We start from the raw sequence: 56016 nt of genomic DNA on the forward strand, positions 1-56016 counted from the left end.
GTTGAATTCTAATAGGGATCATTAATTTTTGCATCGTATTTCTGAAAATCAAGTATTGCATTTCTTTTAAATTAAAAACATTCTTTTACATCAAAAAAAACGATTTTTTTCTTACAGCTTCTTTGATAATTGATGATCTCACTCATATAACTTAATATTTTAAATTTAATGATTTTGTCATTTTGATGACTAAACTTTCTTTGGTTCATTAAAATAAAATAATTACTGCTTATAAACAACCAACGTTTTCTAAAAGACACAAGATGTTCGAAAACTCGCCATGGGAGACAAAATCATTCAGGATTTGAAGTGAAGTTATTAAGACAAATTCGACATTATAGGGCGAAAACATGAATAAATTCGTATTTAGAAGCATATCAATTGGTGTTTAAATTTTGAAACAATTTTCCATCAATTAAATGTCACTGTGAAATGTGGATCAAATCTATTTATCATGAAATTGAACTTTACAAGACCAAAACAAGGTGTCTGACACCATCTTGTCTAATGTCAACAGTCAACACAATGTTGCCATACGCCGTGAAAGATTAGCAGTTTATCCCATCATTCCGTGTGGATTCGAGAACTTTGTTGGTATCAATGAAATCGTGAGAATTTTCTGCGAAAGTTTACGTAATTTTTATTTTTATTTTGGAACATATTCATTACAAAAATTGTCTATATGGATACACGACTAGTGTATGTATTGGAGGGAAGAGTCGCCTACTTTTTATCAGTTTTCGAACCACACGCAAGCGAGTTAGAGGAAGTGCAGCTGTCCGGGTGTCCGCAGTTTCTGACGAGCTCCCTGTACTGTAAGAGTATGAGTAATTGAGTATCAATTGTCATTTCGGTGGAAGGTGTAAGGTGGTAAATTTTTCGATACATTTTCTTTTGTTAACATGATAATATATTACCTATACAGAATTCCATACTGGCCGCCCCCCATTTGCAAACTATGACACTTTCCTAAAATTTGTCATTTGCATATGTAACTAGAAGAGTTCTATTACAATGCATCAGAACCTGGAGTTATTTAACACTTTGACTGCAACGTGCACCATATATGGATAATGGTACACGCATGCATGTCCCAAACTGCGATGTGCGCCATATATGGCGCATGCTTAAAAAATTTTATTTTTTAAAAAAAGCTCTTTAAAATATCAGCCAGTCTGCCAGATCATAAACTTGTGGAAAATATGATGGGTAATTGACAATAATGTTTTCAAAAACCTATATGAACGTCGTGCAATCGAATCATAAGAATCTTAGTAGGGTAAACGCGGTATATTCCGACACTTTAAGGACGCATCGAGAAATGAAAAACTATAAAAAAACCGTATGCGTTACGTAAGTTCTGTTGCCTTCACATGACTCTCAAAACACCTGTCTCTTATACACATCTAGATGTGTATAAGAGACAGATATTAGATATGCAAACTTTTTAAATCTTTCTATTGTGTTATGTAGCCTCAGTATTAGGCCTTTAATGCCCATTGACAAAATTTTTCTATGTCAAATAGTTTTTGAGTTGTGGGGGCTTTTGTTAAAAAAACGAAAAGTGGTCTAAGTTACCCCGCCGGTCTAAGTTACCCCATTTTATGGTATAGCAGTAAAAAATAAGTATTAGTCATTCAAAAGTTGCCTAAGCTCACACAGAAACAGAATGGCACTGTAAAAAGCAAGATAAACAGTGACACAGCTTCCGAGTACTGGGCTAGCAATTGATAGTTACTTTTCTAGCTTTTCATCTCACTTTAGCATCAACTAACTTCCTTTTTTTTTGCAATTATGTTAAAGCAAGACTCAGATCAGTAGCTCGTCATGGCATGAAGTTCAGATCCTCAGCTTCAAATACTTTAGAGCTGGAGCGCCAACATCTAAAATCATTGTGATTTGTTATAGAAACATTTCTTCATGTGTCTGACCTATTACTAGTGAAAATACATTCAGTAATCTTCAATGACTTCAGCAATTCACATCGATTTTTACTGACAATTTCACCAAGCACCCAGGCATTTGCTACAGTTTTTGCCAATATCTTGAACAGTTGTTGGTACCACTTCATGCTTTGCTTAAAGAAGTTTTGTAAGAAATCATCTAAATTAATTATAAACTTCCCATTTAGCAGCATTTTACCCCAGAATGATTTGTAGTTTGATTATTGCAGTCACAATCTGATTTCATTTGCACAGAAAATGTTTTGTAGTTGAATAATTAATGCCGTGTACCTCGTATGGCGCACGTTGCCTAGAAAGATGAAAGTTTCCATCCCAGGCAATGTGCACCAATAGAGGCTCACGGTTTTTATGTCAGAAGCTTGTAGAACTTGCTCAGACAAGAGCAGCGCACTAGCCCTGATCTTGCTGCTTTGTCTGTAACTTAAGTTATTCAAGTTTGAATGAGTCGCACTACTGGAATACAGGCTATTTTGCAAGTCGCAGTCAAAGTCTTAATCAAAAAATAAAAAATTTGAGGGGGTACTCTGACAGGCTTTAAATAATAGCTTTTTTTTGTGGGTCACATTTTTAATTTTTTAACCTATTAGATATGCAAACTTATTAAATCTTTCTATTGTGTTATGTAGCCTCAGTATTAGGCCTTTAATGCCCATTGACAAAATTTTTCTATGTCAATAGTTTTGAGGGTTTTTGTTAAAAAAACGAAAAGTGGTCTAAGTTACCCTGCCGGTCTAAGTTACCTCATTTTATGGTATTGAGTAGGTATCTCAAAGTGTATGATGGCCTTGCAGCTGCATCATTTACCTATGCGTTAAAAAAAATTGGAGAGTTAAATATAGCATGCCAAAACCTTGTTATAAATATGATGAGTGATGACCACTACCAACCTGTCGCCGTCTGTATGACCATATCCGTGTGATTGTATCTTGCCTATGCTTCAAGTCAAGCATGGACAACATCCACCTTTAGGGCCGCAACTAGAGCTTTCCTGCCATTTCTGGAACCACAAGATTTCCACCAGATGAATTACCTCCTATCTAATTGTTAACAAAAATGCAAGATGGGGCCGCAAGATTACAAATGTATTACAAAATCGTCACGTTGTAGCCGCAAGATTTCAGAAACAAGTAGGAAAATTTCAATCCTGCTTCAAGTCAGCAGGCCACTTGTTGAAAGATGATGGTTTTTGGAGAACTATGCTGTATGAAACCTAACTAACCCTAAATGCTATAAGCTAAATCTTGCATAATTTAACACGTTAAATGTAGCACAACCCACCCACTCCCCAGTACCCATCATGGTTGTCAGAACAGTCAGATGCCCAAGAAACGACAAAGTCTGCAGACAAGAAAGGTCTATTATTAAAATTTGTGGGTTCCTGTGCAAAAATTAAATTGTCCTTTTTTCATAATTTTTAAAATTCGATAAAGAAGTGTGCCATCATAAATTTCTTTTGGGCATGCAATTGAAAAAAATTAAATAGTGGAATTTTTCTATAAAGAAAGACACTGCAACTCACCAGTGGGTTGTGTTGCAGCCTGCACTTGACGTGTTTATAAAGCCCCAGTCCCCCAGGACCCAGACATCACTTCTCAAAGAATTATTGATTTTGAAAAGTAACTATACTGTATGAAATAATGAAACCTAATCCCTTAAAAAATTAGAACGCATTCAAAAGCATCTCGTCAACAAATGCTTTAAGGTGTTTTGAATAGTGTAAAAACCTCCAGAATTTGTCCCTTGTGCAGTGGGAAAGTTTGATTTTCCATGAAGAATCATTGTTCAAACTTTTTTCAACCTCTGGCCAAGTGTATGTTGGCTTTTGTTGGGACAGGGTTAAACAAATAGGGTAAACGTGGTATATTCCGACACATTAAGGACGTAGCAAAAAATGAATGGCTATAAAAAAATCACCGTATGCGCAACTTGAGTTCTGTTTGCTTTATGTCACTCTCAAAACACCGCACTACGCGCCAGCAACAATGAAACGTCACGAAGTGTTGCCATATTTATTTAAAAGCCTTTAGAATGCAAACCTACCAAATCCATATAGTCTGATGCTGTGTGTGACTAAATTTGCCATTTTGTGAGACTAATTTCGGCCGAACTTCAAACTCTACTAATTCGTAATTCCAACCCTCTTGTGTTTGAATTCCGATCGCTGTATTGGAATATGACACAACTCGGAATTAGAACACTATTGAATATTGAACACTACTTAATTAGGCTTTTAATTAAGAGCTATTAAGTTTTAAATTAAGAAAATTTTAATTTTTGCACACAGCTCGGAACAAGATGTGTGTGTCTAATTCCAAGCTGTGTCGGAATTAGTTTTTATGTGTCTAAAACCGTCTTTCAAATTAATCATCTATTAATTTATTTACCACTTGAAATCAGCAAATACAAGTATACTTAAAGAATTCCTAATATATTCACAGACTTATTTAAAAGTCTCAAACCATAATATTCTTTCTACACAAACAGTTTATCACTATTTAGTAGAGCAAGGTCTACTATCAACTTTGACACATTTTTCGATGTTTTCACTGGGTGACGTGCACTGTCTCTCTTTGGATCTTAACATTTTCCCGCCAGACGGCCCAGACCTAGTGTTTTGGCTTTAGTATGGTGCGCAATAGTATGATGTCACTATTTCAACCATCAATGAATGCGTGAAACAAAGACAAAGCTTAATATAATGGAAAAATTTGAGAAGTGTCGGAATTATCCACAATGTCAGAATATACCGCATTTACCCTATAACTCAGTACTGACTACATTGAGTGACAGAGAGCACAAGTCACGAATGGATGGACAGACAGACAAGTCACGAAGAGACGGACAGACAGACAAGTCACGATGGGACATGACGAGGCTCAGACGAGCACAATACCTAGTGCCTTTTTTTCATAAATGAGAAAATGTGCTAAAAAGGCCAAAATAGGGTTAAACTGGGATAAACTGAAAGAGGGTAAAAGAGGGTGTAGTTGAATAATAGGCTAAAATTCTTTAAAAATATACTTTGTGTATTCATAAGGTGTTTCCCTTATTTTGTTGAACCCATGTTCATAGAGGCTGTTTGTATTTGTTCATGAGTGTGTAATGTGTATCCCTGAACCCTGATACTTATCAACTTCATCTCAGATACTACAAGGACCTGGAAAATAGTTTCTTGAATTCTTAGTGGCTGAACTGTGAGGTGTTGTGCAATGAGGAAGGAAGTGTTAGTTGGACTAAAAATAAGGGTTTGATTTTAATCTGTCCTTCCACATAGGTATTATTAGTGTGGAAATAATTGCTCTTAATTCTCAGATGAATTTCCTTTGCAGCAAAAATTTTTTTCTTATTTCAAAGTTCATCCTAATTCCAGAATGTCTGATCAAAGTAAGTTATTTGAGTATATGATTTTATTAATATTATTATTTAAAGTACTACTGCATTATATTATGCAATTATCCTGTTTTGAATAGCATCAATAATGAGCAATTATCCAGTATTGTTCTCCTTCACCTTGCCTACTTGCTATTAAAATTATTATACTGATCAGAAATTTCTACATTTTGTTGCATTTGGGCAATGAAAATTTCAGAGCTCTTGTATTACTACTGCAAAGCTAAATTTTTCAATTAGATAAATGTTTACTTATGGAGGATATTAACTACTGTGGCATTGACTGCCATTGTATTTTTTTAGAATTTGTGCTGTACGGTACCTTTTATTTCCTTTATCTCTGGATATAGATTTTTCATCATATATATTCTACTAAATGATGTGACTATATCTTTTATCTTCATTTAATTTTTTCAGTGGTTCTTGTGACTGGGGCAAGTGGCTACATTGCCTGCCATGTGGTAAAGCTGCTGCAGGAGACAGGCTATCGTGTCAGAGGCACGGTTCGTAGTCTGAAGAACTCATCTCGTGTTGACCCTCTCAAAATGCTGGTTTCTAACCCCAAGCACCCTTTGGAATTAACAGAAGCAGATTTGGAGAGTGATGATGGCTGGGATAAGTGAGTTTCTAGTTTATGCAAACAGGATTGCTTTAGATTAAGCTATGATAGGCTATCAGGCTTCATGATGTAGAAATGCCAAGAAATAATATTCTATTTTCATAACTTCTACACTAATCATTTGTCTCATCATCATATACTCAATATACATTCAAGACCCTCAAATAAATGTTAACCTCTAAATCTAGTTTGTGTTTCCAGAGCCATGGAAGGTGTGTATGCAGTGATGCACACTGCCAGTCCATTTCCTTCTTTGGAGGAGTCACCATCCGAGCAGAGTTTAGTCATACCAGCAGTTGAAGGAACCAAGCGCGTTCTGAGTGCTGCAGCTAAAGCTGGTGTCAAAAAAGTTGTTGTCACATCTTCATGCAGTGCTGTAGTTGGTATGTGAATTGTTAGAGACTGAGTTAGAAACTGAGTGAAAACTTAAAGCGACATAATTCCAAAAAATAACTAGAAATCTTGTTCCACATATTTTTATAGCAACAGAATAGCCTACTTTGCCCTGCTTAGTATTATGTTCAATACTTGAGGTTATTTCATATATTTTCATTTTTTCATCTGCTGATCCCGCTTCTACTGACCCAAGTAAGAAGTTTGATGAAGAAGACTGGACTGACACCAGCAACCCAGCTATCACATCTTATCCCAAGTCAAAAACTCTTGCAGAAAGAGCAGCATGGGACTTGCTTGAGTCATTACCTGGTGAGCTCCATAATATTCGCTTTTGTAGCTAATACAAGTCAGTTTATAAATTAATTCCTTCACAAATCTCCTCTTCTGCTGTTATGATTTTTTTTAATCATGTATGTAGAGTCTTCAATCCTTATTAGATTTTAATCACTATAATTAGTATTTAAATTACAGATATTTTAGTACTAAAATCATGGCTGATTTTTTTGGTACTAAAAATCATGACTGATTTTTTATTAACTTTTGACTGTCTATTGAAAACCGAGTCACTAACTATGTTGTACATTGAACATGATATCATTACAGCAATGCAGGGAGAGGACAGATATTTTTAGCATTAATTACATTCGCAAATTCTTGAAATAGCAGCCAAAATGGGAGGTTTTCAGCCTTCAATATTCAGATCTAGAAAGATTTGATTTGTAGGGATTGATATGCGCTGTAAATTTGCACACATCTGATGCTGGTTACCTTGCATACTTGTCAAAAGTAGAAAATCAGCGGTTTGAACTTTCAATGGTTAACCCTGTGCTGGTGTTGGGACTGCCTCTAGTTGAATCTAACAACCTCATTTGGTAGTTATATATTTTTATTTCTAAAAACAATCTTATTGTTTTAGAGGGTCAACGGTTTGAACTGTCTACGGTGAACCCTGTGCTGGTGATGGGCCCGCCTCTCGTGGAGTCTAACAAGTCTGCTACATCAGTGATCATCCTGAGGGACGCCATCATGGCCAAGGTGCCTGGCTCTCCCAAACTGTGCTTCCGTATTTGTGATGTGAGGGACGTTGCTCTAGCGCATCTCAAGGTGAGCAATTTAATTGGGGATCATTTAATTTTTGGATTTAATTAATTTAATCATCAGAATGCAGATAAATGAATATAAAAAAAACTAGAAATTATGGGTAATCAAGACGTATGCATATATATTAATAGATGAATTAGCAAGGTATTATCTCAAGAATCCTGAGTTTAACAATGAAATGAAAACATTTAAAATTATCTAATAATTGTAGAGGATTTGCTACATGATTCTCTGATCAAATGTGTGTCATATTTCAGTGCTTGACAAACCCCGAAGCAGTTGGCAAACGTCACATTATTTCTTCTGGAGGAATCTGGATGAAAGATATGAACCAAATACTTGCGGACGAGTTCAAACCTCAGAACTACAAAGTTAGCACCAGAGAATTGCCAAACTTTGTTATCTGGTTCGCCTCGATTTTCAATGAAAGAATCAGGAAGCAAGTCTATCCACGCCTTGGGGTTATGTTCGACATAGATAACTCCAGAGTAAGAGCAATCTTCACTTGTCTCATAACAATATGTTGTAGCATTGAGCTGGTCATGTCGGCCTGTAGCGACCTTACTTGATGATTATAATTTAATTGAACTTCTCATAACATGATACAGTGATGAGTAGAGATGTTGAGATACCCAAGAAAGCGCTAAATGTGATCATGAATTTTGTTCAAGATGAAGAACGTGCTGGGCATTGAACCCACGCCCCAGAAAGACTCTATCCTTGACATGGCCTACGCTATGATCGAGCTCGGCATCGTTGCGAAAACCAGCGCTTACAAAGGCGTAAGAAGACCATCAATATCATTGTTCTCACTAATTATGTTTAGCAGCTTTATTTCGCATGAGCGAATTTGTATTGTGTATTTATAACATCTGAGTGAAGTTTTCAGCTAAATCAATTCTAGAGGGAACCAAAAAAATATTCTATTATATATGAAAAATCAACATGATTTTTTTTTTAGTCTAGTTTTTATATGATGATTAATAAACTTGAATATTGTGCAGCCCAAGTTCAGCGAATGGCATTCATCAGGATCCACAAAAAGCGGTGAGAATTGAGCTGTGTAGGTATATTGAATATGCTTAGGCAAATTACCATTTTGAATCACGCGCATATTTTATTTAGTGCAATAAATGCTAGGAAAGTACATACCTATGTATAAATACCCAGTTTCGCGATATCACAGAGATTTTATATTAAAAATTCATTCATATTTATACTAATAATCCATTCATATTATCATTAATCCTTTGATTCTCTCTCCTTGTGAAAAGCCTATTCATTGCAGCGATAGTGATTGATGCAACTTCTAAAAAACTGGCTCATCAGTTGTTAACATGTAAAAGTAGTCGCCAAATCTTATTTCATTGATCAAGTTTATATTTTTGTTCCAGTATAAGCGGTGCAGTGTAACTGGATAAGATTCACCGTCCAGCTGGCCTTACGCTCAAGTGGATACTCTGCCGCCGCTCATCGTTGTGCTGCAATGTTGCCTTTTTTGCTGCTGACTATCATCAAATATTTCTTACTTTTTCACAGAATTTATTTTTGAAGTGCGTTAATTCGTCCCTTGTTAACCATTCGCCCACATGTGATACAAATTTTTTTACACATATAACTGCGGACAACTAGAATACGTATTTAACTGTCAAATAATTAATATTTCATATGTCTACTTTTATCCTGACGCAAAAATATCAGGAACTAAAATATTCTACGAAATGAAGTGAAGAAATGTTTGCTCTGTGAAATCTCTAATGTTTCTTGAAGAATCTCCGTATCTTTTAAGATTTTTTCTTAGTTTCTAATGCTGGGTGCTTGGTTTAGATACATACGTGTTTTTATATACTGGTGATATATCCCTGGTAAATATATTGCTGACGAATTATATGAAAAACTTGTTCATAGGAAGTAACTGCCGTGCGCTCCGCTGCAGGGCCTAGCCAAGGCAATACAAGCTTTTTTTTTAATTTTGTGTTATTCAGCGTGTCGTGACCAATGTTCATCTTAGGTCTGCATACTTAAAGAATTTACGAATAATTTGTACAATTAACTAGGATGCACTATTTCTTCACGGCATGTGAAATTTTCGCTATGATATTGGCTATTCGTAGCCGCGTTTTGGAGCTGTGATAAGTTGTGCCTTATAGTTTGTTATGGCATTCCTAAGATATTTTTATCGTTGTTAAAGTGGAAAATAACCACACTCATAGACTATTGCTGCAGTATTAAAATTTTTGTGGAACACTAGAATTAAGGAAATAAGAGCAATTAAACTCAGCACGGCCGACTGTCGTTGCTGCTCGTGACTACTGTTCATGTTTTGTAGATTTATAAGCTCCAAGAAATTACTTAATAACGAAATGTATCCATTGTCGCTGAGAATCGCCTTGAACTCGGGAAGCGAAAAATTCAAAATGAAGTTTATACAAGATGCAGTTAGTCGAAGAAAGGAACTAGAGTCTTTGGAGGAGGCTTTAGCCCTCGAACAAGAAAGTTTGCGATTCGAAGAAGCTGAAAATCAACGAAATGACCAGCGAGTGACGCTTGAGGTGCAGATAGCGGTGTAATCAATGAAAGACGCTCAAGAAACTTTGCAGGCGGTGAGAATCGCCAAAGAAACGACACTGCTCCTGTTGATCGGCGATGACTGAGCGAACGCACAAAGCCCAAATCTGGAGAAAGAGATCAAAATTTTATAGTCGAAGTTGACGTTTGCCACAGCAAACTGCGAAATGAAGAAAAAATATAACTCAGTACTCACTGCAGTGAGTGACAGAGAGCTCATTTTCTCGTCGACGAAAACGTGAAGTCACGGACACACGGACGGACATGACGAGCACAATAGGGCATTTTTTCAATATATGAGAAAATGCTCTAAAAACAGCTTGAGGCAATTAAAGCCAAAAGAAGTAAAACATCATCATTGGTAACTTCGAAAATTTCAAAACGTAAATGATCCGCGTGTTGCTGCTGATGAAGTTAATGAAACCTAGGAAGCTCTCAGACAGATCAGAGTCGAAAAATAATCGCCTGCTATCGCAAAATCTCGAATTGAACATGAGGCAAGAGTGTGCCCATATTTAATAGTGAATGTAAGGAGTGCCTAGAACTTGAATTAGTATTATTATTGTATTATGTTTAAATTAGACACTCTTGTTTGTAACTAATATTTGGCCTTATAAAGAATCCTGTGTCTTTGATGTTAAGCATGTACAATGTATTTCTAATTTTATTTTCAAATAAAAACAATAATTTTTAAATATTTTTACTATATGAAAATATTATAGATTTTCAAAATTATTCATTCTGTCAATTGATTCATGCATTGTCTCCAACTTTACGCAAGTATGCAAAATTTTAGATCGAATGGACAGCTAGAAGCGTGTTGAATATCGATTGTAAGATTTGTAGAAGACGAATTTTTTTTAATTTTTCACAGTAAAAAAATTTAAATTATATATTTTGTCAATTGATTCATGCATTGTCTCTAACTTTACGCAAGTGTGTAAAATTTCTGATCGATTGGAAAGGTAGAAGTGTGTTAAATATCGATTATAAGATTTGTGGCAGACAGGCAAAAAACAACAAGAAGTGAAGTTAAAGAGCAGTGTTGTAATGAATATTTCTTCGAGCTCAGTTCTCTCTATTCTTAGTTGATTTTCGGGCATAATTTTCTTATGTTTGTCGATTTTTAAAGCGGTTTTTCATTACACTGAATCGTTTTTTATGGTAAATTTTCTTGCAACTGTGTACTGTAGATTTATTTTAAGCTGAAGAATAAATGTATCCGGAACCAAGGATTATAAGCTGAATTTTTAATTTCGTTTTATTATGAAGAGTAAATGGACGAAGATCTGGCAGCAGCATCAAGTAGAAAATGCATAACTTTGTCCATTAGTTTGCAATTGAGTGTAGCATTCACGTCAATAATGGCTCACGACTAAGCGTCTTGCCTGCAAATGCTCTGACAACAAAATGCTCGGTTAGTAATTATAATTTATTTTTAGCGTCACCCTGAAACATTGGCACCTAAACCAGTGCACTTGCTTGCATCTCTTGTTGGTTGCTCGGACGTTCAGGTTTTTTTCGTCTGAGTTATTGACGGAAACTGCAGTATATATGCATTACTCAGATTCCGTATCTTGAATCCTTTGGTTGCGGAGATGTTCTTGGTGGAAATGTAATCTGTAGCGGCTGGAACATACCATTAAATTTCTACAAGGATCTTGGTATCAATGGTATGCATTAAATGCACTTCTACAAACTTCTTTGTTTACATTTTCTAAAGGACGATGGTTTTAAAATGAAATTAATAATAAGAATGTCATGTCTATTAATACCTTATGACATAGATGTGATGACATGAAATAGATAAAATGTATAGGAGTCAAATAAATAAATAGCGGTTTCAGCGTTTATTAGGCCGTAGGCCTGTCGCCGATTCTTAACATAACATAACATAACATAGTGATGTCGGCTCTGAAGTGTAGGCCTGATGTGGCCTGTCGCCGATTCTTTTCCATTTCGTGCCTTGTTCATAGATCGAAACTCGTGTCATTTGACCGGATCTTTTCATGACTGGCGATAGTTATACAAAATTCGCGAGATAAGTCAAACCGGCATAGTAAAAAGTGAGAAAGTTGGGACCCGCAAACACTACGTGCGTCCTCGATCACTGCCAGAACTCAACTGCATCGCAGAACAATCACAGCATTTTGAGGTCTCGAACTCGCAACACACTGATAGAATTCTGCTGTGCTTAACCGCCCGGCCTCCTTGCCGATTCTGACCAGAAACTAGACATCAGTAGAGTAAACATCAGTCAAGAGTAAAACTAGACATCAGTCAAGAGTAGACATCAGTTTTGTTATTCACAAGCTCTTCTATTTTTTATAGGTAATTCCACCGCCGAAAAAATAATTGCAAACTTTTTCATGTTAGCAAAGACGTTATGGACCCGTAATATTTTTCTATGAGCTATTTATCAGATAGTCCTTAGTAGAAACTTCATCATATCATCAGCTGAAAGCAATTCAAAAATAATTTAAAGTTTAATTCTAATTTTTTCATTATTTCTTTTATTTTCGATTAATATTCACTTAACTGTGCAATTTTCGAACCTTTTAACGCGAATAACTAACATCAAATTCAAATCCCCATAATATTGTCTACACGAAATAACATTAATTCTTCCTACATAGCAAAGTGTGTTATCCCTACTCATTGCCAAAGTTAATAAGAGGCTACAGATAATAAAGTTGTTTGCAAATCGAAGACAAATTATTAAATAGCATAATTTCTCAAAAGTCGGAAATCGAGCTAAGGACACCAACCTTCGCCGACGGTCACGTCAGGCACGCCAAAATTTTGAAAACTGAAATCAAATATTCATGGAAAATATTTTAATTTTAAATTGTATTTCCCTTCGCATTTGAATTTAAAAATTCGACCGCGCAATTAAATGCAGCTAGATTGCTCGGGAATAAATTTAAAATTAAAATCTTGTACTGAATGTAAGCGGAAAGGCAAAAAATTCGACATGAAGCTGCTAGGATTCGCAGGATCCCAAGGAGTCCGTAGGATGGTAGCTTGCGTGCGTTTGTTTGTACGCGCGCTCGGCAGTCGCAAGGTCTTCGCCCTCACACTGGAGGAGTCCATTATGGTTACTCCCCCATTCTTCCCTGCAAGGAATTATTTATAATTCTTTGATTTATATTCAGATATACATATCATGTTATTTGTATGTTGATGCCAGGGCGTTTTCTTTAATATCTGCCATTTCGTACTGTATTATATATACTCATGATACATACTGTAATACCTGTCCTTCGTACGTCAAATTTCCCTAAATCGCAAGTAAAGCTTTATTTCGATGTTAATAACAAAGCTCATTTACTTCTATGCGGGCTTTTAACAACTAACTTTAAAACTTAGTTAACAAAAAATTCATAATGGACAAAATATTGATACTGATCCAAATCGGACGCGAATTTTGAACATTTTATCATTTGCAAATCCAGTCGATTCCATGCAGAGTTCTCTTACGTTTTGATTCAGTGTAACGACGACATCAACCCAAAAGAAATTCTTTAAATAAACTATAGCTTGACTAATCGACATCCATATCATTTGAAGTTAATTTATCAGCCATGTAGCATTCCAAGAATGCTGGCGGACTAGCAATCAGCTAATATATTTAATGCATCAATGCTTGTGAATTGATGATTGCACGTCAAGATTTGATCGTCAGTGCATTATTGATTGCTTACTTATAATTAATTATCAATTAGTGGAGTATTGGTTACTTATAATAGCTGGACAGCATGACTCATGGTTGTCATGTCGAGTCACCAAATGATAAAATTGAGCTCTGAGAAAGGTCAAATTATGAGAATGTTCACTAATATACTTTACACGCTTGATGAGGAACTCAACTATTTATCATGAATACAGAAGGTACTGAATAATAATTTAATTTTTCTTTCCGCTAGGTGCCGGTGGTATTCAATTCAAAATTGCCGCCTGTCTGCTGGCCGCGTTATGTCTTCCCCGTTTTGGGCGAGTCCACTTACAATTTGTTATATTAAGAAAAAACCTAAAAGCATTAGGGCAATTTTCATGCAAATATACTTAAAAGTGTTAAGGTTATGTTTAAAGTTCCATTTCAACCATGAACGTAGCGTTAATTAATAACGAATTTATTTCCAAATGATTCTTCCCCTATGAAGGCGAGTCCATCATTAACCAATGGGATCACTTGTCCAGACCGCCGCCCTCATGAATGGAAACACGGAAGTTAACTGAACGCCGGCGTGTTATGTCATAGCCGCACTTCCTACTTCCGCCAAGCGGACGTCGCGGAAGCGTTGTTGTGTGCTACTACTCATATTTCATACGTTACTCTGCTTTTAACTTTTTTTAAATGCTATAATCCGAAGGAAATGTGTCTACTCTCATTTTATTGTAATTTTCAACATAGAGTGTTTCCGAGTTTAGGTTATATTTTTAATTTAATTTTATAAGATTGACGAATTTATCGAGTTTCTTTTGCACAGAACATTGGGGAAAATCAAAGTGTAAAATACTATTATAAATAGATTCGGTGTTGTCACCTTCTCCCTAATTTTTTCTCGAACTATCATCGAAATTTTCAATTAGCCTGAATAATCAATACCTTTAGAATGAGTTGTCGTTTTTGAATCGTGCATTAAAATATCATATAAAACTCATCTCTCTGTTCGCACTTCACAGTCTGTTCGATTCAGCCTCTGTGCGACAAAGCCTCTGTCTTAACGCGATTATGATCCGTATCTCTACGTCAGGCAGTGTATATCTTTTATGGCATCAGACTTCAATGTCACGATAAAATGACATCTGACTAAACGTGAACGTGCCGTCACTCACATCTGGCAATGCACAGTCGTCCTCGATGCCGTTATTCCCACTAAACTTCCGCCATGTTTACCCTTGACGAACGGAGCCTAGCAACCCGATGAGCTAACTTGCCCTGCTCGGCGCATGATGTCAGCCTTGAAAACGCGAATATCCTGAAAAATGGGCACGCAACTCAAGGAATTCGGCTGCACGTTGAAGGTCCATCGCTAAAATGCACTGTACGGGACTAATATTGAGCTGCATGTCCTGTTATGGTGTGTTTTACGGAGGTCTTCTGAAGGATGATGAATTCTAACGTCCATAGCTCCAAATGACCTTGAGTTGCAATTTTTTAACGATTACAGTGCTTACCAGGCATAAAATTATTCAAATACTAACTAAAAAGCTGTGTCACAAGTACCTACTCTAATTTTGACTTGATCAGGGGCGTCTAGAATACCCTAAACGAGTTAAATAATTGTTTTGTAGTGATCACGAGGCAGCTGCATTACACCGAAGCCAAACACCGCTTTGCCTTCGTTGCGAAGGTCGCACAAATGCAGCCTTGCAGGGCCACCGGACTGGCAAATCCTGCTGCAGTTCTTCCCTCTAGCTATGACATCCAATGATAATGCAGAAGATAAGTAATACAAAGATATCTGTGTGAAACTATTATTAAATACTTATTGATTTTTAAAATTTCGCTTTCAGCGTTCAAATCCATTCGCATTTCCTCTTCCTGCTGCGTTTCTGTTGCATGTAAGCATGCCTTGCACACTGCAAGACTAGTAACGTTTTCCCACTCTATTTTTAATTTAAATATAAGTAAAAAGTTGCCAACTTATAATGTACATGAAACAACCATAATTTTCTCGTCTATAAGACTATAACCTAAATCCTTCATTATTTGTAGCTTTATCAGGTTTAGCCAGGAGTCAACATTGGCCCTTGCATCTGTACTGCCGCTGGTTGCAGCAGCCAATGACCTTCAATCACATTTTCCATCAACTATAGAGGGGTTACTACAAGAAACTTTTTTGCTGTTGACAGAGCAAGAGCTTCAGAAGTATTGTCAGAGTCAGTCAGTCAGTCATCAAAGTTACTACTAAGAGGGTGACTGTCATTCAGTGTTTTCTTGTTGTTACCAAATCCGGCTAATTATTTTACAAGCAATGAATTATACGTGCCTTTCTCACACAATAATGTATAAAATAAGTAAATAACATCGGTGAAGACATTTATTGAACAAAATATTAAAAATTCCTGAGTAATTTTGCAAGGATTCCTTTGTCTTATGGAACATTGAACCAACAAATCCTGATTGCCTGTCGAACACTTCAGCGCTAAATTCGCTTTAACCATTTTTATCTGAAATAAATTGCAGTCTAGACTCCCAAACCCATATTTCAGTGACCAATATTAGCTAGCCTTATACCATTGGCAGTGTTGGCATCTGCAAGTAATTAGTTTCAATTAGTTGTGTTATAGCCGGTGTTATGGAATATATTATTATATATGTCCAGTAGGCTGTAGAACCAACTTTCGTGACATTAGGTCATGACACAACTCAAGATTGGTCATTTGTGGATGAAATCAGAAATATGGTCCACATCGATTGGTCAGACAAGAAAAAATTATGCGAAATGTTACAAAAAAAAAAACACTTCAGTCCTCTGAAATTCTTGCAAACTGTCTTCTAAGAATGTAGCATATACTGCACACCCTGTAGTTAATTCACGTTTTCACATTACGATGAATTTGTCCGAAGAAACCGCTACGATAAAAGGCTGACTCTGTACTTAATCCACACCATCGCCTGAAACTTCTTTAATTTAGTTTCTTACTCACATTCGCAAATATTTGTGGTATATTTTGCAAACTTGCGTAAAGTCGGAGACAATACATGAATCAATTGACAGAATAAATAATTGTAAAAATTAAATTGGAAAAAATAATTTTCTCTGCAACAAATCTTATAAAATTGGTATTTAGGTAACACACTTATACCTGTCCAATCGATCTGAAATTTTGAACACTTGCGTAAAGTCGGAGACAATACATGAATAAATTGACAGAATACATATCTTGAAAATTTAGTTTTTATTTATTTATAAAAAAATAATTTTTTTAATTTTCGAAAATAAAATTGTAAATTCATTAGGACACTGGATTCTTTAGAAGTGTTGTCTTTAAAAAGTTATTTTTTAACGAATATTATTTACCTATAATAGTGATATAGTATATATAGTACCGTATTGTTTCGTGATTTATATACCTTAGTATTGCTTAGCCGTGCAGTTCGTTCATCCAACTCTTTTAGGTGCTTTAAAAATATGCGCCAAACAACATCACTGGTCAATATCAGTCAGAAGCTCCGCCCACTTGAACGGTGAGTCCAATATTTGATAGGGGAAGACCGGAAGACTATTGGATTCAAGAATTTATTACATTTCACTTCCTCATAATAAAATTAATATCTGTATAACGCTGCTCATTCATTTTGAATTCTTTACATATGACTGAAATTCGAGAAGCGCATAATAAATAATTTATAAAGAATTATTCTCATCCTAACATCGGGTATTCCCCTATCTATGAGATGGACTAACCTTCAATGCAGTCTGCACAGAAAATGTAGAAAATCTTTATTTACCACTCAATCTTGAGCTTGAAATCGACCATTCATATAACGGCTCTGTGCATTTCTAAATGCACAATGATGAGAGAAATATGGAAACTTTTCTCTGTTCAGATTACTTTGTTAGAAAAATCACTTGATAATCATCATTTTATATTGTTTATAATGAGTATTAATTGTAGACGAAGATGCTAATTTATTTTAGGTATGATCGACTGATTTTCAACCAACCACAACATATTACGTGGTGACATGTCTGCGCAGCAGTTTCTCGATCAATAAATAAATAAGGTGTTGGCATTTCTCCTTACATTTTGTTTCTAAACATAGGCATTAATACTCAACGGTGCCTGTTTAACTAAGCCAACCAGCCTGTGTATGAGCATCAATAATACATAATTGATTCAGCAGAAGTTTGTTGCCTCCATATATGATGAACGCTGGCCGTGAACCAGCCCTGCCTTTCATTTCAAATATAAGTATTGTAACTCTGGTTAATACGATGTGATACATTCGTGTCACAAACGGCAAATTATGCATTTTAATTTGAAATAATCTCACGTTAACCTCATATCCGAAGACCTTGCTCGTTCTCGGGTACAGTCGAGCTGCTCGAGCAAAGTCTGATACGTAGGCGAGCCAGATGGCGGTAGTGGGAAACACTTGACCTCTTCATACATTGTTTGTGAACAATGTTCTAGATTCTAGAATGTTATGTAGCGTTGCTCCAACGGTCCAACCGACGAACGCCGAATGCTCTTGGTGTTCAGTGTTCGCAAATCTTCCAGTGTGAGCGGTATGCAGCGTGACGTAACTCGGGCGACCGTTTAAACTGAAAAGAGAATATGATTTGGTTATTTTCTTTTTTAACTTATTAAAATTTCGTGTGTTATGTATTTCCATAATGGAGTGGGATAGAGGAAAATGTCTTGAGTTAATTAGGTTGTTCGAAAATAAGCCACAGCTTTGGCAAACCGGCCACAAATACCTATACAGTAAATCAAAGAAAAATGAAGCTTGGGAAGAGATTGCCGCAGAAATGAAAGTTCCTCGTGAACAAATAAAAGCAAAACTCAATTCTTTGCTTGCATCCCACAGGAGAGAACTGCTGAGGGAGCGAACGTCCAGGGAATTAGGTAAAGCTATAAGTAGATATTTTAGAATTTGGTTTTACATTGATTTCATTTCTTTTGCTGTAAATTACTCTTGAGTTTTAGTGCATCAAATCTGTTGTTTAATTGGGTAGCGCAGTTTGCCCGAGGCGGTCAATCGGCCTGTTTAAATTAGGGCTCGCTTGGAATTTAGCACCGCAACTAGCAAACTGTGAGAAAAATCAAACGTTGCTTTAGTAAATACAGGTAGAATCCATATAAGCAAAAATTGCTCGTGTACGAAAGTACCGATAAATGAACAATCCTCTAATTCCAAGTTAATTATGCAGTAAATTTTACTACTAATGTCTTTCCCATAATAATGTATGATGTTTCTTTCGCGAAGGCATGTCTCCTAATTTTCTATTTCAACGTTATAATCAATATTCAGTCACTCGCTACGGCCTACGCGATCCAATAGAAAAAAATCGTTCAGTCAACAAGCCGCGACCGAATCGATCAAAACGACCTCGTCCATAATGATGGCAGTATTCATGGTTGAACTATATAAGGTTGACCCACGAGAAGTTCCGTCTTTCAATTCAGCTTTCTTGTTACGTCACGTTGATCGAGAAACGTAAACAAACCCGTCATTCCCATGACGGATTGGTTGACTGGTTTGATCGCATTTCGGTGATTGGTTAATGCCCGTGACGTCACTGAGATCATTTCCATGACGGATTGGTTGACTGGTTTGATCGCATTTCGGTGATTGGTTAATGCCCGTGACGTCACTGAGATCAGTGACGTCACAGGCGAACAAGAAGCTACATCCGCAAAAATGGGCTTCTGATGGGTCAACCTTAAACTAGTTCAACCATGGGCAGTATTATTCCCAACCCCAGAAACCGTATTACTGCCACGGCAATGGAGCCCCGAATTACTGAGGTCGTACCTCGCAGTCGCTCCGTCTACTGTCTCTATGCATGTCTAGAACGGCCAGCATGGTCGTAGATATTGCTGGCCACGAGCAGCGTTGCCGTGATGTCGATGTTGGCCCTTTATGAATTAGCTTGTAGATTCTTGATGCACTTATATCTGCAGACGTCGTAATTGTATCGATGAATCGAAATTCCGAGCAACCGTCACTTCTCGCCACCCGCGTCTACGGAACTGCAGATCATGCATAACTGAAGATCGTGCATGCCTGACACTGGCTGACAGAAACCTCTGAAGAACCGACCGAGGCACAAATTTTAGGGCCTATATTGATTCCGCCTTTAGTAACAATGATGATGTGTCCTATGCGATGCTCTCGGCCGACATAAATATAATCGCACCCACGCTATCGAAACGTTCCTATGGGCTTCACCATTTCTATCCGTTGTGCTTGGCTCATTCGTTTCAACAGAGCGTTCTATAAATCTGCAATCATTAACAAAGGTGTTTATCGGTATTAACCTTCATACTACGCTTGCATGAGGCACAAACATGTCTTAAAATTTTTAGTAACTATCCAGGCTAATAATCATAATTTATGCATCGGTGTTAATTTGTTTATTTCTTCATTTGAAGCATGACTCCGTGAACATATGTGCAAACATACGGTCTCATCCACAATATACATATCGTGTCGGGATATCACCTATACAGAGAATTTTATTTTTAATAGTGGAATTGGGCGGCACATCGAACCGGGGAGGGACAGGGCAAATTTAGAAAAGAAGAAATGTAATTTTTGATTTGATTGATATTGATTGCATTAAAGAATACGGAACTATTGTTTTAATGGAAATTCAAACTGGAACTTGATACGAGTTCTATGATAAGTGTGGATTGCAACAGGTCTTCATTTAATTACCGGACTTCGGTTTCAAATTATATTTTTTATAAGCTTTAGAATGTAGGGAATCGGGATATGGGATTCTAAAATTTGATTAATAAGTATATAATTCATCTCGGGCAGTGCCTGGCTAGCCTATTTACATATTATTTATGAATGTATTCATTTCATTCATGTATCTATAGAAGTGATCGGGGGAGAGTAGTTGATGAAAACAACAATATGAATATTTGTTTCAATATAGATACATCATAGATGAAATCGAATGGATCGCGAATCTACTATATGAAATACATTTTTTAGAATATGAATTGTTACCTGTTAGTGATGAAATAGGTTCGTAATTATACTTTGTTTTTGTTGACAGGTCAAGACGATGTGTACAACAGCAAGTGGTTTGCCTACGAGGCCATGAGATTTATCAAGGAGAAAATCATGAAAAAACAAACCCTGAGCTCCTCATGTCATGCCTCTCCTAACTCTCTTCAAAAAGCTAATTCGCATGTGAGCATTTTTAGTAATTATGTTATGTAAAGCTTTGGTTCCATATTTAACTGCTTTGTAATGCGTAATGATTTGGTTGCGTACTTGATGCAGTACTTTGGTTCAGTATTTAAAATGAGATGCCATTGTGTGTTTCGTCGTTGGTCTCTTGAGACTTTTTATAAACCAATTTATGATGTTATTTACTGCACTACTAGGCATAATGTACTATATTTCCATATGTGTTTATAATGTGTTTTCCATAAGTGTTTTTTCCACCCAGAAGAAAATATAAATTCGACGAAGTTTCTGTAATATATGGAAACTGAAGATGAAATGCCTGAAGCATTTCGATCATTCTTCAGACTCGACTATATACCTAGCTAAAAATAATTACTGATTAACTTATAAAAACTGTTTTATCAAACAGCCATTCAATCTGAAACGTCAAATTTTAAGATAACGTTCGTTTATTTTTTTTGCAACTCGTGACAGATTCAAGCCGTTAATTTTGCTATCATTTTACAGATGTAAAGTTTTACAAATTTATCTTTCAGAAATTCTGCCTTGGCATCTAGCGTTCACAAAAATAATATAGTAGACACGGCTAGGAATAAATATCACTTTAAAAATTAATTTTATTGTTAAGCTCGCTCCAAAAGTTTTATGTTCAAATCCGTCGAGGCAATTGTTGCGTTCACGATTGCACTTAAAAAAATAAAAAGTTCATTTTAACTTTTTTAAAATACTGAAATAAAATGATATTTGATTGATTTATAGCGAATTGACAAAGAATTTAACGGCGAAAAAATGCCAACAAAATTCACTATTTTTTCATTGAAAACGTTTTAGAGTCAAATGCCCTTTTTTTGCGACAACGAGGTTAAAAGAACACTTACGGTATAGTTAAATTTTTGCGGTTTCATTCTCAAATCGTTTTTTTAATATTTAATTAGAAAATTTAGTGTTGCCAAATCGGTTTTCGCAATCTAATTTATAAATTTGGTACGAGAAATTTGTTATACGAACAATTCATTTATTGGACTGATAAAAAAGCTCGTCCCTGAAATTTTTTCAATGAATATAGATGGTGAATTTCTGACGTCTCTTTTCCTTTTATCTTCGTGTTTCAGGTAGAAGATACGGATGGCTTAGCAACTGCGGATGGCCTAGTAACTTCGGATGGCTTAGCAACTGGTGATAAAAGCGATATGGAAGGGGAGCTGTTCATGGATGAAACACTAGACTCTAAAACGCTCCTTATTTCTCCGCAAAGAAACAACGTAATTTTTCCAGCTGCTACATTAAACGAAGAGCATTTTTTGCAACCTCATCCTACCGAGCTGCCTAAAGAATCACCTTCTACTGATCGTCTATCTCACGTTGACCCCAACTATAATGTTTTCCAACGCTCAAACGATCGCACTGCTTCTGACATCTATGGTGAACATATTGCCATGAAATTGAAGACGTACGACAAGAAAACGCAAGCTCTCGTTCAACATTACATAAATAACATTGTTTTTCAAGCTGACATGGGTACTCTTCAATTACCTGTGCCACATCCGCCGATGCCATGATTATATTTAACTCATGCTACACTCCATAATAAGAATTAAGATCACTCTATTGCTTAAATCATAAGTTTATCAAGAATTCAAAAGAAAACAGCCGAAAAATTCACCACATCCTATGATAGAAAACGCTAAATGCTTGACTCCGAAACGATTTCATTCATAAGAAATGGTGAATTTTTTGGCTGTTTTCTACGCTTTTAAATTCTTGACACTCCGTCATTATTTGTAATGTCCAAGCATCGCTATCCTTGTTTAATGATGAATATATTATTATTATTATTACGGAACACTTTTTTAACAACGGTAATACCAGGATAATTCATTTTGAAAAAAAAGAAACTTATTGGTAAATATAACTGGATTGCTTACTCGGCTTCTTCATCCACATGACCTTCTAGAATCTAGAGCTTCAACTATATTATCAAAAATTTTGGGATTTTTATTTTGTGATGTTCTTAATGAAATTTTGTGTTATAAAAAAATTTAAATCACATAATAAAATATGGTTAACATGTTTGGATATTCGTATACTAAATTTCCAAACAGAGTGAACAGGAATCTCTCTTCACGACTGCGAATGCTTATGAATGTTAGAGAACGTTTTCCAGCCTTTCGTGAAAAGATAATCTGCTGGTTTCAATGGGCTAATAATACTTAAAAAAGATAAGATATTGTAAGGAATAAACAATTCAAATCAATAAAATTTTTTTTCATTGCGGGAAGTGTGAACGAGTGCGAAGTTTCAAACCTCAAGGCTCTAAGCCAGTACATTCCTTTCTCAAGTTCACGGAAGCGTCCATGACCGTGGACTCGAGACCGAGAGAAATCCACCGCTGATTCGGATACAGTTAGAATGGAGAGTTCGGAGAGCGGCGATGATGGCAGCTAACACCTTAGCAATACCGTCGCTATCTCTCGGTGTGACTAGGAGACGGGGATGTGTTTCTAGCATACGCGATGTAACTGTACACGAAGGTGAATCAATTTCACTTCTTGGCAAGCTACGCTCTTGGAAGGAAAGTGGTTAGATAGGCTGATAGTGTCTTTCATGTAGAAGTTCGACGATTTGCTTTATCGTCAAAAATGTGATGTACAGTTAAGAATGCTAGATGAGTGTTTTTCTTTCGTTAAAGTAAAATTTGTTTGAATTATCGAGTCTCACGGCGAATAAAAAAATTAGCATTCATTTATTTACTGTCATTCACGAGAGATCAGAAATTTTCGTGCCTACTTTTTTTTTAATTTAAAAAATTTAATTTGATACACAAAAATATGAACATATCGTCAAATTAGTTCCAACATCGAACTAAATAATTGTATGCAAATTCACGTTTATGTATCTCATAGTCAACATTACAAGCAATAATAATTTACGCTTAAAAATTACGAAAGACAACACTTCTAAAGAATCCAGTACGTGTCTCCAATGTAAAAGATGTACAATGAATTTCTCATTTTATTTTCGAATATTAAAAAAATTAATTTTTCAATTTTTTAATATATAAATTTTTTCAAAATTATTTATTCTGTCAATTGATTCATGCATTGCTTCCGACTTCACACAAGTGTGCAAAATTTCAGATCAATTGGACAAGTAAAAGTGTGCCAAATATCAGTTATAAGACTTGTAGCTGACAAAATTATTTTTTTCAATTTCTTTAATATAAAAAAAAATTATAAAGTCATTTGTTTTGTCATTTGATTCTTGCATTGTCTCCAACTTTACGCAAGTGTGCAAAATTTCAGATCGATAGGATAAGAAGAAGTGTGTTAAATTTCGATTATAAGATTCAAAGCAGACAGACAGACAAACAAAAAAGAAGTGAAGTTAAAGAGAAGTGTTGTAAAATAGACTCAATCGACAATTTTACGGACCCGCCTGCGGACTCGCATGCGGACTCGCGCAACTGGGCCGCTCATAATTCCTTCAATACTTAACGGATCTGCATGAATTTTGGAATATGAGTATTAATTATCAATACGCTGCCGCAGGAATTATTACAGATTTTTACATGAATTATTTTTTAATTAAAACCAATAAACGTATTTTTTAAGCAACTGGGCCGCTCATAATTCCTTCAATATTTAACGGATCTGCATGAATTTTGGAATGTGAGTATCAATTATCGATACGCTGCCGCAGGAATTATTACAGAATTTTACATATAAAAAGAAGGAATTATGAGCGGCCCAGTTGCGCGAGTCCGCAGGCGAGTCCGCTGGTGAGTCCGTAGAATTGTCGATCGAGTGTAAAATAGGCATGCGCCGGTCCGGTCGGTCAGCAAAGATTGATTCTCTTCGATTCGGCTGTCATTGGGGTCATTTTTATACCTCAACTAATGAGTTGATTTTGAAGGGTCAAGTTATAAAACCGTACCAGTTCCAAACACAATAAAAAGAAAATGAGTTTATTTATGAGAGATAAGAATCTATGTAGATGCGATTCGTAGATAATATATTTCGCAGTACTTCATATATATACAAGCACTATCGAATGTGACGAACGTAACGTAAATAAACAAAAATTAGAAATTAATAAATTCATGCTCTTATCACTATTGAGGAGGAATGTTGACGATAAACATATCAGGATAAATTTTGTAAATTTTTACTCATTATGTCAAGCTGTTTCTATTTAGTAGCTAGAAAGAAATAAACATAATAACGATTGTTGTAGTGCACGATGACTATGATTAAATAGGGCTGTTTTGCCGTACCAATTGAATGAATTGTTGGCAATATTTTTTACATGCGTCGTGCGTCGTCACCAACAAATGAAACAATTTCGCAATAACAGTAAACGGTGATCTGGAGAGAAAGTTCTACCAAAGCCTTATGGCAACACTCTTAGCAACCCGGCGCTAGTGAGATAGAGTTCTGCCGTCTTCTGCAGCTCAAGTTTTAGTAAATTTTGACGAACTTCGTTGATGTAAGTGCATTAATTGAGTGAATTTTTGTTTATTGTTATTGTGTACGTTATAGTATCGTAAAAATCGCATGTTATGTAAGGATATAGATGTAATATCAACAGTTCAACCGTTGAAACTTGAACAGCCATTTTGATTATGGATACCAGCATTCGGAGGCCGGTTGGATCGAAATAGGCAATTCGTTTGAAACTGAAAAACTTAATATTATGATATTGTGATGTGCAAAATTACATTTAACCATTATAAACAATGTTTTGCTTTCTAGCTGCTTTAAATTTCAAAAGCGCTTAAATAAAGATTTCATTTAGGTACGTATTTCCTACGCCATATTGGTTAGCTATAGGCTACTAGGACCTAGCTAATGCTATCATGCTATGGCTTTTGATTAACGTTAGGTACTGCGTAGTGCGTACTATGAATGCTAACCGTGTACTACGGTGAGCGTGATACGTACCTGACTACCTGTTAGTATACTAGTAAATTGGTTCATGAAGCTATGGAAAAGCAACTGCGCCCTAGCCCCCCATGTGCCATGTTTTCCAAATTGGTTCTTTAACTTATACCAAGTTATGTTGAAATGGTAACCTAAAATTAGGCTAAGTTCTACTGATGAAGCTGATTTAAATTGCGTTTTGCTTTTTTGTGTCATTATCAATTTAAGATTGTCTTATAAATTTGTAGGCTATAAATTTTAGGTATAGCCTTGTAGGTGTATGTATGATTTTTTAATTTTTAAAAATTAATATTAGAATGTAAATCACTTGATACCAGCAATGATAGGAAAAAAATGATACCTAGTAGGCTAGCTATCCTAATCAAAAAATTTCAGGTAGCTAGGCTATCAAATCACCATCAACAAACCATAGAAAGTAAAAAAAAAAATGTATAATTAGCCTAGGTAGGCCTATACTAGAATTTTCATCTGTCTACATTGATGATTTGATCCATACCAATCTGGGATATTGGTCAGAATTCTCTATTAATTATTGGTATAATATAATATTTTTGGGCAATTTTCCAAAATGACTGGCAAAATTTTGCCTAATTTTTTATTTATTGTGAAGAAATCTGGCAAATGCTATTAAATTTAAAGTGGGTTAAATGGCTGGGTGCAGAGTTTGGTGAATGCATCAATTTTTTTAATTTGTAGACCAAAAGCATCACCGACAGTGACAGACAGTAGCTACTCCAGATGCATCACTGTGATGCTGGCAGTCTTCATTCTTCAAGATACCTTGCCATGTTGCCAGCTGTCTTCAAAATGTGTTGCAACTATAATTTTCATCAACATTCTTACTAGTTGGGAAAAGTCCTATTTTTTCTGAAATATCATGGTTCTAATATATAATTTTAGTAGGTATGAAATCCTGCAGCTCAGGCATGGAATATATCTACGTGGCGAGCCGCGACTGAATTTTTCGAGCTGTGGTTTTATGGATTTGCCAGCCACGATTCCATTTCTTTGAGCCGTGATTCCATTTCACCAAGCCGTGAATTCCATATCTTTTCCATGAAAAGCCATTTACGAGGCGCAAATTTATTTACAAAGTCCATGCACGTGTTACCCCAAATCTCTAATTTTACCCTAAAATAGTCGAATGGCAAATATAAAATTTCTCTTTACTGTAAGTTGAGCATGTGTTACTGCAGTCTGACCGCTTTGACATGACTGGACTGCAACTATGCACAATCTTAAATAAAACGTCTAGTCGATTTGTTTACATTACGATGCTTGTTTTTTCAGCAGGATATTTTGGCGGAAACGGTAAAGCAATACGGATTGCGGAAGTTGAAAATTTTATGAAGTGATATGTTTGCGAAGTGCAAACTGCGATTTTTTAATCAAACAAAAATTTATGACATTCTATGAGATTTCATACCTACTGAAATGATATGATATTAGAGCTGCGATATTTCAGACAAAAATAGGACTTTTCCAGCCCTGCTGTGGCTAATGTCATGTATTTATTTTTAATTGAAAAAATTGCTGCTCTCACTTTGCAAGGATATCATGTCGTAAAATTTTTGACTTCTGCAGTACTTCAACGCTCCTGCCAAAACATCTTGCATAAAGTCATGACAACTAGTCAACCCAAAACGTTTTGTTGAAGATTGCATAGTTGTGATCACATCAGACTACTGTTGCTGCTTGGGTAAAATTAGAGATTTGGGGTAACACCATGTACAGGACTTAGTAAATGAGTTTGCAGCTTTTAAATGGCTTTTCATGGCTGATGATGGCTGAGATATGGAATTCACAGCTTGAAATGGAATCACGGCTTGCAAATCTATTAAACTACGGCTTGAAAAATCCAGTTACAGTTCAGAGAGTAGATATTTTCCTCACGAGAATTCTTACAAAACCAACTGTGAGTGTATCTTCAACACTCCAGGTATTGCAGTAGACAATTGCATTGCAACCAAAATTACCAAATTACATTGTGGATTGTGTTTTGCAGCCTCATAAACATGGTGAATTGTGTCTTGCAGCCTCATCAATTTTGAAAATGATGCAGCCACTGGTGTGCCTCCTGTTCCCCAGTAAAGTTGCCACAGATTTACATATGCCTAAAATGCAATATTTTCAAACCAAATGTGGCGGCAAGATCTTCTGCAGGCGCGAATCTTGCCGCTGATGCATTGCCAAAGATCTGCAGATATTACGCTACTTTCTACACCCTGAAATTTTTGAAAATTAAATGAATTGCAAGCATTGTCAGAGCTGCTATGTTTTGTCTTATTCCCAGGGGGCTTCTGCCCCATTTTCCAGAATGGGTTCTGGAAAGTGGCTATAGATTAGGCTATTCCAGTGGCCAGTGGTTCTGCTTATTGCCATCTTATATTCATATTAAGGGGAGTGTCTGGGTCAAAATATCTGTTTGGTTTTTCCATTTTCTTGGCTCTTTCTGTAGCTGCTGAAAAGGCACGTCTAACGCAGCAAAACGGTTGTATGTGCATGCTCAAGTTTTTGTGTACAGCAATTTCAAAATATTTTAAATACCATTTTATAACAATATTTACAAATTTTCATGTAAAAAAATTGTATTTATAGATCATTATTTGCATTAACTGCAAAGTCTTTGCACTTGTTTGAAAGCTACAAATAATGCACGCACAGAAAAGCAAATACCACAGATGTACATGCAATGTTTTTTGCATTGGTCTGTTATGAACTTGAATCACATTTATAGCTTGTTAAACTGGACAAGAATAAGTTTAAAAACGTGTGCTGGTACCTTAAATGTAACTTATTGGCAATGTGATAGTTTGGACTACAATATCTAGCAATTTTTTGGCATATTATTCTATTTTTCAATAAATTATACTTATTGGGCTCCCCTTAGCAATTAAAATTTCCAAATTATGCCATCTTCAAAATCTATCTTCTATGATTTTCAAGCTACAGCATTGAAAATATACCATTTGAATTGTAGAAAAAATATCTAGTGATTCACCAATCACTTTTTGATTTCATTCCAGTTTGGATTATATATTGACAAAATGGGTGAAGGGAAGAGAGAAAAAAAAACATCAGAGAAAATTTTAAAAATAATCGGTCGATCTGATAGATATGGTCTTTACAAATTAAACGATATGTCTATCGATGTTGGAGCATATAATTGAATGAGGAGATAGATTTTTACAGTATTCCCCTTTATTGCCATTTTTTATGAATTTCACATTTTCTTTCATGAAAAAAAAAACAAAGAGCTATTCTGTTTTTGAACTTGAACTCGTCAGACAGTAAGGCCTTTTCATCTCTCCCAAGTCGACGCCAACCCGATTCAATACATGCAGGACCTTAATTCTGGCACTCTGGCTCAAAACATATGTGTGGTGTGCCTAGTTTAAAAATGATCCGTCCGTAAATAAAAAAGTTTATTTTACCCTGACGCTCCCCTTAAACTCCTATGGTTTTCTTTCTTGAAACATTTTCACTCTAAAATAACTCAAATTAATGACAATAGATGATGTAGAAATTGCAGGTCTCAACTGGAGAAACCAATTGGAGAAGTTTCAGAATCTCGAATGAAAAATTCTTCATTTATACTATTACAGATGTTCTCTTCATTGTTTTACTTGATTCAATGTGGGCTCTTTTACAATTCTTTAATTAACATGACAATTGTATTCTTCAGAATTAACAATGGCTGAACAAGAATCTGAACTTCTCGACTACGAAGAGGAGGAGGATGCCGTGGAGGCAGGAGCCGGTGAGGCCGCAGCAGCTGATGGAGAAGCTGCTCCAGCCAAGAAAGACGTTAAAGGCACCTATGTGTCAGTCCACTCTTCTGGTTTCAGGGATTTCTTGCTGAAACCTGAAATTCTGAAGGCTATTGTGGATTGCGGTTTTGAGCATCCTTCTGAAGGTGTGTTTTGAAATGTCAGCTGAAGCATTCCTCTGATTGTTTGACATTTTTTAATTTCTGTTGTCAAAAGTTTTTCTTCTTGATATGACCTCAAAATAGCAATTATTTCATCAATGTTACTTTTGAAATTCGTGCCAATTTCTTTTGACCAAGGGAAAAATATCGTGAATCAGAAAGCTGATATTAAATTCATAAATGAGACTGATGCATAATTTTTATATTCCAGTGCAACACGAGTGCATCCCTCAGGCTGTACTTGGTATGGACATCCTTGGTCAGGCCAAGTCTGGTATGGGCAAGACAGCCGTGTTTGTTCTGGCAACTCTCCAACAGATTGACCCAGTTGACGGACAGGTAAGTCTGCCATATCATTGGGGATAAAATGGAAATTATGCAATCAGAAGAATCTAGCTTATGTTTGTGCAGCGTTATCTCATGTTTATGTAAGAGATACTGAAAACATGAAATTGCCGTAATGGATGATCTTGTTTGCTTCTTTCATTGACTACTATGAAATCACTAGTTTGTATTATGATCAATTACAGAAAATTTTTTATTTCAAAACCATGGCATTCTCAACTTGTTCAGCGCAACCAACTACGTCGTTCATACTGATTATTAGTTTAGTATTCTGCTAGGTATCTCATTGACGTATCTCACTATTTCTGCAGGTATCAGCTTTGGTCATGTGCCACACCCGAGAACTTGCATACCAAATTGCCAAGGAGTACGAACGTTTCAGCAAGTACATGAGCAACGTTAAAGTCGGTGTGTTCTTTGGTGGCATGAACATCTCAAAGGATGAAGAGACCCTCAAGAACAACTGCCCTCACATCGTCGTCGGCACTCCCGGCCGTATCCTTGCCCTCGTCAGGACCAAGAAGCTCAATCTAAAGCACCTGAAGCACTTTGTGCTTGACGAGTGCGACAAAATGCTGGAACAATTGGGTGAGTACTCAATTTTGTTAAGATTTGTTTCTATTGAAGATCAAGTTACTTAGTGAAGCTTGAAGCGCACTTCGTGTAATTTTAGGCCTGTCAGAAATTTCATTTTTTTTTACTTTATAAGACAAGTCAAGAACAGCCTGAGGAACGAAACTTATGAAATGTAATCTTATACTAACAGCTTCTTCAAATTTTTTCCTGTGTATTTTTCCTTCTCACTGTTGGTTGCTACTAAATTATGGTTGTTTCAACTTCTGTTCTCAGACATGCGTCGTGACGTACAAGAAATTTTCCGCAACACCCCTCACGAAAAACAAGTGATGATGTTCAGCGCCACTCTCAGCAAAGAAGTTCGGGCTGTTTGCAAGAAATTCATGCTCGATGTAAATAAAAACGAACGGTAGAGAATTAGACTAAATACCGACACGGCGATAATTGTGTCAGTCCACCGTATGTTCGAGCCAGTGCTGCTCTATATGGCATCGGCTCAAGTACTCTCTCTCTCTCTAGTCCATCAAACTCCATTTTGGCTGAACACGAACAATTCACTTCATTTCTATCCTATTCATTTTTTCACTCGTTTGATCACCACCTCTTCCGTTTATATCATGTTCTTAAGTTATTTGAAAGGTAAGCGAATCATTTGAATGTCTGCAACACCTTTCCCCATATTCTTAGTCATCATTGAAGAACCAACCACTTCATGCGACAGTGGCTAGCCATCACAACGGGCTTAATAGTCACGACACTTCGTATCCAACTATCATCCCACTACATCTCCTATACACTAACCACGTTCATAATCGTAACATCGACACTTCAACTACACTCATTACGTCCAATTTCATTCTTTACCATCACTCTCATCGATGACTTAAGACTGTTAACGATTGACTCAATGACTGGATTTGCCATCGGCTCTTTGGAACGCCCCCGCATCTACTGAAGTGTCGCAGCTGCTGCTCCACTGACATGACGCCTGCCTCTCATCCTGCAGGTTTGAGGGTTCCTTGCTCACGTCAGCACTTACGGGTCAGGAAATTGTGTTGCAGTTGTGTTCGTGTTGGGCATTGCATCTGTTTGTTGAAACAAATATTATGCGTCTAAATTCGCTGGCAGAATTTTAAAAGTGCTGCTCATTTCTGTTTTGCATCTAGCATTTTATGTCATTTACGTGGCCGTATAATATTTGTTCAACGCTTCTTGCTGAGTTTGTAGGTGAAATTAGATGAGACCTAGATTACGGTAGGTTTTTCTGGTATTTTGGGCAATAAATGTATTAATTGTGGGATAGGTAAATTTAATTGGCTCAATTGTATGTACTTAGGTATCAAAAAATAGATTTACAACGAATATTAGCCTCCCTATAGGTTAGGTTTGTTTGTTTTCTTGGTTTGTTGTCGTTTCGTGGAAGTTGTCGACTAGTTGAGCTTGTGTGTTGATGAGGTCTGCTTTTTTTGCTGTCAATCTGATGACTTATTTGTTAAAGCATTTGGATATGAAGAACCAGGCCATCGTGATGGAGTGAACTGAGTGAACAGAGCTCTTGTGTTATCGGTAGACTCATACATTGAAATAGTTTGTAAATGAGAATTCGGAATTGCGAATATGCTTACTAGTGATTATCGTATTGCCAAGTGATATACAGGAGAATAGTCTCTCAATTGTCTTAGCATTGATATATTCTAGACAAATGGTGAAAATTGGCTGTTTACCTGAATAGGCTGCATATTCATCTTAGTTGGCTGGGGAATTAAATAATTTTCGATTATTAACATCTCAACTCCCTGATTCTTTACTTAAAAGCTTAATTCAACATCTTGGTTGTATAGCTGCCATTATTCAGTATTTATTACTGCATCAAGGTTTATATGGGGCAATATTGCAAATATATTTTTGTCCTAAGCTGTATTCTATCCAGGTTTATTTCGAGACAGTATTGTATTGACAATTTTTACCAGTCAGTATTGTATCAAGGTTTTATTACGAGGCTGTATTGTATTGAGGTTTATTGCGGGGCTGTATTGTAATGATGTTTATTGTGAGATTGTATTGTATTGAGGTTTATTGCGAGGCTGTATTGTATTGATGTTTATTGGGAGGCTGTTTTGTATTGAGGTTTATTGCGAGGTTGTATTGTATTGAAGTTAATTGCTAGGATGTATTGTATTTAGGATAATTGCGAGGCTGTATTGTATTGAGGTTAATTGCGAGGCTGTATTGTATTGAGGTTTATTGCGAGGCTGTATTGTATTGAGGTTTATTGCGAGGCAATATTGTATTTAGGTTTATTGCGAGGCTGTATTGTATTGAGGTTTATTGCGAGGCTGTATTGTATTGAGGTTTATTGCGAGGCAATATGCAACGTTTTTTCACAAAGCTGTTTCGTATCGATTTTTTTTTAAGGTAATATTGTATCCTGGTTTATCACGAGGTTGTATCGGATCAAGGTTTATAACGAGCTGCGTTTGTTCTGAGATCCTGATGTTGCATTTTCGGATTGCCATGGCTTTTGTTGTTAGACTAGTTTATCGACTGTTTTCAAAACTCCTGCTGTTAATAACGGTCGCCTAAACTGGGTTTGTGGCCGTTTCTCATCGTGGAAACGTTTGTGACTTGCTGACTTCCAGCAAGTATTTATTTTATTGTCGACACCTTATCGTCAGTTCTCGTTCTTCTCGGAAATTCGTTGCCATAAACGTTGATTATTCAGCACCACATTTACTCGCGTCCTGTCTCGCCTTGAAACAATCCGTGTGCATTTTTTCATCACTGCTCGACTTCGGTACTCGTAAGTTCTTTGCTTTGTCTGATTCGTTTTGTGGAAACTCATTTGAGTAACGGATTTTGTTTGAACTTAACGACGGCAGTTCTGTGAGCTTGGTAATTGTGAAGTAAGGTTTAATTTTCCGTATATATTTTAAACATAATTAGTTACAGCAAGAAATTTCAGGGAGGCTTATCAACAGAGAATTAATTACTGCCATTGTCAATACCTTGAACTCTTTATATGCTTCATTCAATTTTCTTTCCAGAGAAATTGAAGTTAGTACTCTCTAATTGCACGAATATGTTGCCTTTCTTTCGTTGTAGCCCATGGAGGTGTACGTCGACGATGAGGCTAAGCTTACTCTGCACGGTCTCCAGCAACACTACGTCAAAATTAAGGAAAATGAGAAGAACAGGAAGCTTTTCGAGCTCCTCGATGCTCTGGAGTTCAATCAGGTGATGATTTGTATTATTGTATTGTGTATTTGATGCGGGTTCATTCTTGAATGATGGTAGCATTGTTCTCTGCGAGTACTTGATCGGTAACGATGCCTTTAAGAGACTCCTGCGTCTTTTTCATTTTTGTTAATTGAACCGAGACAGCGAGAAGAGAAATTACACTAAGAAATCACGAGACCGCGGAAAACTGTGCCGGATGTTGAAATAACTTGCCGAGAGAAATAAAACGAGGCGAAGCATAACGATACGAGACATTCTATTGTAGTACGTGACGAAATTTAATATACTTTTTCTATGCTTGACAAAACCATCCATGCACGAACGCCTGAGTTATAAAGAAGTTGAACCCGTGATTATTGATCGATAATGGGACAGATTAGTCGACATGATCTGCAAACCTGTCGACGTTAGAGAGAAAAATTTTGCTGTCAATCTTTTATCTGGAGGGTACCATTTGAAACACTTCAAATAATAAATACTTGAACGATATTTTTTTACGCACTCAATTTGGAAATATGTACTGTTTTCCTTGTGTTACTTGCGTGCAACTATCAGAAAATTTTTCTGGAGCTATGTTCTGGCCTCCGAGCATTTAATACTATATTAATGTCGTTCATTTGCAGGTGGTGATCTTCGTTAAGAGTGTCCAGCGCTGCATGGCTCTTGCTCAGCTCCTCGTGGACCAAAACTTCCCAGCCATTGCCATTCACAGGGCCATGACCCAGGAAGAACGCCTGTCTCGCTATCAGCAGTTCAAGGACTTCCAAAAGGTCTGTTAATAATGCTTGTAACTTTTAAAATCCATCGGTTTTTGTTTGCTTTAGAATACCACCGATGTTAGAAAAATGATTTGAAATTGATTCTCCGCACTAAATTTGTAAGCAGGATTTGTATTTTTTTTTCCATTGGCATTAAATAAATATTTTTTGTACAGCGTATATTGGTTGCCACGAATCTATTCGGCCGTGGCATGGATATTGAGCGAGTAAACATCGTCTTCAACTACGATATGCCTGAAGATTCCGACACATACCTGCATCGCGTCGCCCGCGCCGGACGCTTCGGTACAAAAGTGAGTATCAGTGATACTATAGTTCAACTAACTCAATCAGCGAGTTCTTCGCGAGTAGGCGTCTTTATATTAAATTAACACCTATCTTCAGCTATTATCTGAAAAATTTGTTGTAGATATCAAAATGCCCTGCAAAACACCCCATATGATTTATGTGATTCTTACCTTTCAGGGCCTGGCCGTGACATTCGTAAGTGAAGAGAAGGATGCCAAGACCCTGAATGAAGTGCAAGAACGGTTTGATGTGAGCATCACTGAATTACCAGACGAGATGGACTTGTCTTCTTACATCGAGGGCCGTTAAGCGCTGAAATGCCACAAGTTTTATCGTCAGTGTAGATTCATTCCACGATCATCTTCGTACTAAGTTTTTCGTCAAGCTAAATTATGCTTAGCTGCTATATTTACTGAGTGGTAGCAACTCAACGTGGCATTTTTTTATTCAGACGAGTAACTTCTAATAATGAACCTAACAATTCACTTTCGTAATTGTGTCCCACGATTTGTCTTAATATACGAGTACCTGTCCATTGCGTTTCATTTAATTAGCCTGAGTTCAGTCGAATGATCGCAATGTTGCATTCATTAGTTGCATTGCTGTAGCTGAAATACAATTGCAGCACGAGCTTCGAAGTGTTAGACTAGTAGTGTCAGTGTAACGAGGAGCTTAATTCTTTATGAACCTGAATAAAGGCGATCAGTTTTTATTACAAAGCTTCAGGCTGGATTTAGGAATCAGCTGGGCTACTGTGGAAAATATCCGGCGATATGCTAACTTGTGTTGCTCCAGTAGGGCAGAAGAGCTTCATCTTGGAAAACTTTAACACTGTAAATAAATAGTTCTCAAAGGTAGCAAATACTGAAGATTGATTGGAGAAAGATATGGCTATATATCTTTATCTTATCTCAACTTGGTAGCGGATAGCTTGAATCATTATCTCGGGAGGTAGTTTTTTTTTCGAACGAGAATTCAAATGGAAGGAGATTAAGAGAAAAAAGTTATTTTTAAATAGAAGCAACTTTCTCTAGATGACAAAACATCAGAACAAAATAGGAAGAAAAAGTAACATCCACAGTAAGAACTTTTAGTAACTGCGCAAATACAAGTAGGTATGACAGGAAAAAAAAAACGCTCAGAGCGCTAAAAATACTATTAACTAAAACGAATAAGAACGGTCAAGGTAAAGGTAGAACGAGAAAAGCGATCATCGTGCCGACAACGAGGATAAAATATTAAACTATTCTATTATTATGCCCGATTGCATTATTATGCCACTTATTATGCAAATTAGATCTTATGTCTCGCCTAAAGTATGAAATTTAACTCTAACACAAGCGCCGCCTTCCACAAACCAGATGTGCACATCGAAATTATGACAGATTATGGCCTTTAACTTAGACCGATGTAATATCATAAAAGAAGCGCAATATTTACTGAAAATGTCCTCGAGGCCAACGCATACATTTGAAAGGAGCTTTGGTTGAGGTTGATTATCCGAAAATATTTTAGAGTAGCGCATCAGCATTTTTTAAACCACTTGAGTTAGATTGTGCGAACTTCAACATCTACTCTACTAATGTCACGAACGTAACTCAACTGTAAAATGAACGATGGGAAATCGGTTATACGAGTCCAATGTAAACGAAGCCGAACCCTTCGTCGAGGGTCTCGTCACTAAAACTAATCTAATAACGAAGCTACGTACTATTGCCAATTGACACACGGCAAACGAAACTCAGAAAAAACTTAATGTTCCATTGAACTGCCGGCGTCAGATGTAAACTTTTTCCGTGCGCCTTACTCGTTCTAAACATAGCGCCAGTCAGCAACATTGATTTTTAAAATGCAGAGTAAGTACCTACAGTTCCAGGAACCGCCAAAGGAAGGCAGGCGCGAACGGAATACGAAACGAAACCTCCATCGTTTATCGCCCCGGACGCAACGCCTAGAGAAGGCATTACCTCAGCGCCAGTAGGTGAAACAAGGCCATGAAGAGGTCTGGCGGTGGGGTGCGCGGCATCTGGCTGGGTTGGAACTTGCGCAGGGAAAGCGATGGGCGCGGCAAGATGGGCGAATTGAACAGGATATCCAGACACGAATGCTTCAGGAATAATAGATTGCTCATGATTCAGAGTCACGTATTGAGTCGAGAGCTGAGCATTGAACTGCATGGCTGGCATCGAAGGCGGTGGGTAGCAGTATGTAAGCAGGCCACCTACGTTCCCGTCAGATTGCACCTCCAAACCTGCGAAACGATTTGATAACTGGTTGTCATTATCTTCGTCGAGGCTGTTGTCTGCTAAAGTAGACCCTTGGTTTGCAGACGCGCAGTTGGAAGATTCGCTCGCGTAAGGGCGTTTGTAAGCATTAACATAGTTCACGTGATACGCTTCGCCGTTTGGAACTACAACGGGATTAGTAACAGTCTCGTAGCCGCTGCCTAATGTAAGCGACTCAGAAACTTGAGCCGAAACTTGCTCACGAATGACTGAAGTCGACGCCGACTGAGTGGTGAATGAATTGGCTGAAGTAGTGTTGCTAGGCATCGTCAATCCTGGGTAGGTGCTTCTTTGATTACTGCGGGCTGTCCAGTCTACAGCATCACCTCTCGACTGTTCTGGAAGCACAGGACTACTATCAAGGCTGTTCGTAGCACCCACCAGAGCATTGTCATCAGAGAAGCTAGGCGTGCCCAGTGAGCACAAATCTCCTTTGCACTGCCCTGTGCTGCAGCCTTGACACAGCTGGGTATAGTGGCACACAGCCGGCTGGCCGAGGCGGCGAGTCCGGATGGGTCTGGGAGTGCAGAGCCCGTAGATTTCGCGGGCTACAGCGTAGTACAAGTTTGTAATAACCTGTAGAAAAAAAACAATGACATTTATATTGATGTGAACGATAATAATCCACTGATCTGTTCAGAGAAACACAGCCAAGTCGAAGATATTTTTTCGAGATACGATACGTGAACTAAAACGAATTCGATACGTGAACTAAAATAATGTGAGAATTGAAGAACTTGAAGCAGACTTTGCTCTATTTGTAGTGATCGAAAAATGTTTATGAATGAGAATCAATACAATCTTGAATTAAGCGACGTACATCAGAATTAATTTTTCAATCGCACATTTTCCGTCATATAATTTAAACACATCATATAACGAAAATTCTATATTTTTTCAAATTGTTATACGAAAAAAGACTTACGTTCGAATGAAATAATTAAATTTGTAGCTAAGTACTCACTTTTTGTGCCTCGTCAGCGTACCAAAGTGGCATTTCGAAAATTTCAGGGTTGCATCGGCCACACTTCTGACCGGAAACTTCATAGAGAATTTGTCCCCAGCCACGCGAGTCCGCTAGACGTTGGCTTACATTTCGGGCCACGTTAGTTTCATTGCCGTGAAGTTGGCTGTCAGTCGTAGTTCTCTTGTACTCGCTACTACCACTATTCGACACGGAACCATTCTGCGCCTCTTGGTGATAGCCAAACCCGTATCGATCGTTTTCCTCTTCAAACTCGCGGGTCGATGCATCGCCAGAGATTTTTTCCGTACTTCGGGTCTCATGAAAACGGCGTGCATCTGAAGTCGCGAGAGATGCGTTCGAATCAGTAACCCATGAAGAGGCTGAGAGGCAGTCATCATTTTCGAGAGGGCAGTTCATGGAGCCTTTGTTATACTTAGGGTTGCGAAGTCTTCCACGAAGCTCGTTGTTTTCAGAGAGGTCTGGTTGATGCTCTTGCGAGTACTGGTTGGTGTGGCGGGTAGGCAGCGTAGCAGGTCGCCGTGGTTGAGCACTTCCATCGTTAGTGAACAGGTTACGGCGGAAATAGAATACAACCAGGCCGTACATACTTGTCCAGCCATCGCAACAGCGCTGCACAACACGAAACATTCAAATTATGCTTAGAATGAATTATTGGATTGCAATTATCTATCGAACCCGTCTGGTGCAGATTGATAACAAAGTGCCGTAAATCATTTGAAGAATGGATTAAAGAGCGGGGTTTCAGATCATAACATTAATAATGAATATATTATCCCAACTTGGAAACGAATTAATGAATTTTAGTAATCCTGTTCTAGTCGAAGATTGAAGCTCGCGTCTCACTTGTAATAACAATTTTTGCTGCTCTTCGTATACTTTTTGTAGGCTGAACCAAAAAATTACAGTATAATAATCACAGCTCGCTTCTTAGCATTACCAATTTTGTGCTCCTTGCATCAATGGATAAGAAATATAATCTATGACGAAAATAGTGTACTCTTCACATCTATATGCTAGGATTTTTTTATTGATCTATGAACGCAACAATTGGCGGCAAACAAATGATTCCAACTCACCAATATTTTTTATGAATTAATGCGGCTTGCTGAATAATGCTCAGGGGAAGAACGAAAAATAACCACATGGAAAAGCATCCAAAAAAGAAAGCTGCTTCCACAAAATAGTTTGTTGTTACATTTTGGAATTGCCCAGCCTGTGATTGTTCACAGGTTATTCCTCATTTGAATCAGACGCAGCACAAGCCGGGCTTAGTAAACAAAAATAAAAATTAACATAAAAAGTGAGGCGAGGCTCAGATTTTGATTACTAACGGGACAGTAGAAGCGCACTTTAGCGAAGTCCTTGGACACCGTCCAGCCATCCTCGCCAGGCCTGAAGCCGTCGGGGGCGCGAGTGATGAGCCACGTCTCTCGCAGGTTGCGGAACAGCAGACTGATGTGAGCTCGCCACTGTGACTCCACACTCCTGAGAAGTCAGGCGCCGTATTATTAAAAAATAGTTGTAAGTTCGAACTCCGTCAGCCAATCGCTGACGGTTTCCAAGCTAAGCCCAAAGATCTAGAAGGCTAGCATTTTATAACTGTGAACTAGTCAAGAAAAGTGAAAGAATCGGCGACAGACATATTCTTCAACGCAGAAGATACTACACTATAATACTAATCATAGGCGAGAAATCGACCGCTACGCGTACCTAAGCGAGCTTTTATAGTACCAAGTCAGAGCAGTAAGTACGAGACAAGCACTTACAACTAACTCCAGGTAGATATTTCCAACATCAAACAGAACTCAGAAACCAAAGAATACAATTACGGTGAATGCAGCCTATCGCATAAGCCATGAATGAATTAGATCACAGATAGCTGTCTTAAAAAACGTGCAAGGAAATTAATGTAAAGAATAAAAGTTTATTTAATATTTCAATGAAATTAATAAGAATGTATGACCTGTTATGAAAGAAAACGTTGAACTTGACCTATATTTCACTTAACAATTTTACCTTGGGGAACGCGGGTCGGGCGAAAGAATGAGAGGTTTTCCCACACAATCGTGAGGCAAATCCAAACGTTGATAACAGTTGTACTGCTGCAAAACTGGCTTCGCACGAGCAGCGGCATGTTTGATCGGGGGAGTGAAGTTCGAACGGCTGTCAAATGCTCTGTCGCTACCCTGGAAGTTCTGATGCGAGTCCACGCTGAATCGTCTCATTGCGGTCCTGGTGCTGCTGTGTCGTTCGTTACGGAATAACCCATGCTCAGTTCGAGGTTCTGAGGACAAGTGTCTTCGTCGAGACCAAAACTGATCCGGAGGCGCGGAGTGACGACGGTCTCCATAGCTGCCTGGCATGTAGTCGAGGAAGTTCACGTCATATGCTCGGCGAGACGAAGTGAATGTTCGTTGAGAATCGCCTGAGGGCATAGAACGGTGCTTGCTGGCGAGCTCATTGCGAGCGAACACGCGATGGTTAGGGACCGAAAATCGCCTTTGAACGTGGGCTAGTGAGCTAGTAACTTGCCGATCCATAACGCTAGAGGATCTAGGTCTGAAGGCTTGTTCGTGATGCGAGGGAGCATTCCAAATATTGTCATTTTGTCGGGGGTACTGGGCGGTTTCATAAGAACCTTCCTTATTATTTTCAGGCTGTACCAAGTGTTCTGTAGAAGCATAAGTGAACGGGGGATACTCATAGCACCCAGCCAAGTAATCATTTACAACGAAGGGATAAGAATATCCATAAGGATAAACATAGAACCCCTGCGCGTAGCCAGTCTCAGTAGAAGAGCCACTCTCCATCACAGCATTGAAGCTTGGCAACGCTTCATTGTAGCTCGGGAACGCTGATGCTATGAATGTATTGGCATCGCACTCATTTCGTTCATGTTCAACGTAATGATTCGTTGTAGCCCCGCTAAGCGTATGGTCGTTAGCAAGCGTGGTCGCATTATCATCGGTCCTATATTGGATGACAACTACGTCAGATCCATTGTAAGCAGAGCTGGCATCAGGAGGGGAAGTCTCGCATCCAGAATCAGCAGACATCGGCGGAGAATCCTTCAGAGGCTCTGCAGCACTCATGGTATCGCAATGCATGGACAATGACAGCGACATTGTCCGCTTGGCAACAACTGCTATTTATAGATACAAATACTCAAGAAAGTATAGTTCATTACTGATAAAAACTAAATAATAATCAAGTTAAATCAAATCTGAAAAATCATACATATATTACATATAAAATATATTATTCATATATCTGCATTTCATTCCAAAATACTAGCCTTTGTCATGATGCAATTGGAAATTATAATATATTTAAAAATTCACAGTTACAGAATGTAATTAGCTATACAAATTTTTGCATTTCATTAACTCCGTATGCAGTTGCATGATTTTTTTTCCTCTCCTTACTGAAACTCCTAGTGAAGACAAAACATCTCAAGAAATGCTTGTCAGTAAAGCAGAGGCTAAAAGACTAGATAATGGTTTGAAGTAGTAAATGGGAAGACCAATGTCATGAATCTACATTAAATAAAAATCCTTTTGCACTGGAGAATTCAACTTATAGAAGATTTAGATATTTTACATACATTCCTATCTTCTATTGAAGAATGAAGAGATGAATTGCATGCTGCTCACAAGGCAGACAAAGAAAAGATTTTATTTTTGATGAATTTTACACACACACTGGACATTTTATTACCACATTACCACATTTTTCTTGACTTCGTTTCGTGTGTGTCATCAAAAATTCAAACCTTAATTAAGAGCACTTCTAAACATCCTAGTAAGCTGAAATTTGGCATGCATGTTTATGCTGCCTAACAATTCAAGATTTGATCATCAGAAATAATAATTTAAAAATATAAAAAAAATAATAAAAAAACACTACAAATTCACAGTTTAGAATTGAATTTTTTCTCGAACATCCACACTTGCCAACCCTGGAAATTGATTTGAATTGCTGAAATTGCTAACTAAAAAGTAGAAAATAAATATATATAAAAATATTTTTAAAAACCACATTTTTCTGGTTTTTACAAAACTAAAAATAGTGAAATAAAATAAATAAAACAAACTTTTAAAAAGCACATTTTCTCAACAGACAAAAAAGAAAAACATTTACTCTTACATGACATTACATAACATTTTACATAACTTAAATGTTATGTACGAGTAAATGTTTTTCTTTCTTGTCCGTTAAGAAAACTGGTTTTTATAAGTTTTTTTCTTTGTTTTATTTTCTGACATCAGACTTTTTTTTAAATTTAATCAATTTTAACCAGACAATTCCCACACACCAAGAACACAATTTCCCTATATCAAGCACATCTTCCTGACCATGGTAATGACAAGATATATTTTGGCACATTGAAAATTGGATTAAATGCATAATTAATATGTCTTTGCCAGAAACAGCTACACTGCAGGGTGGAATTCTCAAGTTAAAATTGAGAATATCTTACACATGAAGTGATGTGAAAAAGTTTTTCAGAAATCATGAACTATTAAGCACATAATTTTTCCGTTTTTATTGTCTTTATTAAATGTGGAAATTTTTGAAAGAAGTTTGAATAACAATTTAATATTTGAATAGAAGAGACCTATTTGTGAAGTATATGCTTTACCAATTTGGAATTATTTGCAGAAATTTTGTCAGAGGCAGCAACAGGGGCTTTGATAACAAGTGAGAGGACAAAGTCAAGAATTATCTTGACTCTTGATGATTGCTGAATGAAAGCTGATAAATCATTCATGATTACTAAATGAAAGCTGATAAATTAATAGGTGAATACTTGACTATAACTAGTCACAGTCACTATATACAGCCCATGCCACTCTGAGGTAGACAAAAACCCACCCATTAAAAAATTATCCTTGCATTACCAGGCCCTCAACCTGTCAGGACCTAATGTAATGGAATTAAAATTTACCACCAGATATCTCCTTAATATCAAAATGCATTAAGTGAGCTTTTCAATGTCAAAATTTTTGGGCACTGCTCAAGCAGTTTTTGTTATCATTGCTAGAGGAATATCTTGACCAATTTTTTGTAATTATTTTATGTCAGCCTTACCTAATCTTCATTTTAAACATTGATTTCAACTTTGACATTTCTTTAACATGCTAATTCAACAGTATTGTTTAATTTAGCTTTCTGACAAAAAACTACTAGCTATAAAAGCCTGGCAAATATGGATAATATATTCACTAATAGTACTAATGAGATTTGGTAGAAATTTCACAGCACTTAGTGCAATTCTGCAAAGGATATAAGGAAAAAAATGAAAAAGTTTTTTTTAGAGCTTAAGTTACAGCTTTCAACATAACAAATATCAATCCTTTGGTCCCTTTTCAATAAGCATGTGAATCTTCTTCCAAATTTTATCAAGTCTAGAAAAATTATAATATCTTAGGAAACACTCATCTCCTTAATTTAAAATACTGTATATATATTCTACTATTCTAGGAAGATGGTTCTTGTATAATATAAGACTAAGAGCTGCATAGCCTAGGTGACCAATGCAAAGGTCTCCTAGGGTTTCCATGACCCTACATGAGTGAATTTGAAGAATTCCTATTTAATAAGATTTCATTTTCATGTGCATGGCATATATAGTCAGTGCAATTGGCAAGCACTTTAATTAGCACAACTTTCATAGTTTCTTTCACAATTTTTACCATTTATATATGTAGTATAATTTGCAACACCTAGATGCATACTTACTTGAAATGCAATATTTAGCAAGGTATACAAAACTGATCCTCTATTTATTTTGGACATTACTTCATCAATTATATCCAGTCACTAGCATTTTTGTCAAGTTAAATGTTTGAAACTTATTAGAAAGAATCTTTATTATTTACTCTATATAACTTGTCCATGATTTTATTAAATCAACATTTTACAGTTGATATATTTAGAGCTTAGAATGCTATAACTAGACACTTAACATTTCAAAGTGAAGACATTTTTTATTGGCAAAGGTTTGAGAAATGATATTTTTTTAATATATAACTACAAAATTGTTGATAAACTTATCATGCTAAGGGCTTATTGGAACAAAATAACTATTTACTGGATTTGAAATGAAGAGACATTGTACAAGTCTTTATTCCTTGGCATTTAGGATCCTGGATATAGCACTATAAATAATGATGTTAGTAAACAAGACTATTTGACAATTGACAGTTTATTTCCAATTTACTGGTTAATTTAAAGATTTTACAAAATATAGATCTGACACTACTGGTATCCATATTAACTGGTTTACTTATAGAACTAATGAACTGAGGGCCACAAAATAGTATCTTGTTTGCCACCCAGTGGCAGCCATAGACGCACGCCCATAGTGGGTGGCACCCACTATGGCTTGATAATGTGTTGACAAGTTTATACTGGTAGTTATGCTAGAGTGTATAATTGTACTGTCCATCAAAAATGATGAGCATCATTGGTTCTATAATTTCTTACACAAATTTCTGTTACCAATAACTTGGAATATAGAACTCCCAATTCAAACATAACTGCCTGTGCCTATAACAGTTAAAAAAATAGTATTGCAATACCAGGCAAGCTGGCAATGTATTGCTCAACTTTCTAAAACCAAAATGCTAATGCAATGCAATCAATAGATTGAGGCTTTTATTATTGGAATTTGGAACATTTGTAACTGCAAATTGCAATCAAGTCAACAAGTATGCAATTCATATCTTTCTAACTTCTAAGTTCTAACTCTAACTTCTAAGCTTATTACCTAAAATTAAGGATAAAAACCTGTAATTACAGTTCAAATTTGATTTAGCCCCCCACAGTGAAACGTGGAAAACATCTACCTTTAGGTTCGCAACTAGAACTTTCCTGCCATTTCCAAAACCACAAGATTTCTGTCAGATGAATTACCTCCTGCCTAATTGTTAACAAAAAGGCACAATCGGGCTGCGAGATTCCAATTGTATTAAAATTATGTCACGTTAGAGCCGCAAGATTTCATAGACAAGTAGAAAAATTCAATCCTGCGCGGCCCACACTAAACAGAATACCTAGGTATGTCTTTTTGTTTATAGTTCTTACATTATTTTGTGAAAAATTTCATTTTGACATTTTATTTTCATTTTGATTGACATTTTCAACCAAAATAATGTCAATCAGTCAATTAAATATATTTCTTTTACTACTGACTTTTCTCTACATAGGCTACCTACAGTGACATTACTGACATAGGCTACACTGACTACTGGCTACAGCACCTGTGTTATTTTATGTTGCCACAGGGCACAGGCCACTTGCTGCCTTTAATAGAAATCTATTTCATAAACATAATCAAGTCACAACTTTCTAGCAGAAAAGCTTGTTAGTCATATGTGGTAGGCTAATTGAACCCTACAAATCAGAACTCTGACCACAACCAGTCTTATAGATAATTAGATTTTTATTGGCAAAGGGCAAGTCAATTTCGTTGTAGCCTAGACTTGTAGCTGTAGTGCAGTGTTGCACATGCATCTGACTAGGCTACAGGTAAAATATTTTCCAGAATTAGAATATTAGTGTCGAAACTCGGCATTGAAGAAATACCTAGGCTTTGACTGTTGAAAGTTGATTTCTAAATTGGTGCTCAAAAATTTAAAATTACAAAAATGATAAACTTCAGTTGAATATTCAACTAATCAAAAACCTATTGATTCAAGGAAGCTATTTGTTATTTTATTTACTTATAGAAGTTATAGCTAGTCAACTGCGGCGAGTGCGGTCTGCCGCGTCGGTAGATGCGTTCGGTAGCTGGTCTCAGCCAGCCTGCCAGGTCAAACCGACAAAAACAGAAATAGAAGCCAAAAATTACAAACTTTCCGAATCACCGTACAAAAGTGGGATACATACGGAAATGAACAAAGTTTTCACACTACATGAAATTACTCTACTTTATAGGCGATTCATGAGATTGGGAGCCACAAGAGTGAAGTCTGGTCAAAAGAGGCCTCACAGAAGAATGTTCAAGCAATTCAAACTGAAACTTGACTGCAGAGGAAACCGCCTTTAGTGTTTCCACTGTCTTTGGAAAACCCCTTTGAATTTGAATAAAACAGCATAATGTTATGTTGTAGTCAATGTAGTGTTTCTACGCTCGATGAAAATTCATTATAAATAATATTACTGTCATTAATAATTCGGTGTTTATACATTCCTTCGAGGTTTTTACTTACATTTCAAAGGAACAAATTAGCAACCATGGGAGCAGAGGAAAATTGTTAATTTTTAACATCTCAATGAATTCGGTGCCACAACTACAATATTCTCTGTTGGATTAGGTTAAATTGAAAGCTATCATACGACCGACTTACATGTATGCTACAATGGGCTGCAAATAATTAGTTTCACTAACTACATAATTTAAAAAATGTAACATAAATAAAAAGCTTCTGATTTGCAAATTTTAATTAACTTGAGTTCAAACTTTACTGTACTATTTCACATACAAATAAACAGCACATGTGAATTCCCGTACAATAGGTTTTGCTAAATATTAACACATAAAAAAAAAACTGATACTCATTATATTAGCGCACAAGTAATAACAAGGAATCGATCATAGGACTAACGTGCGAAATCAATGGAATAATTAGCCCCCAATATAACTACGTCATTCTACGTCGAGTATGGCATAGAGTCGAGTCTGAAATTTTCACTCCAGATAAGAGTTCGTCAGGAAGATAACAACAAAATAATATGCGTTTAAAAATTACTTTTTAAAGACAACACTTCCAAAGAATCCAGTGTCTACCGAATCGACACTTCAGCGAACTCGCCTGCGAGCTCGAATGCAAAACCTAACTTCATTTTCAACTCTGGCACTCATAACACCTTCAATTATGAACGGACTTTATTCAAATTTGAAATATAAGTAGATAATATCAAAAATCCGTTCATAATTGAAGGAGTTATGAGTGCCAGAGTTGAAAATGAAGTTAGGTTTTGCATTCGAGCTCGCAGGCGAGTTCGCAGGCGAGTTCGCTGAAGTGTCGATTCGGTCCAGTGTCTCCAATCTTACAGATGTACAATGAATTTCTCATTTAATTTTCGAATTAAAAAAATTAGTTTTTCAATTTTTTTAATATAAATTTTTTTTAATATATACTTTTTTTCAAAATTAATTATTCTATTAATTGATTCATGCATTGCCTCTGACTTCACACAAGTATGTAAAATTTCAGATCAATTAGACAGGTAAAAGTGTGTCAGATATCAGTTATAAGATTTGTAGCTGACAAAATTATTTTTTCAATTTTTTAACTATTGAAAATTTGTTTTTAATTTTTAAAATCTTTTATTTTGACATTTGATTCATGCATTGTCTTCAACTTTACACAAGTGTGCAAAATTTCAGATCGATAGGATAATTTGAAGTGTATTAAATTTCGATTACAAGATTTGTAGCAGACAGACAGACAAACAAACAGACAAGAAGTGAAGTTAAAGAGAAGTGTTGTAAAAAGGTTCGTTTTCAGCAATTTCCTGTACCGAAACACACATATACATGATGTATGTGCTCGTTGTGATAAAGGTTAATGATTATATCTACAGTTGACAATGGCGGCTCAAGTTTGGCTGCTGTCGTGGAATAGTTTAGTCAAAAATTCGCGTACTCAGTCATGGCGGATAGCTCTGCACGCAGCTGCGTCTCTTGCACCTACGTAATATTTATAAAATAATGAATTATTGATGTTCCTAGCTCCTGTCTATGGAAAGATGAGTGCGGGGTAAAGAGGGTGGAACTTCTTAAATTTGCGAAGGTGCTAACGGTCTCACAAGTATAACGAATGAACCTAGTCATAGAGGTTAATGTATTAAAATCCAGTGAAAACTTATAATGATATTTCACGGAAATATCCAAGTTGTTCACCCTGCATAAAATGTGACGTGCTTGCTAAATGTTTTTAGAGTCACAGTAATTATCTGCATTGTCTATGTAGTAAAATGATGAAGACATGGCAACCCAAGCTATATTCGAACAAATGACCAGTTAACTGGAATAGGAGTAACAGATATCAAATACTAATTAACAAATCACAACTCAAATATAATCAACAACAGACACAATAACGAAACTGATTTATAATCAGAAATGTATGTGGCGGGGAACTTACATTACATAGCGGCAGTGGTACGATCAGGAGGATCGAGAGTTTGATCTTGACGAGGTGTAATGGCTTGAGCACAACTGCAGAATTTTTAAGTTTTTAACGACATTTTGCTTGCTGTAGGCAATCAAAATCGTAATTTATATTTTCATTGCGGTTGGTCGGAACTCGGAAGTTAATTGCTTAGCAGCGCAAGTAAAAATCATTTAACTTTACGTTTCAAATGGAAAAAATATTAAAAACTTGCAACCTTTGGCAGATAATTTTGATCTCTAAATGCTTTAAATGTCGAAATGATTTCCGAGAAAACATTTTCATTATCCCACAGCAACAATGCGATATAAGCTATGAATACATAGACAAGAAGTAGAGATTATCTTGTCAACCCGGAAAACTTTTCTTACGCTGAGAATACCTAAAGTGACGTCATGGCCGGGACTCGCAGTAACTTTGGGGTAAAAACTTTCATTAAAAAAACTTGTTTAACTTGAACAAGTAGGCAAGCCGCTTATCTGTATTGTTCAGCAATTTTCTGCACTGAAACACACACATGCGTGATGTATGTGCTCTTTGTGATAGAGGTTAATGAATGTACAGTCGACAATGGCAGCTGAGGTTTGGCTGCTGTTGTGGAATAGTTTAGTCATAGCTCAAAAACGCGCGTGCTCAGTCATGGCGGATCGGTCTGCACGCAGCCGCGGCATTTTTATCAAAGTTATATTTCGCTCCTCGAATTATTTTTGATTCTCCTAGCACTTGTCTGTGAAAAGATGGGTGTGGAGGATAGTAAATGGAAGTTATTATATATGAGAAGGAGTGTTCAGTTTTTGTGAAATAAAATGATGAAAATAGTCATGGAGACCAATGTATCAAAGACATGTGAAATCCTATCATAATGTATAATGATACTTCACGGAGATACATATGTCTCAAAGTCACAGTAATTATCTGCATTGTCTATGTAGTAAAATAATGAAGACTTGGCAATCCAGGCTTTATTCGAACAAATGACCTGTGATCAATTGTGAGAAGAAAATAACAGCTGGACGAGGGCGCTGACAGTCAGCAGCTGTGCGGGGCGCTGACTGTCAGTAGAGTAGCAGGTTAACCTGATGCTGCTCGGCAGGTTGCGCGTGATGAGTAGCAGGTTAACCTGACGTGATTGTATAACTGTATTCGTAACGGTGACGTGAAACATGAAATGTTGTTGCGTGAATGAGTTGCAGCGCAGTTTTTTCGTTTATAGCCGTGGCCCCTGGTGTTGGATCTTGTTTCAAATTCTAGTAATCCTTCTGGTACCTTGTATAAACCATGAGTATACTTGTATACTTCAATGAGGTCCCCACGCAGACGTCGATAACTGAGGCTTGGAAGCTTCATAATCTTTAATCTTTTTTCATAAGACTTGCCTTCAAGCCTGGAATTATCCTTGTTGCACGTCTTTGAACTCTCTACTAAATTTTTGTCTTTTTAACGCATTTTATCATTTATGGGAAAAAAGGCGCTATTGTGCTCGTCATTTCCGTCCGTCTGTCTGTCTGCCAGTCCGCGACTTCATGTTTTCGTCGACGAGAAAATGCGCTCTCTGTCACTCACTGCAGTGAGTACTGAGCAATATTTTCAGCGCATTTTCTCATTTATGAAAAAAATGCACTATTTTCAAGTTTTTTTTTCAAGTTTCGACGAACACACGGCGTTATTCTTCATAGATCCTGCATCTAAGTTCTCGTAGTAACGCTTGACAAGTATAAGGGCAGGGTGGCCCAGTGGTTACAGTTCAGAGTACCAGGATTAGAGCAGTGAGTTGCGTAATCGATGCCCGCAACAAGCTGTGATTATTTTGCGATGTTAAGAATCGGCAACAGGTCTAACGATCTAATGAACGTTGAAACTGCTATCACTATTACTATCAGTCCCAGCATTCTATTGGATATATTAAGTGAAGATTTTTCTATATAAATATTTCTAACGAATAATGTCTACTAGAACCCATTTTTGTCTTCTTATATGAGTTGAATTTTTATATTATTATTAATATCTTCCTTACTTCATCGAATTACATTTAACTGAATAACATATTTAAAGAGAAAGATCATCTCGCTTTTTTAGTAAGGGTTCAATTCTAATTCTAGTTAGTTAATTTATACATGGAAGGAAAAGGAAGAGCTGCTGCTACTTGTTGAAAAGTCATGTTATCTTGTCCGTAGACTTATTGGGACTCTACCTCTGATTACAGAGCACGCAGCGCGTTGCGAACTTGTTGGGATAACTCATGTAAACAGCCAAGCTTCATACCAGCCACCGAACGCTCAAAAAATCACTTGAATTACTTTGAAATTTAGATTAAATATTAAATTAAAACTCACACTACAAAAATTCACAAAAAACTGTGGATGCAAATTATTTGCCTTCATATATCTAGTTAATTAGCTACTCGAGCAATCGTTTGCCATTATTATCGTTCGGTTTCTCTGACGAGTCAGAGTTGTGAATTACGGGAAAATAATACCGTATTCCCGCTCACCGCTAGCTGAAACTTCCTATAATATTTTATAATACAATATAATATTCCTTTCGTATAATATTTGTGAATAATTCCTCCATTTGCTTGCTTGCATCGCAGCACATCAGACAGATAGCCGCATAGAATAGAATAAAAGTGTCGGCACTGAAGAAATAGGCCCGTGGCATATGCAGTCGTGTACCAAATTATATAAGGAAGTGTTCCACGCTAAGCATATTTAAGCGATGATTATTACATATACTCGATGCATGTATTCGTTGTGATGATTGTTAATAAATTTGCTTACTGTCGATGAAGGCGTGATGAAGATTGCCAGCGATATAGAATAGTTGAGTCATCGCTTGAGGCATGCGCGTGCTCAGTCTTTGCTGATCAATGTACGTTCATCTGTGCATCATTACGTCAAGTCCTAAGTAGTCGATTTTCCTAATCTATTTTTGAAGCTTCAACCCACCATCTCGAGGATGGTTGGGTGCGAGGCTACTTATATGGAATAATCTCGAGTAATGCGGAAGCTTCCCGTAGTCTATTATGACGATTTAATGAGATATGTCTCAGAGTCACAGTAATTATCTGCATTGTCTATGTAGTAAAATAATGAAGACTTGGCAATCCAGTTTATATTCGAACAAATGACCAGTTACCTGGATGCATTCTAGATATCGCGGGGCATTTATAATAACTACTTATATTCCAAATTTCGAGAAGATCCGTTCAGTATTGAAGGAGTTATGAGTGGTTTGGTAGCTTCAAAAACGCATATATTCGTTTTATTTTTTATTTAAATGCACCGCCCGTCACTAGCGTTGGTTCATTACCTCCATCACCTCCCGTCACTAGCGTTGGTTCATTATCTCCCTCACCTCCCGTCACTAGCATTGGTTCATTACCTCCCTCACCTCCCGTCACTAGCGTTGGTTCATTACTTTCCTCACCTCCCGTCACTAGCGTTGGTTCATTACCTCCCTCACCTCCCGTCACTAGCGTTGGTTCATTACCTCCCTCACCTCCCGTCACTAGCGTTGGTTCATTACCTTCCTCACCTCCCGTCACTAGCGTTGGTTCATTACCTTCCTCACCAGCACCTCGTCACTAGCGTTGGTTCATCACTTCATTAATCACAGCTTGTTACGGGTCTCGAACACGCAACTCGTTGCTCCCAATTTACTGTGTTTAACCGCCCGGCCAGAACTGTAGCAGGTAGCTGGGATCGAACCAACAACTCACCCCTCCAATTTTGGTACAGCGAACTGTAACCACTGGGCTACCCAACATCTTGATGATGTTGGGTGGCCCAGTGGTCTCATTTCAAACCCAGTGGTCTTCAAAGTCGCATATAATTTTACAGTAAATACCATTTTTATCCATTACCATTATCCATTTTATAAATACCATTTTATCCATTTTATCTTATCGCATCACATTCTAAAAGTACATTTTTCTTACTTTTCATCAGTAGGGATGAAGAAATTTAATCCGTTTGACGTGTCGGACCATTTTACGGCCGGTCTCCAAATTTAGTGACCAAGTACGGTAATATCTCCCGAAGTAATAGAAGCTGGGTTCCAAGCAGACAAAATCAAACGGCGGTCTGTGGGATTTGTCTTGATTCTTTCAATGAGCTGAAAAATAGAATTATTGACAATGTCAATAGTCACTTCAAACAGAATAATATACGTTTAAAAATTAATTTTTAAAGACAACACTTCTAAAGAATCCAGTGTCTCCATTCTTAAAGATGTACAATGAATTTCTCATTTCATCTTCGAATAAAAAAAAATAAATTTTTTTTAATATATAAAATTTTTTTTCGAAATTATTTATTCTATCAATTGATTCATACATTGCCTCCGACTTCACACAAGTGTGCAAAATTTCAGATTAATTGGACAGGTGAAAGTGTGTCATAGATCATTTTAGATTTGTAGCTGACAAAAATATTTTTTCAATTCGTTTAATATTGAAAGCGAAAATTTTTTATTCCTAAAATTATTTATTTTGTCATTTGATTCATGCATTGTCTTCAACTTTACGCAAGTGTGCAAAATTTCAGATCGATCGGATAAGTAGAAGTTTATTAAATTTTGATTACAAGATTTGTAGCAGACAGACAAACAGTCAAACAAGAAGTGAAGTTAAAGAGAAGTGTTGTAAAAATAATATACGTTTAAAAATTACTTTTTAAAGACAACACTTTCAAAGAATCCAGTATGACCAATCTTACAGATGTATACAATGAATTTCTCATCTAATTTTCGAAAATTAAAAAAATCAACGTTTCCAATTTTTTTAATATTTATAAATTTTTTTAATATATAATTTTTTTTTCAAAATTATTTATTCTGTTAATTGATTCATGCATTGCCTCTGACTTCACACAAGTGTGCAAAATTTCAGATCAATTAGACAGGTAAAAGTGTGTCAAATATCAGTTATAAGATTTGGTGCAGACAAAATTATTTTTCAATTTTGAATTTTTTTTTTAATTTTTAAAATAATTTATTTTGACATTTGATTCATGCATTGTCTCCAACTTTACGCCAGTGTGCAAAATTTCAGATCGATAGGATAACTAGAAGTGCATTAAATTTCGATTACAAGATTTGTAGCAGACAGACAGACAAACAAACAAACAAGAAGTGAAGTTAAAGAGAAGTGTTGTAATATATATATATTTAGTTGACGTTTATGTCAAATCACATAGAAAAAAAAGACTATCAATGCTTCGCAGCTAAAACGCCGGTCACAGATTTACAAAAAAAAACGATGAAATCATACGGCATTACAATTACCGGTAGTCAGAGTTTGATTACACGCACTATCAAGAGTATTTTATTCATACACAATGTACTGAGGTTTAAGTGTCTGGGGTAAGTTTTACATCAAAAAATGATATCAAGCATATAACTGTGCTGTCAGAATAATGTCACAAATTTTTCTGCGACTATGACATACATGCAAATAAGCCTGCGCTGAAAAATGATGCAATATCGCGAACGAATTATGAAGTCAACAGTAATCTTATTCACATAGTTACAGCATGAGTGACGCCTGCATGTTAAAAATCGCGTACATCACTTCAAGAAACACAGCCAACTTTGATTGGTCCATCCAGCCTTTATTTTGCAGTAACCTTCATCAAAGGCTTCAATTAATCATATGTTATTAGTAAACAAAACTACGGAAATGGCGCTCGTCAAACAAGGCAGGAACGTGTTCAACTTCTGGTGCCTGTTTTGACTTCTCTACTTACTAAATTTTAACTTTTTGTATAAGCGTCATTTACAACTTAATATCAAGTCAGCGCTACTTACTACTTTTAAAGAGTTTTCTACTTGTTTAACACAAAATTTTACACTTTTCTAATCATATTTCAGTATTCTTATGTGTTAATAAACATCACTGAAACACACGGTACTTTTTCAATTAAAAAACGGATTAAAATTGAATCGCCATTCAGCTCGTCGCTTAAAGATTAGAACTTACTGTAGGTAACTTGAATATAAAAATGATTTGCAAAAACGTAGCTTACAATTTATATTTCAGCACATATCAAAACAATGTGCTCCACAACTCAAGTGCACTGTACGGAAAGATTGCTATTGCACACAGAACATTACGCTAAAGTTGGACATGAAGTTTCGTTATTAACGTTTCAACTTGAGTGCTTCATCTGGTCGTCATACGCAAGTCCCTGTCTTCGTCCATCCGAAAAGTTGATACAAAGAAAATCCTTCCCTGACGTGCAGTAGTTGAACAATTTCCTCAACAACTTCTGAAGTTTCAACGGATGTTGAGTTTTGTGCTGCTAATATTGGCTGAACTTCGGCTGAAAAATAAAACAATGATTTGCATTTGATAAGAATAACGTTGACTCGGCACAAACTGATTCATCTCAGTAAATAATAACAACTTCGAAGTGTTCGATCTACAGGGCAAACAACGTCAAGGTAATATTGTAGAGTGAAAAAACATACTAGATTTAAATATGTAGTACTGTAGCGAACCTAGATATTACGACTTTTTAATAAATATATCCTTTTTCCTCTGACTTGGCAACACCGTTAGGAAGTTTACCTCGCGTTCTAGTTTGTCCCTTAGTCAGTATAGCCCAGCCGATCCACAACAGCAGGTTAGTTAAGATTTAGGTCTCTAAGATAAGTTTCTTTGTTTATATGCGTAAAGGGCCGCTGTATGCGCAGTGGTTATAGGGCCGCTGTATGCGCAGTGGTTATAGGGCCGCTGTATGCGCTCTGACGACGGTAGAGCGGCACCAAGATGGAGGAGCTAGGCGTGGGTTCGAGCCCCGGGAAGTTCAGTTAAAGTCTCGGTGTCGCTAGTGGACGGCGCTTAGTCACCGCCAAAAGGTGGTGCTTTCAGCATGGCCTTGTGTGTGTGTCCCTAAACACTCTGGGTATGTTACCTGGGGGAACTTAAGGTCTTAAGTTGCATGTTCCTTTGCGCTGACTGCAGAGAGGATGCTGAAGCACCCAATGTCAGGTCATCAGCATATCTTATGAGGCGTACGGCAGTGGAAGTGGGTACATCCGAAAGCATTACATTGAGCAGAGCTGGGGACAAGATGGCACCCTGCGGGACAACGATGTTCACAGGACTGAGCTCTGACAGTGTATCTCCAACTCTAACTCTTGAAGATCGATTCTCAAGGTATTTATGGAGCCAGACTAACAGTTGGTCAGAGACCACCAGGAAATCTCATAACCAATGAATATCTCATTCATAAATATTATACGTTTAGAAATTACTTTTTAAAGACAACACTTCCAAAGAATCCAGTATCTCCAATCTTACAGGTGTACAATGAATTTCTCATCTAATTTTCAAGAATAAAAAAAAATAACTTTTCAATTTTTTTAATATATATAAATTTTTTTAATATATATAAATTTTTTTAATATATAAATTTTTTTAAATTATTTATTCTGTTAATTGATTCATGCATTGCCTCTGACTTCACACAAGTGTGCAAAATTTCAGATCAATTAGACAGGTAAAAGTGTGTCAATTATCAGTTATAAGATTTGTAGC

General features: G+C 36.7%; 5 protein-coding genes across 5 annotated transcripts in view; 3 read left to right on the forward strand and 2 right to left on the reverse strand.

Moving 5' to 3' along the window:
• The first annotated feature begins 5011 nt into the window (after positions 1–5011).
• Positions 5012–9448, forward strand: LOC108676296 (NADPH-dependent aldehyde reductase ARI1-like). The gene is made up of 9 exons (XM_018164356.2): positions 5012–5348; positions 5772–5973; positions 6175–6356; positions 6541–6678; positions 7286–7473; positions 7728–7958; positions 8142–8252; positions 8475–8517; positions 8865–9448. Exons 1-9 carry the CDS (start codon positions 5336–5338, stop codon positions 8867–8869), a joined length of 1113 nt encoding a protein of 370 aa, XP_018019845.1. The 5' UTR covers positions 5012–5335; the 3' UTR covers positions 8870–9448.
• An 8767-nt stretch (positions 9449–18215) lies between these two features.
• Positions 18216–22909, forward strand: LOC108676287. Its single transcript, XM_018164348.2, has 3 exons — positions 18216–18621; positions 20787–20923; positions 22036–22909. Exons 1-3 carry the CDS (start codon positions 18390–18392, stop codon positions 22480–22482), a joined length of 816 nt encoding a protein of 271 aa, XP_018019837.1. The 5' UTR covers positions 18216–18389; the 3' UTR covers positions 22483–22909.
• A 2399-nt stretch (positions 22910–25308) lies between these two features.
• Positions 25309–35552, forward strand: LOC108676291 (spliceosome RNA helicase DDX39B). Its single transcript, XM_018164352.2, has 9 exons — positions 25309–25408; positions 29549–29779; positions 30006–30133; positions 30451–30727; positions 30989–31107; positions 33818–33949; positions 34576–34722; positions 34887–35024; positions 35197–35552. The coding sequence occupies exons 2-9, from the start codon at positions 29557–29559 to the stop codon at positions 35326–35328; spliced, it is 1296 nt and encodes a 431-aa protein (XP_018019841.1). The 5' UTR covers positions 25309–25408; positions 29549–29556; the 3' UTR covers positions 35329–35552.
• Positions 35553–36095: 543 nt separating this feature from the next.
• LOC108676297 lies at positions 36096–41517 on the reverse strand. The gene is made up of 4 exons (XM_018164357.2): positions 40309–41517; positions 39624–39777; positions 38269–38901; positions 36096–37880 (listed from the first exon to the last, which is right to left on the reverse strand). The coding sequence occupies exons 1-4, from the start codon at positions 41415–41417 to the stop codon at positions 36864–36866; spliced, it is 2913 nt and encodes a 970-aa protein (XP_018019846.1). The 5' UTR covers positions 41418–41517; the 3' UTR covers positions 36096–36863.
• A 12106-nt stretch (positions 41518–53623) lies between these two features.
• Positions 53624–56016, reverse strand: part of LOC108676288 (phenylacetaldehyde reductase) — a 9482-nt gene continuing 7089 nt past the window's right edge. The window contains exon 8 of the mRNA XM_018164349.2: positions 53624–54796. Within this exon, the coding sequence (XP_018019838.1) occupies positions 54776–54796 (21 nt within the window). The 3' untranslated portion in view covers positions 53624–54775. The remainder of the gene's footprint in view (positions 54797–56016) is intronic.

Source organism: Hyalella azteca, unplaced genomic scaffold, assembly GCF_000764305.2.
Source record: "Hyalella azteca isolate HAZT.00-mixed unplaced genomic scaffold, Hazt_2.0.2 contig9352, whole genome shotgun sequence".
Lineage (NCBI taxonomy): Eukaryota > Metazoa > Arthropoda > Malacostraca > Amphipoda > Hyalellidae > Hyalella > Hyalella azteca.

Coding starts and splice junctions, on each gene's coding strand:
- LOC108676296 (XM_018164356.2), top strand. Junction 6,357..6,540: donor TTCATGCAGTGCTGTAGTTG/GTATGTGAATTG, acceptor TTTCATCTGCTG/ATCCCGCTTCTACTGACCCA. Junction 6,679..7,285: donor CTTGCTTGAGTCATTACCTG/GTGAGCTCCATA, acceptor TTATTGTTTTAG/AGGGTCAACGGTTTGAACTG.
- LOC108676287 (XM_018164348.2), top strand. CDS start 18,390: ATGGAGTGGGATAGAGGAAAATGTCTTGAGTTAATTAGGTTGTTCGAA. Junction 18,622..20,786: donor GCGAACGTCCAGGGAATTAG/GTAAAGCTATAA, acceptor TTTTGTTGACAG/GTCAAGACGATGTGTACAAC. Junction 20,924..22,035: donor TTCAAAAAGCTAATTCGCAT/GTGAGCATTTTT, acceptor TTCGTGTTTCAG/GTAGAAGATACGGATGGCTT.
- LOC108676291 (XM_018164352.2), top strand. CDS start 29,557: ATGGCTGAACAAGAATCTGAACTTCTCGACTACGAAGAGGAGGAGGAT. Junction 30,134..30,450: donor TTGACCCAGTTGACGGACAG/GTAAGTCTGCCA, acceptor CTATTTCTGCAG/GTATCAGCTTTGGTCATGTG. Junction 33,950..34,575: donor ATGCTCTGGAGTTCAATCAG/GTGATGATTTGT, acceptor GTTCATTTGCAG/GTGGTGATCTTCGTTAAGAG.
- LOC108676297 (XM_018164357.2), bottom strand. CDS start 41,417: ATGTCGCTGTCATTGTCCATGCATTGCGATACCATGAGTGCTGCAGAG. Junction 39,778..40,308: donor CCCGACCCGCGTTCCCCAAG/GTAAAATTGTTA, acceptor CTGACTTCTCAG/GAGTGTGGAGTCACAGTGGC. Junction 38,902..39,623: donor AAGTGCGCTTCTACTGTCCC/GTTAGTAATCAA, acceptor CGTGTTGTGCAG/CGCTGTTGCGATGGCTGGAC.